The sequence below is a fragment of the Silurus meridionalis genome, chromosome 10 (assembly GCF_014805685.1).
Source record: "Silurus meridionalis isolate SWU-2019-XX chromosome 10, ASM1480568v1, whole genome shotgun sequence".
NCBI classification, from domain to species: domain Eukaryota; kingdom Metazoa; phylum Chordata; class Actinopteri; order Siluriformes; family Siluridae; genus Silurus; species Silurus meridionalis.
This window is the reverse complement of record NC_060893.1, coordinates 27,040,866-27,112,954: the sequence shown is the minus strand read 5'-3', so window position 1 is coordinate 27,112,954 and position 72,089 is coordinate 27,040,866. Positions and strand designations below refer to the sequence as shown.

The window sequence follows — 72,089 nt, the reverse complement described above, 5'->3', positions numbered from 1 at the left end:
GAGGATAGATGATTAGGGGTAAATTATTGTGAGAGGGTATTTGTTTAGGGGTATATTGTGAGGATTGTTGTGTGAGGGTGTTGGTTAACCCAGCCATTATGGATGCACAAGCCAGTGCACTCTTAGTGCCGGTCCCAAGCCCGGGTAAATGGGGAGGGTTGCGTTAGGAAGGGCATCCAGCGTAAAACATGTGCCAAATCAAATATGCGGATCACAAATGAGAATTTCATACTGGATCGGTCGACGACCGCCAACGACCGCCACAGGTATCATTAGCCGACAGGGTACCGGTGGAAATTGGGCTACTGTTGGCCGAAGGAGGAAAAGGAGAGGAGGAAGACGTCTACAGAGACAGCAGGGAAAGGAGAAGTGGAGGAGAGTGGAGGTTCGGGTTGGTACTTTAAATGTTGGTACTATGACGGGGAAAGGGAGAGAGATAGCTGATATGATGGAGAGGAGAAAGGTAGATATGTTGTGTGTTCAGGAGACCACGTGGAAAGGGAGTAAGAGCAGGAACATTGGAGGTGGGTTCAAACTGTTTTATCATGGTGTGGATGGAAATTGAAATGGTGTAGGGGGGATTCTGAAGGAAGAGTACAGTAAGAGTGTAGTGGAGTTGAAGAGAGTTTCTGATAGGGTGATGAACGTGAAGGTGGAAGTTGAAGGATGATGATAAATGTCATCAGTGCCTATGCTCCACAAGTTGGCTGTGAGATGGAGGAGAAGGAAAGATTCTGGAGTGAATTAGATGAAGTGGTAGATGGTGTACCTAGGAATGAACGATTGGTGATTGGTGCAGACTTTAATGGGCATGTAGGTGAAGGGAACAGAGGTGATGAGAAGGTGATGGGTAGGTATGGTTTTAAGGAGAGGAATGTGGAAGGGCAAATGGTGGTAGATTTTGCTAAAACCATGGAAATGGCAGTGGTGAACACTTATTTTAAGAAGAAGGAGGATCATAGGGTGACGATAAGAGTGGAGGAAGGTGCACACAGGTGGACTATGTGCTATGCAGGAGATGCAACCTGAAGGAGATTGGAGACTGTAAGGTGTTGGCAGGGGACAGTGTAGCTAGACAGCATCGGATGGTGGTCTGTAGGATGGTTTTGGAGGTGAAGAAGGAGAGGAGGAAGACGTCTACAGAGACAGCAGGGAAAGGAGAAGTGGAGGAGAGTGGAGGTTCGGGTTGGTACTTTAAATGTTGGTACTATGACGGGTAAAGGGAGAGATAGCTGATATGATGGAGAGGAGAAAGGTAGATATGTTGTGTGTTCAGGAGACCAAGTGGAAAGGGAGTAAGAGCAGGAACATTGGAGGTGGGTTCAAACTGTTTTATCATGGTGTGGATGGAAAGAGAAATGGTGTAGGGGTGATTCTGAAGGAAGAGTACAGTAAGAGTGTAGTGGAGGTGAAGAGAGTTTCTGATAGGGTGATGATCGTGAAGGTGGAAGTTGAAGGATGATGATAAATGTCATCAGTGCCTATGCTCCACAAGTTGGCTGTGAGATGGAGGAGAAGGAAAGATTCTGGAGTGAATTAGATAAAGTGGTAGATGGTGTACCTAGGAATGAAAGATTGGTGATTGGGGCAGACTTTAATGGGCATGTAGGTGAAGGGAACAGAGGTGATGAGGAGGTGATGGGTAGGTATGGTTTTAAGGAGAGGAATGTGGAAGGGCAAATGGTGGTAGATTTTGCTAAAACGATGGAAATGGCAGTGGTGAACACTTATTTTAAGAAGAAGGAGGATCATAGGGTGACGATAAGAGTGGAGGAAGGTGCACACAGGTGGACTATGTGCTATGCAGGAGATGCAACCTGAAGGAGATTGGAGACTGTAAGGTGTTGGCAGGGGACAGTGTAGCTAGACAGCATCGGATGGTGGTCTGTAGGATGGTTTTGGAGGTGAAGAAGAAGAGGAGGAGAGTGAGGACTGAAAGAAGAATAAGATGGTGGAAACTGAAGGAGGAAGAGTGTAGTGTGAGGTTCAGGGAAGAGGTCAGACAGAGGCTCGGTGGTGTTGAAGAGGTGTTGGATGATTGGGCAACTACTGCAGGAGTGATGAGGGAGGCAGCTAGAAAAGTACTTGGTGTGACATCTGGAAATAGAAAGCAAGACAAGGAGACATGGTGGTGGAATGAGGAAGTGCAGGAGAGCATAAGGAGAAAGAGGTTGGCAAAACAGAAGTGGGATAGACAGAGTGATGAGAAAAGTAGGCAGGAGTACAAGGAGATGCAGCAGCAGGTAAAAGGGATGTGGCGAAAGCCAAGGAAAAGGCATATGAGGAGCTGTATGAGAGGTTGGACACTAAGGAAGGAGAAAAGGATTTATACCGATTGGCCAGGCAGAGGGACCGAGCTGGAAGGATGTACTGCAAGTTAGAGCAGTAAAGGATGGAGAGGGAAATGTGTTGACTAGTGAGGAGAGTGTGTTGAGAAGGTGGAGGGAGTATTTTGAGCAGCTGATGAATGAGGAAAATCAGAGAGAGAAGGTTGGATGATGTGGAGTTGGTGAAGCAGGATGTAGATAGGATTAGTAAGGAGGAAGTGAGAGCAGCGATTAAGAGGATGAAGAGTGGAAAGTCGGTTGGACCAGATGACATACCGTAGAAGCGTGAGATGTTTAGGAGAGATGGCAGTGGAGTTTTTGACCAGGTTGTTTAACAGGATTTTGGAAGGTGAGAAGATGCCTGAGGAATGGAGAAGAAGTGTGCTGGTACCGATCTTTAAGCATAAAGGAGATGTGCAGTCTTGCAGTAATTACAGGGGAATTAAGTTGATCAGTCACACCATGAAGTTATGGAAAAGAGTAGTGGAAGCCAGGCTGAGAGAAGAGGTGACCATCTGTGAGCAACAGTATGGTTTCATGCCGAGAAAAAGCACCACAGATGCCTTATGTGCTTTGAGGATGTTGATGGAGAAGTATAGAGAAGGACAGAAGGAATTGCATTGTGTATTTGTGGATTTAGAGAAAGCGTATGACAGAGTGCCAAGAGAGGAGTTGTGGTATTGTATGAGAAAGTGTGGTGTGTCAGAGAAGTATGTGAGGGTGGTGCAGGACATGTATGAGGACAGTGTTACAGCACTGAAGTGTGCAGTAGGTACGACAGACTGGTTCAGGGTGAAGGTTGGACTGCATCAAGGATCGGCCCTGAGCCCTTTCCTGTTTGTCCTGGTGATGGACAGGTTGACGGACGAGGTCAGACAGGAGTTTCCCTGGACTATGATGTTTGCGGATGATATTGTGATTTGTGGTGAGAGTAGGGAGCAGTTTGAGAAGAGCCTGGAGAGGTGGAGATATGCGCTGGAGAGAAGGGGAATGAGAGTCAGTAGGAGTAAGACAGAGTACATGTGTGTGAATGAGGGTGGATCATTAGGGTTAGATTGTGAGGATTATTGTGAGAGGGTAGATGTTTAGGGGTAGATTGTGAGTACTGTTGTCTGAGGGTAGTTGTTTAGGGGTAGATTGTGAGGATTATTGTGAGAGGGTAGTATTGGGGCTGTTAAAGTGTAGTTTAGGGTTAAAGGTTAAGAGGGCAGGTGTCTGGGGTCGGTTCCACAGGTAAATTTTCTAGATGTGATTTAATAGTGATTATTCAATTCAATTCATGTTTATTTGTTTTGCGCTTTTAATAAAGAACATCGTCAGAGCAGCTTCACACAGATAAAAATGAATAAAAATGAATAAGATGTTCTTTATAAGTGTCCCTGATGAACAAGCCAGTGGTGACTGTGGCAAGGAAAAGCTCCCCACTGTGTAAAATGTAAATAAAAACAGAATGTAATGATTCATAAATCTCATACATTTTATCCTCATTAGAAGTTAGAAAAGATATCAAAACATTTAAACTGAGGAAATAAGGCCATTTTGAATTTGATGGCTGAAACACGTCTCAAAAAAGTTGTGACGGAGCAACAAAGGTCTGGAAAAAGTGAATGTTATTGAAATGAAACAGTTGGAAAAAGATTTAGTAGTTAATGAGGTTAAATGACAGCAGGTCAGTGAGATTTTGGGTATAAATAGTGTATTTTTGGTGAGGCAGAGTCTCTCAGAATTGAAGATGGGCGGAGCTTCACCAATATAAAAGACTGTGTCTACAAACTGTAAAACAATTTTAGAATAATGTTGCTCAACATCAGACTGCAAAACAGTGGAATAGCAGAATACAAAACATGATATAATCATAAGTTTCAAAGAATCTGGAAAAAGATGCAAAAAAAGGCATGTATAAACATATTCCAGAAACACCACCATCCTCACTGGGCCAAAGCTCATTAAAAATGTACTGAGGCAAAGTGGAAAACTTCTCTGTGGTCAGACTCACTTGAATTTCTTTTTGGAAACCATGGACACCACATTCTCCAGACTAAAGAGGAGAGGGACCATCTGTTTTTTCATCAGTGTTCAGTTAAAAAATGCTTCCATCCAGAAAACGTCTTTTTTAATAAAGGCCTTGTGTATTTGAGCGAGACAACGCTAACTGCGTATGCAACTATTAAAGTAGCATGAATTGTTGGTAGAAGAGTCCAGGTGCTGAACTGGCCAGACTGCAGTCTAGAACTACCAACATTTGTAAACATACGGTGCACCATGAAACTGAAAATTACAACAAAGAAGACCCAGAACTGTTTAGATCCAGAGTGGTGAGAATACTGTGGCCCAACTTTTTTGGAATTAAAAGTTGTAGTAGTTTACAGGAGTCCTCTTTCAACCTGTGATTTTACAGGGATATCGTATAAGACAATGGCAAATGTTTAGGAGTATTGTAAGAGGATAATTTATTAAGGGGAAATTGTTAGGATTGCTTGGTTGTTTGAAGGTAGTTTAGCAGTGCATTAGGAGAGTTGTACAGTTGTACATGTTGTCGATCGAGGCAGTTGTTGTTACCCTTGTTATATGGGGTAGTTTAAAGGATGAGTTCTTCAGAGGTAACAATGTTGGATAATGTTTTGGTAAGGAGTTGTTTAGGGACAGTTTAAGAGGTAGATTGGGGAATATTTGGGGAAGTTTGGGGGGTATTTAGGGGTAGTTTAGGGGAATATGGGGTAGTTTGGGGGTATATGGGGTAATTTAGATGTACAAGCTTTAATGATGGTATCTGTTTATGGGTAAAGCCTGAGTTTATGTTTAAATAAATCTTAATATTTATTTAATTAAAGGTTTTATTTTAACATGAACAATGCCTAAGTACAAAAAGGCGACACACACACACACACACACACACACACACACACACACACACACACACACACACACACATTTAAAGACCTTGATACAACAGATTCACGATTAATGAGCTTGTTTCAGATTCACACAACATTGCCCTTTCACACACACACACACACACACACACACACACACACACACACACACACACACACACACACACACATACACACACACACACACTTAAACCTAGTGAGGCACCTCAGCTCTAAACACTGTGTAACACTGTGGAGGACCCTGTTAAACTCACACAGTTCACACACGCACACACAAATCAACAGCTCGGACCCTGTTACAACTTATTACACTTTCAAAGAGACACACACACACTCACACACACACACACACTGGAGCACAACACAACAGCTCCTGTTACAACCTATTCACAGCTAATGAGCTGATTAGGTTGATCAGGTTTAAAGAAAAGGAAAAGCACACACACACACACACACACACACACACACACACACACACACACACACACACATGTTGTGCTGTTGAGTTAATGACTGTGCATTTATTACGTCTGTAACTGGTGACTCACTTGTTTTTGTCCTGATTGTGGAGTGTGTGTGAGTGCATGTGTATGTGTGTGTGTGTGTGTGTGTGTGTGTGTGTGTGTGTGTCCTTTCTTTACTGCTATATGTGTTTGAGATATTTTACATTTTGAAAGTGGATGTGTTCTGTGTCAGGTGTGTGTGTGTGTGTGTGTGTGTGTGTGTGTGTGTGTGTGTGTGTAGGTGAGTTTTAGTTCTTGATGAGTGTGTATTTGTTTGTTCCACTGAGCTGTCAATCAGACTGTCTGGAGGCGGGGTCTGAGTCACATCTGACACAAGATAGAATTGACAACTATGAATCAACAGATCTGAATTCCTGTGTGTGTGTGTGTGTGTGTGTGTGTGTGTGTGTGTGTGTGTGTGTGTGTGTGTGTACAATATTTTCCAAAGCTTTTACATCTGCAGTTATTAAGACCTACAAGTGCCTCATTTGACTCCCTTTAGAACCATCAACAACAATCAACTTTCCCACTGCCTGAAATGTTCTGATGGACCTCAGGTCAGAATTTGAACTAGTCCAAAACCTCAGGTAGATGTTATGCTGATGGATTGTAGAACATCTCAAGGTTTTCTACACTTCACACTATATTTTTTATATTAAACTTTGATGCTTTGATTTTACATCGTCTCTAGCTTCTCAAGACCTCCAGTTACACCACTCTTCTAAACCACAGCTGAAACAACTGCCAATTCCAAGCAGCAACAATGACCCATAATTCTTAGCAATTCATCTTCACTTGTATAACGCTTGAGCGTTCTAGGAAGAACAACGTCCAGGATCCTGTCTCATGTTCATCCAGGAGGAGAACTTCCACCTGCACCAGACTTATCCTAGTCCAGTTTCTCACAAATCTTTCCATCTTTCAAAAATTATCAAAAACTTTTAAGCCTGATATGAAATGAGGAAACACCTGGAGGTGGTCATCATGGATCCCTCTGATCTTCTGCATCATAGTTTCAGTAAAAATGTCATTTGCTTTTATATACAGATGAAATTATTGCAAATTAGTGGTCATCCAAAGAACATCTACAAGAACCTACTCTGTTCTCAAAAGGTACATTTTAACAACCACTTAATTTCTTCCTAATATATAGAAGCTGTCAGATGTTTCACATTTATCTCATTGGTGCCTTTTTAGGGGAAAATATTGTTCTTCATGAGTTCCCAGCCTCAGAAAATATAGCTTTGCAGGGAAAGCTTTACTGAGAGATGGTGTGATGTTTAAAAAGTGTCATAACAGTGATGGCTACAAGTTTGTGGACACCTGACCATAAAATTGGTATGTGAACGTCTAATTCCTCCATGTCCTGTTATTATGAGCTCCACCCTTCTTGGAAGATGTTCCACCAGATTTTTTTTTTGGAGATTCATTCAGTTATAAGGGTGTTAGTAAAGATGGAGTAGATGTAGTACTGTTGTAGGTGAGAAGGTGAGGAGGCCTGGGGTGCAGTCAACATTCACATTCATCCCAAAGGTGTTCAGTTGAGTCAGAGTTCAATCTCAGAAGATCATCCACTCCGTCCACTCTATCTGCAGTTTACTAATAATAATAATAATAATAATAATAATAATAATAATATAAAGTACAGGTAAGAAAACCATCTTCATAAATCCAGCTTATTTAAAGGAAACACAGGGTTCAAACTCAGGGTTCCTCAATGTGTTCTTCTCTGAGATCTGCTCATGGTTTAGTGCTGGAATGAGTTCCTTACTCTGTAATATGAGGCCTTCACAGATCTAAACACTGTCAGATGATGTGAATGTGAGACATTTTGGGAAAAAATTTACTGCAAAGCTAATAGAGCCCCAGGTTCTCCTTCCAGCACCTCACAACAACAACAACAACAACAACAACAACAACAACAACAACAACCATCAGGTAAAGATAACTGCTTTTCCCTGCACTCTGATTTACATATTTATTTATAAATGAATGAAATAATGATACATTTATTCATCAATCATTTTCTAATTAATGATTTAAATGCATAAATAACACAAATATACTTATTAATTGTTTTTTTATTATTCCTTTTGTACAATTGTTTTATATAATAATTTATTAAAAAATCATACATTATATATATATATATATATATATATATATATATATATATATATATATATATATATATATATATATATATATATATATATATATATATATATATTTCCTTTTAAGTTCTAGATTTGACCTCTATTTAACCTTACAGTTCAGACAGAAAAAAATCACACAAACAGACACCATTTCACGACCCCTCAGTTACAGTGTGTAGAAACATGAGCACTTTCACAAAACCATTCATTTCTCTATTAATTCAAATTTTTTTAAATGAGTAAATTTCATAAAGAATCAAAAGATATGTGAGATTTTATTGCTTGAAATGTAAAAGCTGTGCAGAGACAAATCCTGCAGTGTTTTCATCGTGATCTCACTCAGGCGTTTTCATCCCTCATCTTCAACCAGCATCCAGACATGCGTTTCAAATAAAAGATCAAATATAAATCCTTTATAATAAAATATAAAACAAAAACAAACCAACCAAATCATATATATTTATTATCCCAAAATAAGGCAAAGAAGAAATAAAATGTTTTTTTTCTAAAATTTTTTCTAACCATTTCTGAAATTAAATAAAAGAATTATGATTGAAAGAATGTCAGTAAATAAAATTTAAATAAAAATAAATAAGCAAGTGAATAAATAAATAAATAAATAAATAAATAAATAAATAAATAACGAATCATTTTTGTTCCACTTGAATATCATGTCAGTTGGACAAATAAAATTAAATACAACATATTATTATTATTATTATTATTATTATTATTATTATTATTATTATTTTATTATTATTATTATTGTCTTAGTTATTTTTGTCTGTTTTTTGTTGCTGAACTCCACATAATCGTATAATATTGGAAATTGTGTGTGTGTGTGTGTGTGTGTGTGTGTGTGTGTGTGTGTGTTTACTGTTATAGAAAAGCAAATATTCTCTTTTTATTAAAATTATTAAACAAAATCAAATACAAGAAAAAATAAATCACTTTACAAATATTTATTTATTTACTTTTTACATTTTATTACATCAAAAAGAACTCAACGGTAAAAGACCTGGGTGTTATTTTAGACAGCGACTTGTCTTTCAAAAATCACATCAATCAGGTTACAAAACAGCCTTCTTTCACCTTAGAAATATTTCTAAGCTAAGAAATATGTTGTCTATATCCGATGCAGAGAAGCTCGTCCATGCGTTTATGACCTCCAGAATAGACTACTGTAATGCGTTACTAGGTGGATGTCCTGCTTCATTAATAAACAAGCTTCAGTTAGTCCAGAATGCAGCAGCCAGAGTTCTTACAAGGTCAAAAAAATATGATCACATAACCCCGATCTTATCGTCCCTACATTGGCTTCCTGTTAAGTTTCGAATAGACTACAAACTATTACTTCTCACTTATAAAGCACTAAATGGTTTGGCTCCTGTATCTATCCAGTCTTTTAACACGCTACAATCCGCCACGCCCCTGAGATCTCAAAACTCTGGGCTTCTAGTAGTTCCTAGAATAGCAAAGTCCACTAAAGGTGGTAGAGCATTTTCACATTTAGCTCCTAAACTCTGGAATAGTCTTCCTGACGGTGTTCGGGGCTCAGACACACTCACCCAATTTAAGTGTAGATTAAAACATATCTTTTAGCAAAGCCTACACATAACACACATCACATCATAACCTTGTGCTCCAGAACATCTGATCACATGCACATTATCAACTTGTGCTGTTAATATCATGAACAGCAGCTACGCTAATTCCTCTCCACTGCTTCTCTTTCTCTCCCCATCCCGAGGCATCCTGAGGTTGCTCCAGCTCCAGTCACCTCCCACCTCGTGATGATTACGGACCTTTAAAGAAGTAGATGCCGAACTCACAAACATCCTGAACCATCTAGAGACGTACCAGTGCCATTTGGATCCCGCTACATGTGTGGAGTTTTGACATTGGACCTCCTGGAGTGTTTAAAGGCTCTGGCATGGAGAAGCTGATGCTGGATCTGTGGTGATCACAAATGCTGAGCTTATAAAACTCGGAGCTACTAACCATATAGACTGTTTAAGACTGCAGAAAGAACATTACTTATAATCTTAATTACTCCAGTAATCATGTTAGTTCTCACTCTCCAGTGTTCTGTATTGTTGAAAGATTTATGATCAAACTCTTGATGTCACCCAGATGAGGATGGGTTCCCTTTGAGTCTGGTTCCTCTCAAGGTTTCTTCCTCATAACATCTAAGGGAGTTTTTCCTTGCCACAGTCGCCACGGCTTGCTCATCAGAGACAAATGCACACCATTCACCATCACTGTTGATTTGTGTAAAGCTGCTTTGAGACAATGTCTGTTGTGAAAAGCGCTATACAAATAAACTTGACTTGACTTGACTTGACTAGAACTTTATTTCTGTTTCCTGACCCTCAGTCCGCTGTTCTTCTCACTAAATGAGGTGAGAAAGTGCCCTCTACTGGTGAGTTATAGTGGGTGTGTGTGTGTGTGTGTGTGTGTGTGTGTGTGTGTGTGTGTGTGTGTGTGTTTAATGATGAACGATGAGCTGTATGAGCCGTCTGGACGTGTTAATTGGAATAATTGGAATTAAATCTCTTTTTCTCTTTCACACACACACACACACACACACACACACACACACACACACACACACAGCATAAGGACTATAGGCGTATATAGTAAATGGTGTATAATTGGATCTGGAGTGCAGTACGTAGAGTGAATTCATTATTTTACCCCTAAACCTCATCTTACTGCCCCGTCCACCCGCAACTGCCCCGGCGCTCCACACATCACCTTTAACTGCTAATGAATTCATTAAGAGGTTGCCACAAAGTGTGTGTGTGTGTGTGTGTGTGTGTGTGTGTGTGTGTGTGTGTGTGTGTGTGTGTGTGTCATTTTCTTAAGCAAAGGTAATAAATGAGTAATAAAAAGTTGAATATATATTTTAATATATATTTATAATAATTTCCTTTCTAATTTATATTAGAAACTGTAGTACAGTATGTTCCTGTTACACTAAAATATCAGTTTCTACTATATATTTATAAACAGCAAATAATATAATTTAATATAATAATATATAATATGATGTGATATGATATAATATAATATAATATAATACAATAATATATAATGTAATATAATATAATATAATATGATATAATATAATATAAGTAAAAACATTTGTTACATTATTTAAATTAAAATGAAACGAACCCAATGCTAAAGGCTGAATGTAATGTATGTAGAAACAGTGATGTGGGTGGAGCTACGCCCCCTGTATGAGCTCCGGGGTGGAAATAAAACCTTTAATGAGATTCATTTATTCAGAGAGAAATTTCACTGAACAAAAGAATTTCAGTAAAAAAAAAAATAAAAAAAATAAAAACGTAACACGACTAAAATGAATCTCATCATCCACACTGAGTACTGAGCAGTGATAATTATTGTACTGAGTTCTGGAAAACACTAAGGTTACATCAGGTCCATCTGAGGGGTGTCTGTGTGATCAACAGTCTGCTACAATGTGTTTAGGACCACAGTTTACATGAACATCCTGCGTTTATGTGTCCTTCACTGAACACTATATAACCTCAACAATGATAGAAATGTAATGAATGGACATTCGGGTTTCTTTTAGAGTCTGGTTTCTCTCAGGGTTTCTTTCTCATGAAGTCTCAGTGAGTTTTTCCTTCACCACAGTCACCATCATTAGGGAGGAACTTAGAAGAAACAAACTTATAGACACTAAATTATTATAACCTTTTTATCTCCTTAAAGTTGCTTTGAGAAAATGCCTACTGTTAAAAACACTACACAAATAAAACTGAATTAAATACAATAAGAAGTTTTATTATTATTTTATTTGAAATTATAATTTGTAAAATATTTTCAGTAAAAAAAACACACGATAAAAATTCCGATTAACAACGATATTGATGTCACAAGAGTTTCTTACATAAAGCACTGTTTATTTCAAATCTTCTTCACATGAAGGTCTATTAACATCAAGAGTCCTTTACATCAAGTGATCTTTATATCAGAGGCCCTTGTCATTGAGGGGTCTTTAATCTGAGGGTTAGTTAATCATGTGAATAAACACTGACCCTCCTGGAAGTCTCTACTCAGATGTTCCAGTGGAGCTGCCAGAACTAAACTAAACTAATGATCAATACAATTATAATCAGCTTTATTCCTCTCCTGTAAAATGTTTATTCAAAATGTTAAATGTTAAAATCTTGAGATGAAAATACATTTGAAAGTGTTTTTTCTAACATGTTTCTTAAATTCTAAACTTCAAACCACAATGAAACGTCTCTGGTCTAAATGTTAATATCGAACAGAGCGAGAGGAATGAAAACCAACAGTGTGTTACAGTCTGTAGTGTTCACTTCACTCAACACTACTGAGACCTTACACCTCATCCACTTCTGCAGCTCAAGCATTCAAACAATGAATTATTCAAACAAACAATCAATCAATAAATCAATCAATTACATCAGCAGATCTTTGAGAGTATTTTCTATAAAAGGTTGTTTCCATGAACTGCTCTAGACATTTCGAGTTTGTCATATCATAAGCTCTTTAATAATTTAATTACTAAATATCTTATCAAACAATTATTACATTATTAAATAAGGCAAACAAACAAAAACCAAACAAAATGTTTATTTCTCTCTGCCACTTGTTCTCACCTTCACTAGGGTCTGTGTGAGAGATAATCCTGCTCTCCTGCTGGTTGGTCCCAGAACCGTTCCTCTGTTCCTCACTTGCTTGTGGTTAAGCTCTGACGGGTCGTCAGAACCAAACACCTCATACAAGAAAAAAGAAGAATCCTTATACATGTTGATGCAAGTCGAAGAGAAAAGTGTAGACCTGGCAACCGGAACAAAATAATTTGGGACATGAAGTGCAGAAAGATGTCTTTTTAATAATAATAATAATAATAATAATAATAATCATCATCATCATCATCATCATAATACAAGGTCGGGTGTGTGTTTCTCACACCATTACAGAGTAATAAAATAAATCCATCCTGTCTCTATATAATGTATATAAAAACAGTCTGTGAGAGCAGATTTTCACACACACACACACACACACACACACACACAGACACACATTGGCACCCTTGTCCATTATCCTGTCCAGGATCAAAACAATTAACGGTGGTCTACAGATAACAAAGGCCCCTAAACATCTGCGTAGAGGGCCCATTGAGGCCCCACATGAGCATGCGCCCTTGCTCCTTGTTGAAATTAAACACAGCCCGTGTTTGAGAGTTGGACACGGCGGCCATCTTGGCCCGGCCTGAGCACCAAATGTGGCAGCAGTTGTTGCGTCCTGGATCCATTTAGCGCACATGTGACGCCTCCGCCGAGGGTCTGTGGGGAACAGGCTGCAGACGCACACACACACACACACACACACACACACACACACACACACACACACACAGAGACGTGTTTACACTGGTGCTGCTGCAGGTCGTACAGTAGGAGTGTTAGACAGCAGAGGAACCACGGCCCACCTCAATCTGTTTCTCTTTCAGTCTTTCTCTCCATTTCTCACGCAGATGTCCTCATCGTTTCTTTATCTATTCTCTTCTGCTTCACATCCATCTATTCATCTGTCTATCTATCTATCTATCTATACATCTATCTATCTATACATCTATACATCTATCTCTCTTCTCCACTACTTTCCTCAGATGTCTTCAGCGTTCTCCTTCTCAGTAGTCAGTGTTTGAAGCAGGTGTGAGCAGTAAGGATTATTCTGTAGTTATTTTTTATTCACCCTTACTTACTTTCCGTTCTTTATTCCTTTCTGGCTCAGGTAAGACTTCCTGAGTGGTTAGCGGTTAGTTGGTGTGATGGTGTTAAGTGCCTAAGATGCAGGAGCTCCATGCTGGGCCGAAACTCCAGATGCTTCGTTGCTTCTGCTACCACATCGTGTGAAGTCTTGCGTGCTTCTTTTAATTGGCTCTTGGAGAAGTATGTGTTTAAGGATGTGTTAAAAGGAACGCTGCAGGAGAATCAGCTGCAGGGCCGAGGAGGAGAAAACTTAATACTTTCCATTACAAATCATCAGGAAATGATCATTTATTACAGCTATAGAGACGGATTCGTTAAAGACACATCATTACTCTGCATTAAACAAATACCACCACACACACCAACATTCACCATCACACACACCAACACACACCATCACACACACACCAACATTCACCATCACACACACCAACATTCACCATCACACACACCAACACACACCAACATTCACCATCACACACACCAACACACACCATCACAGACACACCAACATTCACCATCACACACCAACATTCACCATCACACACACCAACACACCATCACACACACCAACATTTACCATCACAGACATCAGCATTCACCATCATACACCAACATTCACCATCACAGACATCAGCATTCACCATCATACACCAACATTCACCATCACATACACCAACATTCACTATCACACATCAACACACACCATCACACACCAACATTCACCATCACACACGCCAACATTCACCATCACAGACATCAGCATTCACCATCATACACCAACATTCAACATCACAGGCATCAGCATTCACCATCATACACCAACATTCACCATCACATAAACCAACATTCACTATCACACATCAACACACACCACCACACACACCAACATTCACCATCACACACGCCAACATTCACCATCACAGACATCAGCATTCACCATCATACACCAACATTCAACAACACACCAACTTTTACCATCACACACACACACCAACATTCAACATCACACCAACATTTACCATCACATACACCAACATTCACCATCAAACGCACCAACACACACCATCACACACACCAACATTCACCATTACACACACCAACATTCACCATCACACACACCAACACACACCATCAGACACACCAACATTCACCATCACACACCAACACACACCATCACACACACCAACACACACCTCACACACCAACATTCACCATCACACACACCAACATTCACCATCACAGACATCAGCATTCACAATCATACACCAACATTTACCATCACACACCAACATTCAACATCACACCAACATTTACCATCACACACCAACATTCAACATCACACCAACATTTACCATCACACACACCAACATACACCATCACACGCACCAACACACACCATCACACACCAACATTCACCATCACACACACCAACATTCACCATCACACACACCAACACACACCATCAGACACACCAACATTCACCATCACACACACCAACACACACCATCACACACACCAACACACACCAACATTCACCATCACACACACCAACATTCACCATCACAGACATCAGCATTCACCATCATACACCAACATTTACCATCACACACCAACATTCAACATCACACCAACATTTACCATCACACACACCAACATTCAACATCACACCAACATTTACCATCACACACACCAACATTTACCATCACACGCACCAACACACCATCACACACCAACATTCACCATCACACACGCCAACATTCACCATCACAGACATTAGCATTCACCATCACACACCAACCTTCACCATCACACCAACATTCACCATCACACACACCAACATTCACCATCACACACCAACACACCATCACACACACCAACATTCACCATCACACACCAACACACACCATCACACACCAACATTCACCATCACAGACATTAGCATTCACCATCACACACCAACATTCACCATCACACCAACATTTACCATCTCACACATCATTCACCATCACACACATGAACATTTAGCATCACACACCAACCTTCAACATCACACACACCAACATTCACCATCAAACCAACATTACCATCTCACACAACATCATTCACTATTACACACACCAACATTCATCAAGACACATACCAACACACACCATCACACCAACATTTACAATCACACAACAACCTTCACCATCACACACCAACATTCACCATCACACCAACATTTACCATCTCACATCATTCACCATCACACACACCAACATTCACCAACACACATACCAACACACACCATCACACACATCAACATTCACCATCACACACACCAACATTTACCAACACACACCGTCACACACATCAACATTTACCATCACACAACAACATTCACTATCACACACCAACAGTCACCATCACAGACATCAGCATTCACCATCACACACCAACATTCACCATCACACAAACATTTACCATCTCACACACCATCATTCACCATCACACACACCAATATTCAACATCTCACACACACCAACATTCTCATCACCACCAACATTCACCATCACACACACCAACATTCACCGTCACACATGCCAACATTTAATATCAAACACACAACAACATTCTCTTTCACACTCCAACATTTACCATCACACACACCAACATTTACCATCACACACAAACAATCACCATCAAACACCAACATTCACATCACGCATCAACAATTCACCATCACACCAACATTTACCATCAAACACAAACATTCACCATCACACACCAACATTCACCATCAGACACACACAAACATTTACTATCAAACACCAACATTCACCATCACACACATGAACATTCACCATCACACTAATGAACATTCACCATCACACGCACCAACACACACCATCACACACCAACATTCACCATCACACACACACCAACATTCACCATCACACACACCAACACACACCATCAGACACACCAACATTCACCATCACACAAACCAACACACACCTCACACACCAACATTCACCATCACACACACCAACATTCACCATCACAGACATCAGCATTCACCATCATACACCAACATTTACCATCACACACCAACATTCATCATCACACCAACATTTACCATCTCACATAACATCATTCACCATCACACACACCAACATTCACCATCACACACACCAACATTCACTATCACACACATCAACATTCACCATCACACACACCAACATTCACTATCACAGACATCAGCATTTACCATCATACACCAACATTTACCATTACACACCAACATTCAACATCACACCAACATTTACCATCACACACACCAACATTCACCATAACACGCACAATCACACACCAACATTCAACATCATACACACCAACATTCACCATCACAGACATCAGCATTCACCATCATACACCAACATTTACCATCACACACCAACATTCATCATCACACCAACATTTACCATCTCACATAACATCATTCACCATCACACACACCAACATTCACCATCACACACACCAACATTCACTATCACACACACCAACACACACCATCACACACACCAACATTCACCATCACAGACATCAGCATTTACCATCATACACCAACATTTACCATTACACACCAACATTCAACATCACACCAACATTTACCATCACACACCAACATTCACCATCACACAACATTCACCATCACACACACCAACATTCAACATCATACACACCAACATTCACCATCACAGACATCAGCATTCACCAAAATACAACAACATTTACCATCACACACCAACATTCACCATCACACCAACATTTACCACCTCACACAACATCATTCCCCATCACACACACCAACACACACCATCACACACCAACACACACATCACACAAACTAACATTCACCATCACACACACCAACACACACACAACCACACACCAACATTCACCATCACACACACAACATTCACCATCACACACACCAACACACCCCATCACACACACCAACTCACCATCACACAACATTCACCATTACACACACCAACACTCACCACCACACCAACATTTACCATCACACAACATCATTCCCCATCACACACACACAACACACACCATCACACACACCAACACTCACCGTCACACACACCAACACACTCCATCACACGCACTGACATTCACCATCACACGCACCAACATTCACCATCACACACACCAGCATTCACCACATACCAACGTTTCAACATCACACAAACCAACATTCCCCACCATGCACAGCAACATTCACCATTACACACCAACATTCACCGTGACACACACTAACATTGATCACCACACACCAATATTTACCATCACACACATCAGCTTTCACCATTACACACACCAACATTTACCAACACACCAACATTCACCATCATACACACCAACATTCACCATCACACACATATACACACACACACCATCAAATATCAACATTCACTATCACACACATCAACAAATACCATCACACCAACATTTACCATCACACACCAATATTAAACATCTCACACACAAACGTTCACCAACAGACACAAATATTTACCATAACACACATTCACCATCACACACACACACACACACACACACACACACACACACACACACACACACACACACATAAACATTCACCATTAAACACGAAAATCTAAATTCACCATCACAAAACAACATTCACTATCACACCAGCATTCTCTATCACACACAAACAATTACCATCACACAACAACATTCACCATCACACACACACCAACAATCTCCATGAAACAACATTCACCATCACACACACACAAAATTCACCATTCACGATATAACACCAACATTTACCATCACACAACATTCACCATTACACACCACAACATTCACCATCACACACAACAACAATTACCATCACACCAACATTTACCATCTAACACACCAACATTCACCATCGCACTCAACAATATTCATGATCAGTCCCACCAACATTCACCATCACACCCTCTCCCACACACACCAACATTTACCATCACACAACATTCACCATCACACACAACAACATTCAACATCACACACTAACATTCACTATTACACACACACCAACATTCACCGTCACATCAACATTTACCATCTCACACACCAACATACATTTACCATCACACACCAACATTCACTATTAAACAGCGCTAATGCTAAAGAAGCACTGTGTGAATTCTATGGCACTATTAGCGACCTGCAGAATGCTCAGCCAGATGAAGTGTTTATTATTGCTGGAGATTTTAACCATGCGAATCTCAGGACTGTGCTTCCTAAACTCCATTGGACTAAACTGGACTTTAAAATGAGAGCAGCGAACACGCTGGATCTTATTTACGCAAACATCCTGGCATGTATCATGCGGAGCCCCGCCCCACCTTGGCTACTCAGACCACATCTTTGTTATGCAACATTTACCACCACACACCAACATTCACCATCACACTAGCATTCACTATTACACACACCAACATTCACCATCACACACACAGCAACATTCACCATCACACCAGCATTCACTATCACACACACCAACATTCACCATCTCAAACACAAACATTCACTAGCACACACACACCAACATGCACCATTACACACCAACAATCACCATCATACACATCATCATTCACAATCACACACCAACCTTCACCATCACAAACACCAACACAGACCAAAATTCACCATCACACACCAACATTTACCATTACACAACATTCACCATGACACACACCAACATTGATCATCACACACAAACATTCACAATAGCACAATAACGCAGGGGTGGAGTAAATGTATGTTGGTGAGGTGTAGAGGTCTGTTTAAGTAACCTGATTAACATTAAATTAAATAGGACTGAACGCACAGCAGCACCTCTGATCTAAAAATAGGATTGTTGAATATTAGATATCTCACGCCAAAAGCGCTGACTATAAACGAAATTATTTCCGACCAGGAGTTTAATATAATGTGTTTGACAGAAACGTGGATTAAACTGAATAAATATGTAGCATTAAATGAGGCGAGTCCTCCTGGGTATAGTTACATACACCAACCCCGTCTAAATGGCAGAGGAGGTGGGGTAGCAGCTATTTATAATAATAATCTAAACGTCACACAAAAGACTAAACACAAATGTAAAACATTTGAAGTTCTTTACACCAACATAAAATATTCAGTGTCTGAAAGCAGGTCAAGTCAGTTAATTCCACTAATTATTATTTATAGACCCCCAGGGCCCTACTCTGATTTTCTGATAGAATTTGCAGATTTCATTACAAATCTAGCTACTTCTTTAGACAAAGCATTAATTGTTGGAGACTTTAATATTCATTTTGATAATCAGGAAGACTCCTTAAGAGCAGCAGTTGTGTCCATTCTAGATTCAGTCGGAATTAATCAGAATGTTATAGGACCCACTCATAGTGGTGATCAGGGAGAAAAAATTAGCACAGTGGTATAATGATCTACGCGCACCTTAAAACAGAACACTCGAAAATTAGAACGTAAATGGCGTCAAACTAAATTAACAGTATTTCAAATAGCATGGAAGGAGAGCCTCCTAATTTATAGAAAATCTCTTAGTGCTGCTGATCAGCATATTTCTCCACCCTCACAGAAAATAACAAGCATAATCCTAGATTTTTATTCAGCACGGTAGCAAAATTAACAGGGAATAAAAGCACTGCGCTAACATGCACACCATCAATAGGTAGTAATGATTTCATGATCTTTTTTAATAATAAAATTGAAAACATCAGGCAAGAAATCCAGACGGTTAATATAAATCCAAATTATTTTACAAGTAACCCTGTAGACAGCAGTGTCATTATAGCAGACAATCAACTACAAAGCTTCACTCCTATTCATGAGAATGACTTTATTTCATTAATCTCCTCATCAAAATCATCAACCTGCATTCTCGATCCCTTGCCTACAAGTGTCTTTAAACAGGTAGCTCCAGAGGTAATCAAACCTGTTTTAAAAATAATTAACTCTTCCATTAGCACTGGTTTTGTACCTAAATCCTTCAAACTGGCAGTTATCCACCCCCTTATTAAGAAACCTGACCTTGACCCATGTCAGTTGTCCAACTACAGACCGATATCAAATCTCCCCTTTATATCCAAAATTTTAGAAAAGGTTGTAGCACAGCAGTTCTGCTCACATCTACTTATGAATAACATTTTTGAAATGTATCAGTCAGGATTTCGGCCTCATCATAGCACGGAGACGGCACTATTTAAGGTGGTAAATGACCTGTTATTGGCCTCTGATCAGGGTTTTGTCTCCTTACTTGTTTTGCTCAACCTCAGTGCAGCTTTTGACCCCATTGATCACACTATACTGCTTGCTAGACTTGAGAACGTTGTAGGAATAAAGGGAACAGCTCTCTCTTGGCTCAGGTCTTATTTGACTGATCGCTATCAGTTTGTGGATGTAAATGGTGAGTTCTCCACACTCTATGAGGTAAAGTTTGGTGTTCCTCAAGGATCTGTCTTGGGCCCACTGCTTTTCTCTTTATATATGCTGCCTCTTGGTGAAATCATTCATAAACATGGGATTCGCTTCCATTGCTATGCTGATGACACACAGCTGTATATTTCAGCAAAGCCAGATGAGCTAGATCAGCTTAACAATGTTGAGAAGTGTGTAAAGGACATTAGACAGTGGATGCTTAATAACTTTCTTCTGCTCAACTCAGATAAGACGGAAGTACTTTTACTAGGACCACATGCAGCTAGAAATAAACTTTCCGATTATGTAGCATCTCTGGATGGTGTTTCTGTTTCAGCATGTACAGCTGTCAAAGACCTTGGTGTGATTATTGACCCGAGTCTTTCCTTTGAGTCTCACGTGAATAATATCACCAGGATCTCCTTCTTTCACCTTAGAAATATTGCTAAAATTAGAAATATGATGTCGTTACAGGATGCAGAAAAACTAGTTCATGCTTTTGTTACTTCTAGATTAGACTACTGTAACGCTTTACTGTCTGGGTGTTGGAGTAAGTGCATAAATAAGCTTCAGTTAGTCCAGAATGCAGCAGCAAGAGTCCTCACTAGATCTAGGAAATACGACCACATCACCCCTGTTTTAATCATCTACACTGGCTCCCAATCAAATCTCGCATTGATTATAAAATATTACTACTGACGTATAAAGCACTTAACGCATAGTGCTGGCTATCTGTTGGTTCCTCAAATAATGAAGACTACAGCAGGGGGCAGATCTTTCTCTTATAAAGCCCCACAGTTATGGAACAGCCTTCCAATCAGTGTTCGGGACTCGGACACAGTCTCAGTGTTCAAGTCGAGGTTGAAAACTTATTTATTTAGTCAAGCCTTTTATCAGTAGATTTTTTTCTTAGGTAAAGGCACAGATCTGGAGGGAGCATGGATATAGAGTGTTTGGTGAACTGGTATATTTGTATGCTGTCGTCCCCTCACATTCACACGTTCACTCAGGTTTGTTGACGGTGGTGTGGTGGGTCGCCTCATCCCAGAGATCCCTCATGTCTGTGTTACCTTCTGCTTCTCCCTTTTAGTTATGCTGCCATAGCGAGTCTTGCCGGAGTCCAAACTGCACAGTGACATTAACTTTCATACACCAATAGTTACACTTAATAATCCATATCCTTCTCTTCCGTCACCCTCTCTCTCTCTCTCCCTCTCTCTCTCCCTCTCTCTCTCTCTCTCTCTCTCTCTCTCGGTCGAGTTAAACATGCTCCTGAGGCTCCAGTGTCCAGCTTGGGACGGTCTCTCATCAACACCTTGGGTGGTTCCATGTAATTCCGGAGTAGAACGGGTGCTTTGAGGACGGATTGGACTGTAGTTGGTGTCGGCGGTCTGCTGCACTGACTCGGGAGTGCAGTTTGCTTCTGATCATCATCACTGTACCCCGCAACTTTGTATATATGCTTCAAATGGACATTTGGTGCAACCCAGATGAGGATGGGTTCCCTCTTGAGTCTGGTTCCTCTCAAGGTTTCTTCCTTATGCCATCTCGGGGAGTTTTTCCTTGCCACAGTTGCTCATCAGGGACAAACATACTTACAAAGAACATATTTACATTTAATCACCACATTATCTGTGTAAAGCTGCTTTGAGACAATGTTCATTGTTAAAAGCGCTATACAAATAAAAATGAATTGAATTGAATTGAATAGAGGTGGGGTAAATGTGTGTAGGTGAGGTGTAGGGGTGGGGTAAATGTGTGTAGGTCAGGTGTAGGGGTGGGGTAAATGTGTAGGTGAGGTGTAGAGGTGGGGTAAATATATGTAGGTGAGGTGTGGGGTGGGGTAAATGTGTGTAGGTGAGGTGTGGGGTGGGGTAAATGTATGAAGGTGAGGTGTAAGGGTGGAGTAAATGTGTGTAGGTGGGGTGTAGGGGTGGAGTAAATGTGTAGGTGAGGTGTAGAGGTGGGGTAAATATATGTAGGTGAGGTGTAGGGGTGGGGTAAATATATGTAGGTGAGGTGTAGGGGTGGGGTAAATGTATAAAGGTGAGGTGTAGGGTGAGTAAATGTGTGTAGGTGGGGTGTAGGGGTGGAGTAAATGTGTAGGTGAGGTGTAGAGGTGGGGTAAATGTATGTAGGTGAGGTGTAGGTGGGGTAAATGTATGCAGGTGAGGTGTAGGTGGGGTAAATGTGTGTAGGTGAGGTGTAGGGTGAGTAAATGTGTAGGTGAGGTGTAGGGGTGGGGTAAATGTGTGTAGGTGGGGTGTAGGGGTGGAGTAAATCTGTGTAGGTGGGGTGTAGGGTGAGTAAATGTGTGTAGGTGAGGTAGAGGTGGGGTAAATGTGTAGGTGAGGTGTAGAGGTGGGGTAAATGTGTGTAGGTGAGGTAGAGGTGGGGTAAATGTATGTAGGTGAGGTGAAGGGGTGGGGTAAATGTATGCAGGTGAGGTGTAGAGGTGGAGTAAATGTATGTAGGTAAGGTGTGAGGTGGGGTAAATGTATGTAGGTGAGGTGTAGGGGTGGAGTAAATGTTTGTATGTGAGGTGTAGGTGGGGTAAATGTGTAGGTGGGGTGTAGGGGTGAGTAAATGTGTAGGTGAGGTGTGGGGTGGGGTAAATGTGTGGTGAGGTGTAGGGTGGGGTAAATGTGTGTAGGTGAGGTGTAGGGTGGGGTAAATGTATGTAGGTAAGGTGTGAGGTGGGGTAAATGTGTGTAGGTGGGGTGTAGGTGGGGTAAATGTGTGTAGGTGAGGTGTGAGGTGGGGTAAATGTATGTAGGTAAGGTGTAAGGTGGGGTAATTGTGTGTAGGTGAGGTGTAGAGGTGGGGTAAATGTGTGTAGTTGGGGTGTAGGGGTGGAGTAAATGTATGTAGGTAAGGTGTAGAGGTGGGGTAAATGTGTAGGTGAGGTGTAGAGGTGGGGTAAATGTATGTAGGTAAGGTGTAGAGGTGGGGTAAATGTGTGTAGGTGAGGTAGAGGTGGGGTAAATGTGTGTAGTTGGGGTGTAGGGTGGGGTAAATGTGTGTAGGTGAGGTATATGGGTGAGGTAAATGTGTAGGTAAGGTGTAGAGGTGGGGTAAATGTGTGTAGGTGAGGTGTAGAGGTGAGGTAAATGTGTGTAGGTAAGGTGTAGAGGTGGGGTAAATGTGTAGGTGAGGTGTAGAGGTGGGGTAAATGTGTGTAGATGAGGTGTAGAGGTGGGGTAAATGTGTGTAGTTGGTGTGTAGGTGGGGTAAATGTGTAGGTGAGGTGTAGGTGGGGTAAATGTGTGTAGATGAGGTGTAGAGGTGGGGTAAATGTGTAGTTGGTGTGTAGGGGTGGGGTAAATGTGTGTAGGTGAGGTGAGGTGGGGTAAATGTGTGTAGATGAGGTGTAGAGGTGGGGTAAATGTGTGTAGTTGGTGTGTAGGTGGGGTAAATGTGTAGGTGAGGTGTAGGTGGGGTAAATGTGTAGGTGAGGTGTAGGGGTGGGGTTAATGTGTAGGTGAGGTGTAGAGGTGGGGTAAATGTGTAGGTGAGGTGTAGAGGTGGGGTAAATGTGTGTAGATGAGGTGTAGAGGTGGGGTAAATGTGTGTAGTTGGTGTGTAGGGGTGGGGTAAATGTGTGTAGGTGAGGTGTAGGGGTGGGGTAAATGTGTGTAGGTGAGTTTTAGGGGTTTTCTATTCTGTACTTGGTAAATAATATGAGCGCTCATGCAGGACATAGTGCGGCATCGCCATCTGGTGGTTATTGGGTGAAAATGCTTCTAAAAGCATTTTATGTTAGATGTATTTTATCATCTTTATCATGAGTTTCACACGATGCATTTAAATATATTACATAAAAAAATATATATGTTGTGTTTAACTATTCTACGTATTTCATCATACTTTAACAAATTTCTTCATTCAAGAAACACACAAGATATTTCAATTCAATGTAAGAGATAAGATAAGATAAGACAAACCTTTATTCGTCCCACAGTGGGGAAATTTCTATGTTACAGCAGCAAGACAAAGAAATAAAAATAGATGCAAATATATAAAAAAGAATATACAAAAAATAAAAACAAATAATAACAATAATAATAATAATAACAAACAAAGAAATAAAAATAGATGCAAATATATAAAAAAGAATATACAAAAAAATAAAAACAGAGAAATAAAAACAAATAATAACAACAAATAATAACAACAAATAATAACAAACAAATAATAACAAACAAATAATAATAACAAACAAATAATAACAAACAAATAATAATAATAATAATAATAACAAACAAAGAAATAAATATAAATGCAAATATATGAAAAAGAGAATATACATATACTACAATAACAGTATATACACAGTACAATGTATAAATACAAATACAAATAGGGGGAGAGAAAAAAGTACGTATTTCAGGTAATATTTCAAGGTGGTATTGCACGTAATTGCGGGTAATATTGCACATAATATCGTACATGATTCATGTAATATTGCACGCAGATAATGTTATTGCACAGCTTAAAAAGTAACAACAGTGTGTATTTTGGTGACTGGTTTTACTGGGAACAGCTTTGGTTGTATAGTCTAATAGCAGCAGGGAGAAAAGACCTTCTGTAATGCTCCTTCAGACACTTAGGATGTATCAGTCTGTCACTAAAAGAGCTGCTCAGCGATGTAACGGTTTCATACAGGGGGTGAGAGATGTTCTGCAGCAATGATGATAGTTTTGCTACCATCCTCCTTTCTCCCACCTCCTGTACAGTGTCCAGGGGAATCCCCAGGACTGAGCTGGCCTTCCTGATCAGCTTGTCCAGTCTCTTCCTGTCTGCAGTAGATATGCTGCTGCCCCAGCAGACCACTCCATAGAATATGGCTGAGGCCACCACAGAGTCAAAAAGGGTCTTCAGTAGCTCTCCCTGCACTCCAAAAGACCTTAGTCTCCTCAGCAGAAAGAGTCTGCTCTGTCCTTTCTTGTAAATTGCCTCAGTGTTGTTTGTCCAGTCCAGTTTGTTGTTTAGGTGAACACCCAGGTATTTGTAAGAGTCCACTCTCACAATGTCCCTTCCCTGAATGTTCACTGGTGATAGAGTTTGTTTGTGCCTACGGAAATCCACCACCAGTTCTTTCGTTTTCCCCACATTTATCTGGAGGCAGCTCCGTTGGCACCAGTCCACAAAGTTCTGTATAAGTCCTCTGTACTCTCTGTCATCATCATTCATGATCAGACCGACGATGGCAGAGTCATCAGAGAACTTCTGTAGGTGACAGGTTGCTGAGCTGAACATGAAGTCTGCAGTGTAGATGGTGAAGAGAAACAGGGCTAGAACCGTTCCCTGCGGGGCTCCAGTATTGCAGACAATCATGTCAGACTCACAGTCATGAGTCCTCACATACTGTGGTCGGTCTGTGAGGTAGTCCAGTATCCAGGCATGTACACCATCTTATCCCTCAGAAGCGCAGGTTGGATGATGTTAAAAGCACTAGAGAAGTCAAAAAACATGACTCTCACAGTGCTCCCAGCCTTTTCCAGGTGTGCAATAGCCCGATTTAGGAGGAACATGACTGCGTCTTCCACTCCAATGCCAGGTTGGTAGGCAAACTGAAGTGGATCCATTGATGGGCTCACCAGAGGTCGGAGATGAGTGAGCACCAGCCTCTCCAATGTTTTCATCAGATGCGAGGTCAGCGATACTGGTCGATAGTCTCCGAAGTCTTTTGGGCGCGGCGTCTTTGGAACAGGCACCGCGCAGGATGTTTTCCATATCTGTGGCACCTTCCCCAGCTTCAGGCTCAGGTCAAACATGTACAGCAATATGCTGCACAGCTGGTCTGCACAGGTCTTAAGTAGCCTGGAGCTGATGCCGTCTGGGCCTGCAGCCTTCCTTGCCTTGATCTTCCTGAGCTCCATTCTCACCTGGGCTTCTGTAAGGGGCAGTGTGTATTGGATGGAGTGTTGACTGGAGGAATCGGCAGGGGAGTTAGGTGTGTAGTGTATTGTCTGTGAGCTGATAGCAGTGCAGAGAGGTGGGGCTGGAGCTGCTTGCTGTGGAAGCAGAGAGGGGGGATTGCAGCAGGGGGGACTGGATGGGGGCAGGGGAGGGTAGCTGATCGAATCTGTTAAAGAATAGATTGAGATCATTCACCCACTTCTGGTCACCCACAGCCTGAGAGCTTGGCTCCTTATGACCAGTGATGGTTTTGAGCCCCTTCCACACACCGCTGACATTGTTCTGCTGCAGCTGATCCTCCATCTTCCTCTTGTAGCATGCTTTTCCTTCCTGATCTTCTTCTCAGTTCTCTCTGGACAGTTTTCAGCTCTTCCTTGTTTCCTGATTTAAACACCCTCTTCTTTTCTTTAAGGAGAGTTTTTATATCAGGGTTAATCCACGGTTTGTTGTTGGGAAAACACAGTACAGTCCTGGTGGGTACAGTATTCTCCACACAGAAGTTAATGTAGTCCGTAATACAGTCTGTTAGACTGTCAATATCTTCCCCATGTGGACTGCACAATTCCTCCCACATAGTTGTTTCAAAACAGTCTTTCAGAGCCTCATCGGTCTCATCAGACCATGTCGTCACTGTGCGGGAGGTAGCTGGTTGCCTGCATACAAGGGGTTTGTACACAGGTAGGAGATGAACCAGTTTGTGATCTTCCCAAGGGGGGAGGGCTGCTGATGTATAAGCCTCCTTTGAGTTGGCATAGAATAAATCCAATGTTTTATTGTCTCTGGTGTGGCATGAAACATACTGAGTAAATGTGGGCAGAGTGGAGGATGGAGGGGCATGAATAAAATCTCCAGAGATAATGAGAAGGGCATTTGGGCTCTGTGTTAACAGTCTGTTAACAACAGAATGCAGGACATCGCATGCCGATTCACCGTCAGCAGAGGGGGGAATATAAGCCGCTATCGCGATAACATGCGAGAATTCCCTCGGCAGATAGTACGGCCTCATGCTAGCGGCTAACAGCTCAATGTCCTTACAGCAGATCTGCTCTTTAATAGTGATGTGTCCAGTTTTACACCATCTATTATTCACAAACACTGCCAGTCCTCCTCCCTTTCTTCTACCGCTCTCCATCGTTCTGTCTGCGCGCAGTAAATCAAATACATCCAGAGCCACGGTCGTGTCCGGTGTTAGCTTGGTTAGCCATGACTCCGTGAACAGCATGATGCTACACTCCCGGAATTCCCTCTGATGCCGGGTAAGAGCCGCTAGCTCGTCCATCTTGTTGGGTAGAGATCTTACATTTCCCATAACGATGGACGGGAGAGTTGGTCTGTAACGTCTCCTTTTATTCCGACACAGAGCTCCAGCACGGTTCCCCCGTCTTCTCCTTCTTAGCTCGCGGGGAATATCCGTTTTTTCTTCTAGTAGCATCGGCGTGTTGCGGAATGCTAAGAGCTGATCCCTGGTGTAAACAATAGGACCGTGGCTGTGAACAGAGTTTCCAGACGCGACTGTGAACAAAGTCCAAAGAAGCAGGAAAAGTAGAGCAAATTCAGTGGCTTTGTTCATGTCCATTGTGTAGTTTCCAAATGTACACGCATACACTTAAAAAAGAAAAAAACACAAAGTGCCGGAACACTATAAAATAAATAAAAAAAACTTTACGGGAGCTGCTGCAACAGGCTGCCACTTGGGCGGCGCCTAAGTCACTAATCTATTAATGTCTATTAATATATATCTTTATTCCTTTCATCCTTCACTCATTTATTCACTCCCTTTATATGCAGATTTTCCCCTTTTAAGAGAAATTCTTGAAGCTGTTCATAAAACCGTAAAGAATCAATATCACTAGCGTGTCATAAAAACGTTGGTGATGACAGGAAGTGGTATCGATTTTGTGCATGCGCAGAACGAACTCTTGTTTCCGGTATGAATCGAGTAGACACAGTGACACTGCACGTTGGAGACTAAACAAACCTGCGGTCCGCCACTTACTAACAGAACTCTGATCGTAACCGAGTTCCACATAAAACAAGGATTACGGTCGGTACACATGTACACTGATCCGAAATCCCTGTACCGAAACGGTTCTGTATGAATACGTGTACTGCTACACGCCTAATCTACACTAAACTTTTGTATTTTTTTGTAAAGAAAAAAGTAAATAATTTTGAGTGCACGTATAAAGCACTTAACGCTCTCACGCTGCAGTCTCTGAGTGAACTTCTGTACCAGGATAATCCTCCACACCTACTTAGATCAAACGGTGCAGGCTATTTGTTGGTACCTCAAATAATGAAGACTCCAGCAGGGGGCAGATGTTTCTCTTATAAACCCCACAGTTATGGAACAACCTTCCAATCAGTGTTCGGGACTCAGACACAGTCTCAGTGTTCAAGTCGAGGCTGAACACATATTTATTTAGTGGAGTCTTTAGTCAGTAGGTGTTTGTGAGGTAAAGGAGCAGATCTGGAGGGATCATGGATATGGAGTGTTTGGTGAACTGGGATATTTTCTCACTGTGTGAATTTCCCTCTGTGATGAATGAAGTGATCTATTTTCAACAACATCACAGCATCGATTAAAAAGTAAAAGCGAAAGCACTTCTGGGTGTTTCAGAAAACAGTTGAAACTTCGCTATAGACTGAGAGTATGTTACAGCAGTAAATACAGTCCATCTGGATCTGGATTAAAGTGAATATATCCTAATTTTACAGTTTTTGCCTATTGCTTACACACTTTTTGCAGAATTTGGCTCATTATGTCAAAACTCTACACACAAGCCAATCAGACATAGCACATGGAGATTAATAACTCACATCTATGCCAAAATGAAACACTGCATTCAAAACTTAACACTCCTTTCTAAAAATGAAATTCTTGTAACAAAACCATACACACAAGCACCATTTGAATTACTCTTTCATATCACCAGCAACACACTGATGCGCTTTATATAAAACACTGCAGTCTTTGTGTTTTTATTTATATTGTAATTTTCTTAGACTCAGTCTTAAAATCTTAATCTTAAATCTTAAAAAAATAAAGAAAAATAGAATCACAAGTCATTACATTTAGCAACAAAACAAAAGGAAAAAACAAAACAAATACTGGATAAACTGCTATTGTGGGAAAAAAACACACTTGTTTTGTGTGTGTGTGCACGTGTATGTGTGTGGTAGGGGCCTGGGGGGGGTCTTATGGATCCCGCCTTCTGGATCTGGCCACAAGACCTCGTCGACATCACAGCCGATGTCCTCGCGGGCTAGGCATCGGGGAAAATATCGTCTTGTGTGCCTAATCCACCCTTGGATGGATCCCACCTCAATGTCTCCACATGCCTCTTCCATTGCTTGCAGAAGAGGCATGCGGGCGTGTGGTTGCCGATCATAGACTTTCCACCGCCATGCTGAAAATAATTCCTCGTTTGCATTTAGAAAGGGGCTGTAAGGGGGCAGGTATAAAAGTGTAAAATTGTTATGGTTGGTGAACCAATCTTGGACCAGAGCAGCCCGGTGGAAACTAACATTATCCCAGATGACAACAAATCTGGGCTGCTGTGGTTTGTCCTAGTGCATCTAGAAATACAATGATCTGTCCTGTATTGTAGGGACCTAGAGTGGCATGATGATGCAGGACTCCTTGGACACTAATTGCAGAACACAAGGTGATATTTTCCCCACATTGCCCAGGGACATTTACAGCAGCCCTTTGTCCAACTATGTTACGGCCTCGACGCCTGGTTTTGGCCAGATTAAAGCCTGCCTCATCCACATAGATAACCTCATGTGGCTGTTCGGTGGCATCAAAATCCAAAACTGTCTGTAACAGAAAATATTGAATAGTGTTACTGAAAACACATACTACAGTAACTACAATGTCTACATTTTTACACAAGTAGGGGCTGGGTTGGGTTAGAATAGACAAAAACTACAAGATACAGACAGAGCAGGTGGCAGCATAAACCCTCATTCCCACATCACAATATATAGTATGTAAAGTAAAGTGACACATACCTGCACATGATCATGGCGCAGATCCTTGACCCTGACCCTGTTCCTCTCAAATGGCACCCTGTACAGCTGCTTCATTCTGAAGTTATGTTTCTGTAGGATGCAACTTAGTGTAGAAATGCTGACCCTGTTGATATTGTTGAATATCATTCTATCTGCAATTATGCGCTGTTGCAACTCACGAAGTCGGATTGCAATATTTTCTTGCACCATTTGAACGATGGCAAGCTCTTGTTCTTGAGTAAAGAGACGTTCCCTTCCACCTCGAGGAGGTAGCCCAACCATTCTGTAAAAAATGCCACCACAAGATGTCATTGGTTAGGTTCTTTTTCACATACTGTACTTCCAAACTATACACAGTACTGTAACATCACAATGATACTCCTTTACATATACTTCACAGCACTACTCATTTTTGAATAGTACCTTACAGTAATACTGTAATATGATACAGAATCATGTGATACAAACAGTAGGTACAGTCTGGAGCAGAAACTTAAAGATATACCTGTTCTCCAGTCGGAATGTTCTTATTATCGATGCTACTGTGCAGCGACTGAGGTTAGGGTGGACTCTTTGCCCAGCCTCCCTCATGGATAAGCCATTATTTATGACATGGTCCACCAGAGTAGCCCTGATGTCATCCGATACACGTCTCCGCACTGGTCCTCGTCTTTGTCCTCTTCCTCTTCCACGTCCACGTCCACGTCCAACTCCTCTCTCTCTTTGTCCTCCTCTTACTCTTATTCGCATTGCCTCCATGCTTGCAAAGTTCTCAGAATGTCTTACCTGAGGCCTATTTGTAGTGCTAAGGCTCAGACCGATTGGTGTTCTGTTTTCTGTACAAGTGTTTTCAGGTGTGTATGTAAGTGCCTATAATTGCCAGATGAGTTTTGCATTTTGAACAGAGTGTTTTCCCAATGATAACAGGTGATTTCGTTTTTGAAAAATGTGTCTAATGTAAGAAAACGTGTGTAGTGTTTCGCAATAAGTGTGCTACAGAATTGCAAACAAAGTGTAAAGTTGACAATGTGTTTAAGCTATGGTTACACTGTGTTTAAGCATATGCTACAAGAAGTTTAGGTATTGAGGCTTTGGTCTAAGCATTCGGATTTAGTGTGCAAGCAATGGGCAAAAACTGTAATGTAAGGTTGATAGTGACAGTCAGAAGGTTTACTAGCATGAAATATTTCAAGTTTCCCTCTTTCTGAAAACGGTAATGTCCGGTTATGGCCCTTATGGCTTTCCATTCACCTACACCTGATTCTCATCACCTGCATGTTATATCTTGAACTCCTGCAGCATGCTGATCCCCAAAACCTTCACATATAAAGCTGCATCTCAAAGGTCATCATTTTGACACAGCTGCTGAGATCCGGCACGATTCACAGAAGGTGCTTAATGCTTCGAAAAGAAGACTTCCAGGACACGTTCCAGAGGAACACTGGGGGGCGCTGTATTGTGAAAACGTAAATAAAACGTTTTTTTTCTCGTAAACAGAGCAAGTCTTAAACTGTTCGATACCACCTCGTACACAGCGAGTAGAGACTTAGTGTGGAATTGAATGTTTATAATCCTAAATCAGGTGTCCAGGTTGCCTGTGTGTTAGTTCGTGTCTATTTTCTCCAGCCGGTGTGTGTGTTTATTGTCTACAATCAAAAGTGACATGCAGTTAAGTTTGCAGAATAATTTCTTTCGACCTGAGACAACAGTAGACTGCAGAACTGCCCTTCTTGAAGCAGAGTCACTGAAATCTAGTTACAGTGGACCAAGCCAAAAAAATCTGCCAATGGAAAAAAAAACCAACTTGGGAGGATTTACTGAAAGTAGCATAAATTCATCTGTATACTACATTTACTTCATCTGTATACTACATTTACTTCATCTGTATACTACATTTATATTCATCTGTATACTAAATTTATAGTACATATTCATCTTTAAATTACTGTTTATAGTCTATATTTTATTTTATTTAACTATGTAAATTCATGTAAAAACTATATATCCTGCACTTGCTGTTATTGCACTCTGGTTAGACCCAAACTGCATTTCGTTGCCTTGTACTTGTACATGTGTAATGACAATAAAGTTAAATCTAATCTAATCTAATAAATATGTAGTTGATACTAAATGCTCCTGGATATTATAGCGAGACATAAATGCTTAAACGTGGGGTTTTTACCTGTTTATAGGCATTGAATAATAAATAAATAAGTGAAAACTGCATGCACAGCAAATTTAAATATTTAAACTTACATCACTAAGAATACTTTTTGGATTAGAACAAAACAAACATGCTAACAACTAATACATTTTTATAAGCACTGAATAATCATTTTAGGGAATATTTTAGAATATTAAGCCTTAATCTTTTTTATAAGATCACCAAAAACTTCAATGAGCTGAAAAAAAAAGTATAGAAATAATACGCTATATATACTGTATATTAAAAGTAAAAGTCACTGATTGGGAGATGATTGTATGGATGAGAAGATCAGCAGTAGGGCGGTTAAAACAATAGCATATAAAACTAATGGAGGGAAAAAAGAAAAACACACTCATCTATAACAATATGCTGATATTTGGGTATAGTTTATGACACTGGGTTTTGAATGTTGTTCCTGGAGACCCACTGCTCTAGACATTTTATACATCTCCATTATTTAACACACCCAATTCAGATCATCAGATCATTATGAAAGCAGTCCATGAAAATGTATATTATAATCACATCATCTTTATGTAAAGAACAACACTGTAGATCTGTGAAAACAGTGATGTGTGTATTACGTGCTCAAGCATGTGTATTAAGTTTTTTGACAAAGTAACATTGCCATCTACTGGCTTGGCATGCATAATACAGCCTTTTTAGTCGTTTTTTTTTGCAGATCCATTTGACAGAGTTGGTGTCTGGTTTTTTTGTACATCATTGTCATGTAAACATACCTTAAGTGTGCCAGATAAGGGAGACATAAAATGTCCAGAGTAGTGAGTCCTCAGGACCAGGATTGAAAACCACTGATCTATACCAAGGGTTCTCAACTCTGGCCCTCGATATCCTGCAAGGTTTATCTCCAACCCTGATCTAACTCACTAGTTTGAACCTGTAGAGAGTGATTAGCTTGTTCAGGTATGTTTGATCAGGGTTGGAGCTAAACTCTGCAGGAAAGTGGACTTGCAGTGTTGAGAACCCTTTAAACTATACAGATTCAATCGATAAAATAAAGCGTTTACCTCCATTTAGAATCATTAAAAGGCTTCATGACTTTCTCATTTTATACATTTCCTTTTTACACTGTTAATCTTCAATCCTACAGAAAAAATGTATATTTTTCTCTCTGTTTTATTTTTCATCTACACTGAGTCTGCACTGAGTCTGCACTGAGTCTACACTGAGTCTACACTGAGTCTGCACTGAGTCTACACTGAGTCTACACTAAATCTGCACTGAGTCTGCACTGAGTCTGCACTGAGTCTACACTGAGTCTGCACTGAGTCTGCACTGAGTCTGCACTGAGTCTACACTGAGTCTGCACTGAGTCTACACTGAGTCTGCACTGAGTCTGCACTGAGTCTGCACTGAGTCTGCACTGAGTCTACACTGAGTCTGCACTGAGTCTGCACTGAGTCTGCACTGAGTCTGCACCGAGTCTGCACCGAGTCTGCACCGAGTCTGCACGGAGTCTGCACCGAGTCTGCACCGAGACTACACCGAGTCTACACCGAGTCTACACTGAGTCTGCACTTTAAGTAAATGAAAACGTCGCTTTTTGAAAACGATCTCCAAAGCAGCAACAACTGAAAACGAAAGTGTGGATGCAGAGACTTTTAAGACGAAAAGGCAATTTTTAAATGTATCTGGATTAGTGTAGATGAAGCCTCAGTTTTATAATGCCCCCACCCCACCGCACCCCCAATACTACTCCATACCTAAAAATCACTCAAATAAAATTCAATACTTTGCCAAATTGCGTAGGAACCCTCTGTAATATCTCACCTGGGTTTTCTGGTTGTCACGGCTGTTATTTGGACCATCAGCTACAATTTTAATTACAGTTACATGTTTCATCGATGCTGTCGTTTTCTTGCTGTTGTGTGCTTGATCTTGCAGGTGCTGCCAGGTGGAATGTTGTCATCATAGTCACTTGCCACTGAAGCAGAAGGTTCCCTGTCCTGACGTGTAGCTCTTGGAAGGAGGGTGTTTGGCATTCATGGGATTTTGGATATTTGAAAGTGACTTTAGGAGTTTTTTGGCAACAGCATCCAGTACAACAAAATAAAGGCATCAGTAAATGGTTTTGAAACAATATTAGCAGCAAAACAATAATTTTTTAATATAAATATTCCACTAAATAGAATCAATCACCCACTTGTGACTTGACTTGTCTTTACCATAGACTTGCCATGGCAATAGCTTCATGTTTACTGGGATATTTGTAGTCATCTGAAGTGGTTCTTGCAACTAATATTTTGTTAGTCATGGTATTTCAAAAGCAGAACAAACAATACAGATTAAATGTAGGTATAAAGCCTCAATGTATCAAGTACTGGTGTACTTAAGTCAAAAACTTAAACATAAATTACAGTATTCGGTGCATGAACCATTAAATACGTTGTTGTCATAGGAGGTCAATTCTGAAGACTTTCAAAAATAGTTTAGAATTAAACTCATTAATACACGTGAAGGTCTCATCAAAATGAACTATAATAATATGTAATATCCTGCATGTATATTTATACAAATGATTCGATTCATTAAAAGAATCATTGGTTTGTGATCAGTGATCAGGCTGGTGGCATTGAATGTGTTTGATTCACTAAAACGAAGCAGTTCAAAAGAGTCGTTTGTTCGGACTACACTTTAATAGAAAGACGAGATTTCTTGCCGGTATTTACTGGGGTATGTTTTTTTGTCATCACACAGAAGTGTGGTTGCTGTAAATCGGTCAAGGAAAATGATTACATTTATATTTTATATGTTGGGAAACCAGCGCTGGTGTGGCAGATGGGTACGGACAGAAACCAAAAAAACAGTAACCTTTCTTAAGATTCTTGTAATTAGAATTTTTTGGCGTGTTATTAGCTTTAAAATTAGCATAACAATCTAAATAAACATGCACTGATGTATATACTTGCACAAATCTCGCACAAAAGAAGTTAACGTTTACTGACACCAAAACAATTTTCTTAAATTAAGATTTATAATCTAATGTGCTGTGTATTTGACAAGACTTTTCATGGCTTTTTTTTATCTTTAATGCCAAAAATAAAATCACAAAGAAGCTTCCCCCCCTTTTTTTAGATTAAAGTTCAGGATAAAGACAGTCCTGATCACTACTGATTTAAATCTGTACAGAAGTAAATGAAGTGTGAAAAAGGGGAAGTTTTAAGATTTTCAAGATTTAAGAAATAAAATAATTAATGTGTGTGTGTGTGTGTGTGTGTGTGTGTGTGTGTGTGTGTGTGTGTGTCCTGTTTCAGACAGCTGGGTGCTTGCGTATGGATTTCTAGGAAATGGGGAACCCGTGTTGTGTGATAGACAGACAGACTGGAGACACAAGGCTGAGAAATTGGCTGAAATCATGTCTAATGGTTGAAAAATAAAAACATTTTCACACAAGCTACAGTCTAGACCGACGCTGTTTCCCCTCAGGGTGTGACTTGCTAGTATTTAGCATTTACTGTAAGAATGTGTACCAAGTCTGACAGGAAGAAATAAGAAATTTGTTAACACACCAGGGCTGCACAATTCTCAATTCCCAAAACTCTTCATCATATCTTTGGTATTTTTGCAAACAAACTGCAAGATATCCATTCTTCTTGTACACCTCCATCTTCCATATTTTTATCAAAGTAGATCATGCTATATAACTTTATGCCTCATTTCTTTTTCCTTTTCCTTCTTACTGTTTAATATGTTTAATATTGTTTAATGTTTAATATTTTATATTTGCTGTAGTTTGCCACACTTAAGAATGTTATTGTACAAACTGTCACATATGACAAATAAACTTAAAAATGTAAAATATGAAGGGTTGCGTCTCACGTAAAGTAAAACTAGCATTATAGTGATCACGCTAAGTTTAGAACTAGCATCAGGCCCAGTAACAGTAGGGATGTACTGTACAGGATTGCACATGTAGTACAACATATCACATGTTCTGATTATAAAATTGAGCAAACACACACACACACACAAACAAAACATCTCCTGTGGAAGGTTTTTACATGCAGACAGATGTGAGGCACAAACCAGGACCATGATTGAGGGAATGCATTTGCAGTGTCCATTCATTTATTCATTCATTCATTTATTTATTCATTCATCCTTAGTACCTGCCTGCTCTGGGTCATGGTGTTTTATAAATAAGACCCTCAGTCTAACACTAATGGAATCCATGTACCCTATAATGTAAATAAATAATGTAAACATGCACTATATTACAACATGTTGTGATACCTGAATTTTCCACCCATTTGTGGTTCTTCACCAAACTGTCAACACACAATTGTATTTGACGTCTTTCAATGTTTTCAAATAAAATTTTGCATTCACTTAAACTCGGAGACCCAAAATCTGTTCCAGCATGACGATGCCCCTGTGCACAAAGCCAGCTCCATCAAGATCTCCTTTCTATTGGTTGGTGTGTAAGATCTTCTGCTATAGAGCTCTAACACTATGAACACCTTTGGGATCAATGTGAACACTGACTGCACCCCAGACCTTCTCACCTTCTCACCTACATCAGCACCTGACTTTACTAACACAGTTGTAGCTAAATGAATCTCCACAAATCTCCACAAAGTTTTGTGGAACATCATCCCAACAAATGGAGACTAAGTGTGGAATGGGGCGGTCGAAAACGAAGCGCATAGCAATCTATAGTCAGCTGTCCACATTTTATGTCTCAGTTTCCTAATTCCATCCACATCCTACATAATGCAGAAAAACGTACAGACCCGAGTGAAAGGATTTGTTCCTGCTGATACTGACTCTGACTCCAGGAACTAAAACCAGGATCGGAATGTCTAAGGATATTTTGGTGGTTTGGATTTTTTGTACACTACTAATATCTGCCAAAACAGAAAAGAAAACATTGTTTCCACAAAATCCCATAAATAATGTCTCTTTCAGGATGCAGCCTCAGCATTCTCCTACTGATATACCTACCATCTGTCTACCAGAGAGGCTAACCAGAAGGTGGAAAAAAAGCTCTGCCCCATCAAACTGAAACTGAAAGTATTTGTGATATTTACTCACGCTAATAAAGTGTGGAGGCAGTAAATTTTCTCAAGACTGTATTTTCCAGCAATAATCCTGTGGTCAGAAATGTGCTTATTAGGGAGATTGTGGAGGTGGAATTATGCCATGGTGATTATTAACACACAGACCTAAACACCCAAAGTCTGCTGCTAAGAGTACAAAATGTTCTATTCTCAGTGACCTGAGGAGGACAGAGGTTTGGATCCTCTGGTCATGGTACATCTGCATGTACAGATAGACCAGATCATGGGAGCGTAGTTATTTTTTGCAAAGTTTTATAAACCATGGCAAAGCTGAAGGTTGGTTAGGGGTTTAAGTGGAGAAAATAGCAGGTCCTGGTCCAATACTGGGAGGGACACGCACATTCTTGTGTTTCGTACTTTAATTTGTCCCTGGTAAAAATTAGCTTTTTTTCTTGTCACATTATATTACACAGATAGTTCAGGGCCTTGCTTAAGGGCCCAAGAGTGGCAGCTTGTTGATACTGGGGCTTGAACCCCCAACGTCCCGATTACCTTCTGAAATGAGAGCCTTTAAAATGTGGTAATAATTTAGTGTTTATACCATTGACCTTTGAATCATGAGTTTAAAATCCCAGCTGCACCAAGCTGCCACTCCTGGGCCCCTGAGCAAGGCCCTTCACCCCACAGCTCCTCAGCTGTATGAATGTGATAAATGTAGGTTGCTCTAGATAAGGGTGTCTGTAGGAGCTGAGCTTTACTATATAGCTTACTGTGTTTTGCTTGAACTTAACCCCTTGCGTTAACCACTTACTAGCGTGCTAACCTTGACATTCTGCTTTGGTCCTTTGGTCTACTTGTCTTCGGATCTGCACGATTCATCCCGATGTCCTATCTCAGGATGGGATTTTCTTCAATTTTCTTCAGTTATAAACCACTCTGTGCAGCTGGAGATGGTTCCACATGAAGTTCCAGAGCAACTCAAGAACTTGGAGGATGGATTTGGACTGTAAATAACATCACCAGTCTGCGAGATTGTTCTGTGTAAAGCTGCTTCAGGACAATGTCCATTATTAAAAGTGCTACACAAATAAAACTGAAGTGAATGAAATAGTTGTGAAAGAAGTCTTTTTAGTTACTCCTGTCCTAGTTTCTGAAACATACTTCATCTGCTCTTATGGGCAACAGATCCCTGAATCCACTTCATCCATCTGTGTGTGGAGTCTACGAATGTTTCTGAGAGTCTGAACGCTCAGCAGTGTTTATTAGGTTCAACAATTAAAAGTCACATGATGTAATTGTTCATACTTGTTTACATTCTTTCTCACTCCGTCACACCGGCTGCAGAGTATGTTCTCGTCTGGCTCGGTCTTTTCACCCCCGGATCCCAGGGAATTCGTCTACATGGGGAGTGTTTTTGAGGGAAGAGGAGGCACAAGTACACACACTACACACAAAAAAAATGGAAAGATGTTTCTACTGAAAATTCACCACTTTCTCTAAACATAGCTTGGATTTAATGAAAGTCAGACAGACCCTGAGAGCATGGACACATTAAAGCCATCTGTTTGGTATGTTAACACTTCCTCAGAGTTGGAGACTGATCCAGGCTGAGAACATGAAGTGACACACTTTTCATTAAGCTCAGTTTTTAACTACATACAGTAGGATTTTTTTAAATATACTGTATATATAAAGAATACGCTGCAAAACACAACAACTGTATACACACCGAACAGGCATAACATTATGACCACCTGCCTCATATTGTGTTGGTCTTAAAACAGTTCTGACCTGTCGATCTTCATCAGCATGAACTTCTTCAGCAGTTTGAGCTACAGGAGCTCGTCTGTTGGATTGGACCACATGGACCAGCCTTCACTCCTCACGTGCATCAATGATCCTCGTCCCCAACTACCCTTTCGCCGGTTCAACACCGTTCCTTCCTTGGAGCACTTTTGATAGATTCTGATCACTGCAGACCAGGAACATCCCACAAGAGTATTGCAGTATTGGAGATGCTCTGACTCAGAAGTCTAGACGCCACAATTTGTCAAACTCGCCCCTTAAACTCAAATCCTTACGCTCGCCCATTTTTTGCTTCTAACATCAACTTTGAGGACAAAAATGTTCACTTGCTGCCTGATAAATAAATCCACCCACTAACCAGCAACAGAGGGTTAAGGGCCTTGCTCAAGGGCCCAGCAGTGGCAGCTTGGGGTGGTGCTTGGATTTGAACCCATGGCCTGCTGATCAGAAGTCTAACAGCTTATTCACTGAGCGACCACTTCCCCATGTTCATAATGAACACTGGTCTGGAATAATTACGACATCCTTTAAAAAAAAAAACTGGTGGCACCAGTGAGGTTGGCTGCCGTCACAGCTGCTTTTCTTTTTACATATGACAGACGTCTGGTGTGTGTGTGTGTGTGTGTGTGTGTGTGTGTGTATATACACACCCCCATCCCTTTCTGCCCCTGAGCCTGGCCCTTAACCCCATATGAATGCGATCAGTGGGTGTGGTTCTGGATAAGGGTGTCTGATGAAATCCTGAATGTAACTGTAAAACCTCTGAGAGGGAACGTGAATAACGTTACGTCTTTTACAGGGTCACCTTGAAGTTCTTGAAGCTGATGTGATGAAAGAGGGGAAATGGGTGAGGATGTGGATTAGAGTGAATTTTGATAAACTGTGAGGACTAGATGTCTGGGACAGAGAATCTTCAGAACAGCAGGTGTTGAGGGGTGTATTCTAGTATGCAGGGCTTGGGGCTCCACAGAGCTTGAACCTCATTGGTGTGGAGCATATGTGGTGTGGTCATATGTCATATGACCATATGGGAAGAAAATCTCCTGTAGTACAAACTAGAGAAAAAGTTTATGCTGGTTCTGATAGAAAGGAGACGACCTGACCCTGTACATCACTTAAAGTTCCTACAGTAGGCATCAGATCTTCACCATGGAGCAGTGAACAATGTAGGCCTGGTCTGATGCTTTCATCATGTTTTCTTTTCCATCATGTGGATGACCTTGTGTGAAGTAATGGCACCAGGATGCACAAGGTGAAGAAAGTGAGCTGGGTGATGTTCTACAGGGGAACTTTTGGTCATAGTGTTTATCTGGATGTTCATTTTATGTTACATACCACCATCCTAAATGCTGTACCAGACCATCATACAGAGAAATAACCTTGATCTAAACATTAGGGTGGCTGGTAAGTGTTCTCCTGCAAATGGTACAAAAAATTTTTTCTCTTTAACCTCCCTTACCAGAAGAACTATGGAGCATATATGATATGCATCCACTCTTCTGGGAAGATGTTCTACTAGATTTTGTGGATGTTCTTTTAGCTACAAGGGTGTTGGAAAGTCAGGTACTGGGGAAACACACAAGTTTGCTACAGGAAGAATCACGTATGGCTGGAAAATTCATATGTCCCAATACTTTTGGGTAGAGAGTGTAAATATAAACTAGTAAACTATATATTAACTCGCTCTGGATGGAACTGGAACTGGATGTTACTATGGTTACAGGTGTTTATGAGCCGCACACTTATTTAGATTCAACTGACAAACACAAACTACCAACGCTCGGAACTTACAGCCAATCACAATCCACTTTCCACAGCTGAACTTCCAGCCAATCACAATCCACTATTCACCTCCACCGTTAGAGCGGCTGTAATGTTGCAGTGAAGCCACTGGGGGCAGCAGAGATCTCACCCTCCCCTGTGTGGGTAAATGTTTCAGGCCCAAAGGGTTTTAAAGTGTGTGTGTGTGTATATACACACCCCATCCCTTTCTGCCCCTGAGCCTGGCCCTTAACCCCATATGAATGCGATCAGTGGGTGTGGTTCTGGATAAGGGTGTCTGATGAAATCCTGAATGTAACTGTAAAACCTCTGAGAGGAACGTGAATAACGTTACGTCTTTTACAGGGTCACCTTGAAGTTCTTGAAGCTGATGTGATGAAAGAGGGGAAATGGGTGAGGATGTGGATTAGAGTGAATTTTGATAAACTGTGAGGACTAGATGTCTGGGACAGAGAATCTTCAGAACAGCAGGTGTTGAGGGGTGTATTCTAGTATGCAGGGCTTGGGGCTCCACAGAGCTTGAACCTCATTGGTGTGGAGCATATGTGGTGTGGTCATATGTCATATGACCATATGGGAAGAAAATCTCCTGTAGTACAAACTAGAGAAAAAGTTTATGCTGGTTCTGATAGAAAGGAGACGACCTGACCCTGTACATCACTTAAAGTTCCTACAGTAGGCATCAGATCTTCACCATGGAGCAGTGAACAATGTAGGCCTGGTCTGATGCTTTCATCATGTTTTCTTTTCCATCATGTGGATGACCTTGTGTGAAGTAATGGCACCAGGATGCACAAGGTGAAGAAAGTGAGCTGGGTGATGTTCTACAGGGGAACTTTTGGTCATAGTGTTTATCTGGATGTTCATTTTATGTTACATACCACCATCCTAAATGCTGTACCAGACCATCATACAGAGAAATAACCTTGATCTAAACATTAGGGTGGCTGGTAAGTGTTCTCCTGCAAATGGTACAAAAAAATTTTTCTCTTTAACCTCCCCTTACCAGAAGAACTATGGAGCATATATGATATGCAGACACCCTGTCTGGCACACAGACTCTCACCCTGACTTCCAGAGAAGTTAATCATTACACAACATGTGGATTTTTGTAGTGTAAGCACTGTCTGGAGACACATGGAGTGAGACAGACACACACAAAAAAATGGAAAGATGTTCTACTGAAAATTCACCACTTTCTCTAAACATAGCTTGGATTTAATGAAAGTCAGACAGACCCTGAGAGCATGGACACATTAAAGCCATCTGTTTGGTATGTTAACACTTCCTCAGAGTTGGAGACTGATCCAGGCTGAGAACATGAAGTGACACACTTTTCATTAAGCTCAGTTTTTAACTACATACAGTAGGATTTTTAAATATACTGTATATATAAAGAATACGCTGCAAAACACAACAACTGTATACACACCGAACAGGCATAACATTATGACCACCTGCCTCATATTGTGTTGGTCTTAAAACAGTTCTGACCTGTCGATCTTCATCAGCATGAACTTCTTCAGCAGTTTGAGCTACAGGAGCTCGTCTGTTGGATTGGACCACATGGACCAGCCTTCACTCCTCACGTGCATCAATGATCCTCGTCCCCAACTACCCTTTCGCCGGTTCAACACCGTTCCTTCCTTGGAGCACTTTTGATAGATTCTGATCACTGCAGACCAGGAACATCCCACAAGAGTATTGCAGTATTGGAGATGCTCTGACTCAGAAGTCTAGACGCCACAATTTGTCAAACTCGCCCCTTAAACTCAAATCCTTACGCTCGCCCATTTTTTGCTTCTAACATCAACTTTGAGGACAAAAATGTTCACTTGCTGCCTGATAAATAAATCCACCCACTAACCAGCAACAGAGGGTTAAGGGCCTTGCTCAAGGGCCCAGCAGTGGCAGCTTGGGGTGGTGCTTGGATTTGAACCCATGGCCTGCTGATCAGAAGTCTAACAGCTTATTCACTGAGCGACCACTTCCCCATGTTCATAATGAACACTGGTCTGGAATAATTACGACATCCTTTAAAAAAAAACTGGTGGCACCAGTGAGGTTGGCTGCCGTCACAGCTGCTTTTCTTTTACATATGACAGACGTCTGGTGTGTGTGTGTGTGTGCGTGTGCGTGTGTGTGTGTGTGCGTGTGCGTGTGTGTGTGTGTGTGTGTTTGTACTCATCTGTGGTGTGCAGTGTGATACAGATCTGAAAATGAAGGCTTGCACCACACACACACACACACACACACATGCACACACATGTACACACACACAGACAGTTGTTTTTCCTTTTTAGATTTCCTGTCTGCTGTCAGACTGTGACTCATTGCGTCAAACTTCTTCCTCGTTTTCTTTCGATTGTGTGAGTGTGTGTTGTGTGTGTGTGTGTGTGTGTGTGTTTGTACTCATCTGTGGTGTGCAGTGTGATACAGATCTGAAAATGAAGGCTTGCACCACACACACACACACACACACACACACACACATGCACACACATGTACACACACACAGACAGTTGTTTTTCCTTTTTTTTAGATTTCCTGTCTGCTGTCAGACTGTGACTCATTGCGTCAAACTTCTTCCTCGTTTTTCTTTCGATTGTGTGAGTGTGTGTTGTGTGTGTGTGTGTGTGTGTGTGTGTTGTGTACAGCAGTGGGGAGGAGGAGATAGATGAAGAATATAAGTGTTTAGATGGAGGTGGTGGTAATGGTTGAAGGTTGGAGATGTTTGCTGATGAGTGGAGAAGAGCGTTAATGGAGCGAGCTGGTGTATCAGTGTGGAGCGGCGTTCTTCTGCTCGTCTCCACTTCCTTTTACTCAGGCCTTCACGGTGAGTAACACACACTTCCTTTAACGGTACACCATAAATACCTAATATACTCTACACACACACACACACACACACACACACACACACACCTTTACAGATTACACATCATCCACTATAATGTAGACCAGTCTAATTAAATTCTATGCTAACAGTAAAAATACTCGATTCTGATTGGTCAGTTGGTTCGGATGGTTGTTGTTTGTTTGTTTGTTTTTTATATGAAGATACACTCAAATAAGATTGGAATGTGTTTGTTTTTTTAAACATTGTTTAACATTTAAAGTTTCCACATTTAGTCTCCAAGTGCTGTTATAATGAGCTCCACTCTTCTGGGAAGATGTTCCACTAGATTTTGTGGAGATTCATTCAGTTACAAGTGTGTTAGTAAAGTCAGGTACTGGTGTAGGTGAGAAGTTGAGGAGGTTCCTGGGCTGCAGTCAGTGAGCTCTATATAGCAGGAGATCTTCCACACACTTGTAACCCATGATAGATAGATAGATAGATAGATAGATAGATAGATAGATAGATAGATAGATGGATGGATGGATGGATGGATGGATGGATGGATGGATGGATGGATGTCATTGTATAATACAGGTACAGAACAAACACATGCAGTTTAGCATCTACCAGAAGTGTAAATATCAGCAATTGTGCAAACTGACAAGTGCAGATAAATATGTAAATATATGTAGGACAAATAAAGACTTAGTTTAGAATATTAGTTATTAGTTATATAAGTGTAGGATGAGTATAAGGCAGGATGAGTAGAGTTGATGTAATGAGTAATGAGTAGAGCTCAGATGTAGAGTAACTACACTGTTATAGAGTGATAGAGTGTTATATCAGTGATCCGACAGTATGCTAGTGTTGGAGATGGTAGATGGAAAAAACCTGGGCCTGAACCATCTGGTTCTGGTGTGTATGTTCCTGTATCTGCTTCTGGATGAAGGTTGAGAAAAATTCAGATGTTCATGGAGCTGGCTTTGGCACAGGGGCAGTATCATGCTGGAACAGGTTTGGGTCTCCTAGTTCAAGTGATTGGAACATTTCATCCAAAGCATCTGAAGACGTTCGATACAATTGTGTGAGAAAGAGCCACGGATGGCTGAAGTCCTTCCTAGACTTTTTAATAAACTTCTTCTCCAGTGGTCTCATTGTTTATGTTCCTGTGAATGAGCTGTTGCTATGGAAACATATAAGAACTAATCTACAGCTTCTGATTAATCTTTATATCCTATTATATGTTTATGTTCAGTACTGTGTGTGTGTGTGTGTGTGTGTGTGTGTGTGTGTGTGTGTGTGTGTGTGTGTGTGTGTTCTTCAGCAAGCCCTGCATCAACTCAGCGTTCGTTTGTTCTGAATAAATTGTGTAAGTTCTGTGATGTGAGAGTGAGTGAGTGTAACAACTCCCAGCCTCACTGCAGCTCTCACTGTCACATCACCGCCATCTGTGAGAGGGGACGAGGTGTGTGTTAGTGCATGGTACGTACACACACACACACACACACACACACACACACACACACACACACACACACACAAACACACACACACAAAACCTACAGATACAGTATACCACACACATACTCATAGACACACACACACACACACACACACACACACACACACACACACACACACACACACACACACACACACACAAACCTACAGATACAGTATACCACACATACTCATAGACACACACACACACACACACACACACACACACACACAAAACCTACAGATACAGTATACACACATACTCATAGACACACACACACACACACACACACACACACACACAACCTACAGATACAGTATACACACATACTCATAGACAGACACACACACACACACACACACACACACACACAAAACCTACAGATACAGTATACCACACATACTCATAGACACACACACACACACACACACACACACACAAACCTACAGATACAGTATACACACATACTCAGACACACACACACACACAAAACCTACAGATACAGTATACCACACACATACTCATAGACACACACACACACACACACACACACACAAAACCTACAGATACAGTATACCGCACACATACTCAGACACACACACACACACACAAAACCTACAGATACAGTATACCGCACACATACTCAGACACACACACACACACACACACACACACACAAAACCTACAGATACAGTATACCGCACACATACTCATAGACACACACACACACACACACACACACAAAACCTACAGATACAGTATACGCACACATACTCAGACACACACACACACACACAAAACCTACATCTATATACCACACACATACTCATAGACACACACACACACACACACACACACACACACACACACACACACACACACACACACACACACACACACACACACACACACAAACCTACAGATACAGTATGCCGCACAAATACTCATAGATTTATGTAAAAACATTTTTATGACGACGATTCCTCAGGCACAGACAGGGGGAGAACGTAACCGTGGAGACGATGTGTCATGACCCGTCTGTGCCGTTTCATGGTGTGAAGCTGGAGGACTTCAGCAGCAGCGAGTGTGTGATGAAGCGTTACCCACAACTCGGCCCAGACTTCTACATCTGCTCCTGCAGCACTGAGGAGTGTAATGACAAGCTCATCTTCTCCACAGGTAACCTCCACTGAGAGCCCACACCCAACCCAGCTCAACTTCTACACTGCAGCACGAAGGTGTTTTTCCTCCACACAATAAATTCTATTTTCCTTTTTGTTCTGAATCAGAGCCGTCTCTGAAACCTCCTCCCTCAGTGCTGCCCATCGTCCTCTTCATCCTGGTTCCTCTGGCTGTGCTGGTCCTGGTGCTCCTCTCCATGATTTACTTGTGCTACGCCCACAAGTTTTACTCATCCAAACTGAAGGCTGAAGACTTCAGTGACACGCGTTCCATCCTCACCATCAAGCATCAACATTCGGACAGCGTCTCCAATTGGCTCAATCACAACACCGAACTTCTGCCCCTCCATCTGAATGAGATGGTGGGAAAAGGACGCTTCGCTGAAGTGCACCGCGCCCAACTCAGCCAGAAGAGCGAGAACGGGGTGTTTCAAACGGTCGCTGTAAAAATCTTCCATTTGGAGGAGTTCCTGTCCTGGAGAACAGAGCGGGAGATCTTCCTGGACGCAGAGCTCTGTCACGAGAACATCGTCCACTTCCTGGCGGCAGAGAAGCGCATGGTGGAGAGGCAGCTGTGGCTGATCACGGCTTATTACCCTCGAGGAAACCTGCGAGACTTCCTCAGGGAACATCAGCTGGAGTGGGCAGAGCTCTGTAAGATGGGTGGAGACGTGGCAAGGGGTGTGGCTCACCTGCACAGTGACTGCACCGCAGTGGGTGGAGTCAAAGCACCGATCGCTCACCGAGACCTGAAGAGCGACAATGTGCTGGTGAAGGACGACCTGAGCTGCTGCATCTGCGACTTCGGCCTCAGCATCCGACTCGACCACAACATGAGCACTGAGGAGCTCGCTAACAGAGGACAGGTGAGACAACACATACACACACACACACACACACACACACACACACACACACACACACGTGTGCACACACTCACATATGCAGTCATACACAATTATTATGTGGATGATGTAAATGTTGTGAAGGATGTGAATGGTGTGGATGTTGTGGATGATGTGGATAGTGTGGGTGATGGTGATGGTGTGGATGGTGTGAATAGTGAAGATGGTGTAAATGGTGAAGAGGGTGTAGATTATGTAAATGGTATGGCTGTTGTGAATGGTGTAGATGTTGTGGATGATGTGGATAGTGTAGATGTTGTGGATAGTGTGGGTGATGGATAGTGTAGATGTTGTGGATAGTGTAGATGTTGTGGATAGTGTGGTGATGTGGATAGTGTGGGTGATGTGGATAGTGTAGATGTTGTGGATAGTGTAGATGATGTGGATAGTGTAGATGTTGTGGATAGTGTGGTGATGTGGATAGTGTGATGATGTGGATAGTGTAGATGATGTGGATAGTGTAGATGTTGTGGATAGTGTGGGTGATGTGGATAGTGTGGATGATGTGGATGATGTGGATATTGTAGATGATGTGGATAGTGTGGGTGATGTGGATAGTGTAGATGTTGTGGATAGTGTAGATGATGTGGATAGTGTAGATGATGTGGATAGTGTAGATGTTGGGGATAGTGTAAATGTTGGGGATGATGTGGATGATGTGATAGTGTAGATGATGTGGATAGTGTAGATGATGTGGATAGTGTAGATGTTGTGGATAGTGTAGATGTTGTGGATAGTGTGGGTGATGTGGATAGTTTGGGTGATGTGGATAGTGTAGATGATGTGGATAGTGTAGATGATGTGGATAGTGTAGATGTTGTGGATAGTGTGGGTGATGTGGATAGTGTAGATGATGTGGATAGTGTAGATGATGTGGATAGTGTAGATGATGTGGATAGTGTGGTGATGTGGATAGTGTGGGTGATGTGGATAGTGTAGATGTTGTGGATAGTGTAGATGTTGTGGATAGTGTAGATGATGTGGATAGTGTAGATGATGTGGATAGTGTAGATGATGTGGATAGTGTGGGTGATGTGGATAGTGTGGGTGATGTGGATAGTGTAGATGTTGTGGATAGTGTAGATGATGTGGATAGTGTGGGTGATGTGGATAGTGTGGGTGATGTGGATAGTGTAGATGTTGTGGATAGTGTAGATGATGTGGATAGTGTAGATGTTGTGGATAGTGTGGATGATGTGGATGATGTGGATAGTGTAGATGTTGTGGATAGTGTGGGTGATGGATAGTGTAGATGTGGATAGTGTGATGATGTGGATAGTGTGTGATGTGGATAGTGTGTGATGTGGATAGTGTGATGTGGATAGTGTAGATGTTGTGGATAGTGTAGATGATGTGGATAGTGTAGATGTTGTGGATGATGTGGATATTGTAGATGATGTGGATAGTGTGGGTGATGTGGATAGTGTAGATGTTGTGGATAGTGTAGATGATGTGGATAGTGTGGATGATGGATAGTGTAGATGTTGGGGATAGTGTAAATGTTGGGGATGATGTGGATGATGTGATAGTGTAGATGATGTGGATAGTGTAGATGATGTGGATAGTGTAGATGTTGTGGATAGTGTGGGTGATGGATAGTGTAGATGATGTGGATAGTGTAGATGATGTGGATAGTGTAGATGTTGTGGATAGTGTAGATGTTGTGGATAGTGTGGGTGATGTGGATAGTTTGGGTGATGTGGATAGTGTAGATGATGTGGATAGTGTAGATGATGTGGATAGTGTAGATGTTGTGGATAGTGTGGGTGATGTGGATAGTGTAGATGTTGTGGATAGTGTAGATGTTGTGGATGATGTGGATAGTGTAGATGTTGTGGATAGTGAAGATGATGTGGATAGTGTAGATGTTGTGGATAGTGTGGATGATGGATAGTGTAGATGTTGTGGATAGTGTGGATGATGGATAGTGTGGGTGATGGATAGTGTAGATGTTGTGGATAGTGTAGATGATGGATAGTGTAGATGTTGTGGATAGTGTGGGTGATGTGGATAGTGTAGATGATGTGGATAGTGTGGATGATGTGGATGATGTGGATGATGTGGATAGTGTAGATGATGTGGATAGTGTGGGTGATGTGGATAGTGTAGATGTTGTGGATAGTGTAGATGATGTGGATAGTGTAGATGATGGATAGTGTAGATGTTGTGGATAGTGTAGATGTTGTGGATGATGTGGATGATGTGATAGTGTAGATGATGGATAGTGTAGATGATGTGGATAGTGTAGATGATGTGGATAGTGTAGATGTTGTGGATAGTGTGGGTGATGTGATAGTGTGGGTGATGTGGATAGTGTAGATGATGTGGATAGTGTAGATGATGTGGATAGTGTAGATGATGTGGATAGTGTGGGTGATGTGGATAGTGTGGGTGATGTGGATAGTGTAGATGTTGTGGATAGTGTAGATGTTGTGGATAGTGTGGGTGATGTGATAGTGTGGGTGATGTGGATAGTGTAGATGTTGTGGATAGTGAAGATGATGTGGATAGTGTAGATGTTGTGGATAGTGTGGGTGATGGATAGTGTGGATGATGTGGATAGTGTGGATGATGTGGATAGTGTAGATGTTGTGGATAGTGTGGGTGATGTGGATAGTGTGGGTAATGTGGATAGTGTAGATGTTGTGGATAGTGTGGGTGATGGATAGTGTAGATGTTGTGGATAGTGTGGGTGATGTGGATAGTGGGTGATGTGGATGGTGTGGATGATGTGGATAGTGTAGATGATGTGATAGTGTAGATGTTGTGGATAGTGTGGATGATGTGGATAGTGTGGGTGATGTGGATAGTGTAGATGTTGTGGATAGTGTAGATGTTGTGGATAGTGTGGTGATGTGGATAGTGTGATGATGTGGATAGTGTAGATGTTGTGGATAGTGTGATGTGGATAGTGTAGATGATGTGATAGTGTAGATGATGGATAGTGTAGATGATGTGGATAGTGTAGATGTGGATAGTGTGGGTGATGTGGATAGTGTGGATGATGTGGATAGTGTAGATGATGTGGATAGTGTAGATGTTGTGGATAGTGTGGGTGATGTGATAGTGTAGATGATGTGGATAGTGTAGATGTTGTGGATAGTGTGGGTGATGGATAGTGTGGGTGATGGATAGTGTAGATGATGTGGATAGTAGATGATGTGGATAGTGTAGATGATGTGGATAGTGTAGATGTGGATAGTGTGGATGATGGATAGTGTAGATGATGTGGATAGTGTGGTGATGTGGATAGTGTAGATGTTGTGGATAGTGTAGATGTTGTGATAGTGTGGGTGATGTGGATAGTGTAGATGATGGATAGTGTAGATGATGTGGATAGTGTGGGTGATGTGGATAGTGTAGATGTTGTGGATAGTGTAGATGTTGTGGATAGTGTGGGTGATGTGGATAGTGTGGATGATGTGGATAGTGTAGATGATGTGATAGTGTAGATGATGGATAGTGTGGGTGATGGATAGTGTAGATGATGTGGATAGTGTGGGTGATGGATAGTGTAGATGATGTGGATAGTGTGATGTGGATAGTGTGGATGATGGATAGTGTAGATGATGTGGATAGTGTGATGTGGATAGTGTAGATGTTGTGGATAGTGTGGGTGATGTGGATAGTGTGGATGATGTGGATAGTGTGGATGATGTGGATAGTGTAGATGATGTGGATAGTGTGGGTGATGTGGATAGTGTAGATGATGTGGATAGTGTAGATGATGTGGATAGTGTGGATGATGTGGATAGTGTAGATGATGTGGATAGTGTGGGTGATGTGGATAGTGTGATGTGGATAGTGTAGATGTTGTGGATGATGTGGATAGTGTGGGTGATGTGGATAGTGTAGATGTTGTGGATAGTGTGGGTGATGTGGATAGTGTAGATGATGTGGATAGTGTAGATGATGTGGATAGTGTAGATGTTGTGGATGATGTGGATAGTGTAGATGTTGTGGATAGTGTGGGTGATGTGGATAGTGTGGATGATGGATAGTGTAGATGATGTGGATAGTGTGGTGATGTGGATAGTGTAGATGATGTGGATAGTGTAGATGTTGTGGATAGTGTAGATGTTGTGGATAGTGTGGGTGATGGATAGTGTGGATGATGTGGATAGTGTAGATGATGTGGATAGTGTGGGTGATGTGGATAGTGTAGATGTTGTGGATAGTGTAGATGTTGTGGATAGTGTGGGTGATGTGGATAGTGTGGATGATGTGGATAGTGTAGATGATGTGGATAGTGTGGGTGATGTGGATAGTGTAGATGTTGTGGATAGTGTAGATGATGTGGATAGTGTGGATGATGTGGATAGTGTAGATGATGTGGATAGTGTAGATGTTGTGGATAGTGTGGGTGATGTGGATAGTGTTGGTGATGTGGATGGTGTGGATGATGTGGATAGTGTGAATGGTGAAGAGGGTGTAGATTATGTGAATGGTATGGCTGTTGTGAATGGTGTAGATGTTGTGGATGATGTGGATGATATGGATAGTGTGGATGATTCGGATAATGTTTATGATGTGTACGCCTGTACTCAGGTGGGCACAGCGAGATACATGGCCCCCGAGCTGCTGGAGTCCAGACTGAACCTGGAGAACATAGAGTCCTTCAAGCAGGCAGATGTTTACTCCATGGCTCTGGTGCTGTGGGAGATCACGTCCAGGTGCACTGCCACTGGAGGTAAAATTTGCAAAAGTTTTCCTCATGTACCTCTTTTATAGACTGTTTTTCTTTCTTTTTTCTGTTCTTTCTTATTTTATTTTTCAGCCAAAAATTGAAAGGAAGAGAGAACATTTTATTAAAGTTCTTTCTTCATGTAACAGTGCAGTACAAAATGCCAGTTGCTTATGAAACCATCTGCAGCACAGATACACTTCCTGTAGGTTCACCTCCACTTCCTGTACACTGTGCTAATACTCTCTCTCAGTGTGAACCCTGGAATTTTAGTTTTTAGTTTTCAATTAGATCTTTTCATTATCAGAAATTTAATTATAATTTTCACTCAATGGCCAAAGGTTTGTCTGTGGACTCCTGACTATAACCCTAGATAGTGTATATACTTCTGTGAATGTTTGTGGTGTTTGAGAGACACATTCATGTTCCCTTTTTTTATATTCAACAAACTTGGTAATGTAACGTTATGAAGGTTCACTTTGACCAAAGGAATTTATAAAATGTCCAGATGTTCCACTTTATTTTTATTGAAAATCCTCCCTTATCATGTAGAACAGCTTCACACTCTCAGCATCAGCTAAAATACTTGTTGTCCCTAAAACTCTCCAAAGATGTTCTTCATCATGTTCTTGTGATGCAGTTCATCCCAGTGCAGTTCAGTAGGATTTAGGTGTTGTGACTGGGCAGGTGGTTCCATGATTGAAATCACTCCGATGTCTGTCTGCTCTCTAAATAACACTTACAGAACTCAGACGTCTTCGGCTCATCGTCCTTGTTGTATGGTGAAGTTCAGTTCCAATGAGCCGCAGTCCCGACGGAACTGCATGGTGATGAAGTGTGGAATAGGAGTCATGTTGGTTTAGGATCCATTTCACTTTCTGTAATCTTCTTTGATCCAAAACAACCCCAAACCATTAGCCTTCTACCTCCATGTGTGAGTGTGGGGGTGAAGGAGTCTGTTCTTCTTCCCCCCACCTTCTCTCCTATTCTCCTTCATACACACGTTCTGTGTCTCATTTGGTCTCCACAGAACTTTCTTTTACTCATTTAGTGTCCACATTAAAGTTCTTAAAATAACCTGAAACCTGAGAGAGAACCCAGGGTCGAAGGGCACCACATTAACACCAGGCTAATGCTAATATGCTAATAACTTGACAGAGCCCAGTACAATGTTCAGGTGTTTATATCTACACTCTGTCCATGATGGCGTGGTTAGCATCCGAGATCAGATTAGCACTGCACAAAAATCAACACAGAGATCTAAATGGATTGATTCCCAAAATCACATAAATAATGTGTGTGATGCTTAGCTTAGCTTAGCATGTGATTAGCTAGGTAATATTGGATATAGAACTCTTCCAGAATTAAAGATTTCAAATTTACCTAATATCTACTAGTGTCACATGGCTTATTTTGTGACTGCTAGTTCTTAGCACGCTAGCTAGTTTATCAGATGTTTTGCTAGCTGCATCGTTCGTTCTGTGATAGACTTTGGAGATTGGAGCTTATAGACTATGGACACTAGTTTGATGCATTTAGCCAATGCTAATCAAGTGTGTGTGTGTGTGTGTGTGTGTGTGTGTGTGTGTGTGTGTGTGTGTAGAGGTGAGAGAGTATGAGCCACCATTCGGAAAGTTGAACCAGCCTTGTATCGAGAGCATGAAGGACATGGTGATCAGAGACAGAGAGAGACCTGAGATCCTGCACAGCTGGAGGACACACCCTGTAAGCTAAGCTACCATGCTAAAGACATCCTAGACGTTTCGTACAACTCATGTGATGTCGTATAGTTCAAGCTGGAGACAAAAACTGTGAATTTCTATATAATGTCACGTAACAAGCTAATTTCACCGTCATATTTTTGTGTGTGTGTGTGTGTGTGTGTGTGTGTGTGTGTGTGTTCCAGGGTGTGAGTTTGGTGTGTGAGATGATTGAGGAATGTTGGGATCAGGATCCTGAGGCTCGGCTGACGGCTGCATGCATATCTGAGAGATTTAGTGAGTTCAGCGATACCACTTTCCTCTGCAGCGATTCCACGCACGAGGATAAAATGGCCGACACCCCAGAGAGGGGGTGGAGCTAGTCAGCTTCCATCTCTGATAGACGGAGTTGGACAGATTTCTATATACAGGCTTTCACTTTAATAATATAACATGTATAATCCAGCAGTGTTATTACTCTCGCCATTCCTGTACTGTGAATCGTCATTATATATCACATAAAGCTCCTTGACCAATCATGGCTCAGCATTCATTCTGTTCCCAGCTCACGGAAATCCCACACTCACCAGTTTCTATATAAATACATGACATGGCCAGCTAGATTTGTTGATAGTAATTAAATGTTAGCTAGTTTCATTTTTGTACAAACTACCCAAGCTTTGTTTAAATAAATTACAAGGTACCTGGTTTTTATTTGGGAAATTTTTAAGTTAGTTGTTCAAGACAAAATAGAGGCTTCATTACAGCAGAGTGAAATTCTTTCTTTACATCTCCCAGCTTTTAAGAAGTTCAGGGTCCACCATGATACAGTGCCCCAGAAAAAGAGGAGGGAAGTAATGAAGTACTTTGTTACTGTAATCAAGTAGATTTCTCTGGTACCAGTTCTTTTATTTATCTTTTATTGTATCTTTTTTTTTTCAGACAACTTTCTACTTCCACTCATTACATTTTTACACAAATATCTGTTCTTTCTACATCTTACATTCTAAAAACAGACTCGTTACTTTAGTTCAAATTTATTTGGTATCAATATTTTTTCTTCTCATTGCGCCGTTTTCAGCACAACAACCTGTTTCTTGTCATCTCCTGTCTCTCACACCACAGACGTAGACTAATTTCTGAAGATCACAGTGAGCAGGCAGAAGGCAGTAAGAAGTCTGGGGTTAACGTGGATGAGACAGAGGGAGTCAGTGATGAGAACAGACACATTCCTGATCATCATCATCTTTTCTCTGCTTGTGTAGTACAGGTGCATCTCAATAAATTAGATTTTTAATCTAATGTCATTAAAAAGTTCATTTATTTCAGTGATTCAACTCAAATTGTGAAACTCGTGTATTAAATAAATTCAATGCACACAGACTGAAGTTCTTTTAGTCTTTGGTTCTTTTTTTTGTGATGATTTTGACTCACATTTAACAAAAATCCACCAATTCACATCTCAACAAATAAAAATACTTCATGAGACCAATAAGTCAAGTCAAGTCAAGTCAAGTTTATTTGTATAGCGCTTTTCACAACAGACATTGTCTCAAAGCAGCTTTACACAAATCAACAGTGATGGTGAATGGTGTGAATTTGTCCCTGATGAGCAAGCCGTGGCGACTGTGGCAAGGAAAAACTCCCTTAGATGTTATGAGGAAGAAACCTTGAGAGGAACCAGACTCAAAAGGGGAACCCATCCTCATCTGGGTGACATCAAGAGTTTGATCATAAATCTTTCAACAATACAGAACACTGGAGAGTGAGAACTAACATGATTACTGGAGTATAAGATTATAAGTAATGTTCTTTCTGCAGTCTTAAACAGTCTATATGGTTAGTAGCTCCGAGTTTTATAAGCTCAGCATTTGTGATCACCACAGATCCAGCATCAGCTTCTCCATGCCAGAGCCTTTAAACACTCCAGGAGGTCCAATGTCAAAACTCCACACATGTAGCGGGATCCAAATGGCACTGGTACGTCTCTAGATGGTTCAGGATGTTTGTGAGTTCGGCATCTACTTCTTTAAAGGTCCGTAATCATCACGAGGTGGGAGGTGACTGGAGCTGGAGCAACCTCAGGATGCCTCGGGATGGGGAGAGAAAGAGAAGCAGTGGAGAGGAATTAGCGTAGCTGCTGTTCATGATATTAACAGCACAAGTTGATAATGTGCATGTGATCAGATGTTCTGGAGCACAAGGTTATGATGTGATGTGTGTTATGTGTAGGCTTTGCTAAAAAGATACGTCTTTAATCTACACTTAAACTGGGTGAGTGTGTCTGAGCCCCGAACACTGTCAGGAAGACTATTCCAGAGTTTAGGAGCTAAATGTGAAAATGCTCTACCACCTTTAGTGGACTTTGCTATTCTAGGAACTACTAGAAGCCCAGAGTTTTGAGATCTCAGGAGCGTGGCGGATTGTAGCGTGTTAAAAGACTGGATAGATACACGGGAGCCAAACCATTTAGTGCTTTATAAGTGAGAAGTAATAGTTTGTAGTCTATTCGAAACTTAACAGGAAGCCAATGTAGGGACGATAAGATCGGGGTTATGTGATCATATTTTTTTGACCTTGTAAGAACTCTGGCTGCTGCATTCTGGACTAACTGAAGCTTGTTTATTAATGAAGCAGGACATCCACCTAGTAACGCATTACAGTAGTCTATTCTGGAGGTCATAAGCATGGACGAGCTTCTCTGCATCGGATATAGACAACATATTTCTTAGCTTAGAAATATTTCTAAGGTGAAAGAAGGCTGTTTTGTAACCTGATTGATGTGATTTTTGAAAGACAAGTCGCTGTCTAAAATAACACCCAGGTCTTTTACCGTTGAACTAGTGGTTACAGAACATCCGTCTAAATGCAGGTTGAGATGCTGGGCGTCTGTATACCAGTTTTGGGCGATGAGCAAAATCTCAGTCTTATCAGAATTTAAAAGTAGAAAGTTATGGGTCATCCAATCTCTTAGTTCCTTAACACACTCAGTCATCCGGGTTAATTGAGCTGTATCGCCTGGTTTAGATGAAATATATAGCTGAGTATCATCAGCATAACAATGGAAGCTAATTCCATGCCTTCTAATAATATTTCCTAACGGAAGCATGTATATTGTGAAGAGCAGGGTCCTAGAACTGAACCTTGCACGCCATAATTTACTTGCATTAGCCTGGATAGCTCTCCATTCAAATCTACGAAATGGTAACGATCGGACAGGTAGGATTTAAACCAGCTTAATGCCTGTCCCTGAATGCCGATGTAATTTTGTAAGCGATCTAGGAGGAGATCATGGTCTATAGTGTCGAATGCAGCACTAAGATCTAGTAAAACCAACAGCGAGATGAAGCCTTGGTCTGAAGCTAAAAACAGGTCATTAGTTATTTTAACTAGAGCAGTTTCTGTGCTATGATGGGGCCTAAAACCTGACTGAAATTCTTCAAAGATATTGTTCTCTTGCAGGTAGGAACATAACTGTGCAGCGACAATCTTTTCTAAAATCTTAGACATAAATGGGAGATTTGAAATTGGTCTGTAATTTGATAACGTGTTTGGATCCAGATTAGGTTTTTAATGAGGGGCTTAATAACTGCTAACTTGAGGGATTTAGGACGTGACCTAAAGATAGTGAGGAGTTAATAATATTTAGAAGAGGTTCACCAGTTGTATATAACACTTCCTTCAGTAATTTAGTAGGAATTGGATCTAACTGACATGTTGTCGATTTAGCTTTGGCAATAACATTATACAGCTCTTCCTGTCCTATACATGTAAAACAGTGGAGTTGTGGAGTTGAAGGTAACACTGTCTCAGGAGATGCTGTAAGAGGTTGAACTGCCACAATTGTTTTTCTAATGTTATCTATTTTTTCAGTGAAGAAAATCATAAAGTCCTCACTACTAAACTGTGATGGAACACAATTTTCAGAGCCCTGATTTGTAGTTAGTTTAGCTACTGTACTGAAAAGGAACCTGGGATTGTTTTGTTGTTTTCTATAAGTTTGCTCAGGTGTTCAGCTCTAGCAGCTTTTAGCGCCGTCTGTAGCTGAGCATACTGTCTTTATACGCGATTCTAAATACCTCCAATTTAGTTTTCCTCCATTTTCTCTCCAGATTACGTGCTGTTCTCTTGAGGGCATGTGTATGACTATTATACCAAGATGCAGGTGCTTGGTCTCTAACCTTTTTAACCGGATAGGGCAACGGTGTCTAATGTGCTAGTGAGGATAAGGTCTATGTTCTTAGTTATCTCATCAAGATTAATAGTAGTTATGGGTTTAGTGAGAAATTGAGATAAATCAGGCAGGTTATTTACGAATCTGTCCTTAGTGGTTGGAACAATAGTCCTACCAGGTCGATAACGTGGTGCAACACGGCTAATCTGCTCTACCGGTAGTGTGTACAGTATGAGGTAATGGTCTGTGATGTCATCACTCTGAGGTAAAATATCTATATCAGTGACGTCTGCTCCGTGGGATATTATTAAGTCTAGTGTGTGGTTAAAGCGATGAGTTGGTCTGGTGACGTTTTGTTTAACCCCAAAAGAGTTTAATAAGTCAACAAATGATAATCCTAGAGCATCGTTTACATCATCTACATGAATATTAAAATCTCCTACAAGCAGCACTTTATCAAAATTGATCAAGAGATCTGATAGAAAACAAGCAAACTCTTGAAGAAAATCAGCGTAGGGTCCTGGGGGTCTGTACACGGTGACCAGAGCGAGTTTACTATGTATGTCCGAAAGTACAACTTTAAGAACGAGCACTTCAAATGATTTAAAGCTGAATCCTAACATCTGACTAACATTAAGAGAAGCAGTATAAATGGTTCCTACACCCCCACGACCAGTCTGACGGGCTCATGCTTATAAACATATCCTGACGGTGTCGACTCGTTTAGACCCATATAATCACCTGGTTTAATCCAGGTCTCAGTGAGACAGAGTGCATCGAGATTATTCTCTGTGATCATCTCATTTATAATCAGTGCTTTGGGTGCAAGTGATCTAATGTTTAAAAGACCAAACTTTAAAACTTTTTGGTGTTTGTTTATCTGGCATTTTTCAGTTTTAACTTCAATGAGATTGTTTCTGGATCTTGTGTATTTACTTCTTGGTTTTGCTACATGAGGGATAGATACGGTTTCTATAAACTGGGCTGTGTGTGAACTTGTAACTATTTGGTCTGTTGTATGCGTGTTCTCATTGTCGAAGATTTCCTGATGTCTTACCAGTCAGATGGTGTGAAGTATCCTAAGAAAACATTTTGAGTGAATTGTTGGTCTTCTAGAGAGTCTGTTTATTTACTGTATCTGTATTCAATACTTGGTCGAGGCTCCTTTTGCTTTAATTACTGCCTCAATTGGGCGTGGCATGGAGGAGACCAGACCGTGGCATGGAGGAGATCAGACTGTGGCATATAGGTGATCATACTGTGGCATGGAGGAGATCAGTCTGTGGCATGGAGGAGATCAGAATGTGGCATGGAGGAGATCAGACTGTGGCATGTAGGTGATCAGACTGTGGCATGGAGGCGATCAGTCTGTGGCATGAAGGAGATCAGACTGTGGCATGGAGGAGATCAGTCTGTGGCATGGAGGAGATCAGACTGTGGCCTGTAGGTGATCAGACTGTGGCATGGAGGAGATCAGTCTGCGGCATGAAGGAGATCAGACTGTGGCATAAAGGAGATCAGACTATGGCACTGCTGAGGTGGTATGGAAGCACAGGTTTCTTTGACAGTGGCCTTCAGCTCATCTGCATTTTTTGGTCTCTTGTTTCTCATGTTCTGCTTGACAATACACCAGAGATTCTCTATGGGGTTCAGGTCTGGTGAGTTTGCTTCAGTCAAGCACACCAACACCATGATCATTTAACCAACTTCTGGTGCTTCTGGCTTGTGGGCAGGTGCCAGATCCTGCTGGAAAATGAAATCAACATCTCCATAAAGCTGGTCAGCAGAGGGAGGCATGAAGTGCTCTAAAACTTCTTGGTAAACAGGTGCAGTGACTTTGGTTTTCAAAAACAGAGTGGACCAACACCAGCAGATGACATTGCACCTCAAATCATCACAGACTGTGGAAACTTAACACTGGACTTCAAGCAGCGTGGGCTATGAGCTTCTCCACCCTCCTCCAGACTCTAGGACCTTGGTTTCCAAATGAAATACAAAACTTGCTCTCATCTGAAAAGATGACTTTGGACCACTGGGCAACAGCCCAGTTCTTCTTCTTTTTAGCCCAGGTAAGACCCCTCTGAATTTGTCTGTGGTTCAATTGTCTGTGGTCCCTTGTAGAATTCAAGGGTTGTACTTATACAGTGGAACCCGGTTATGTCGATGTCCTAGGGGGTCGCCAAAAAGCATCGAGGTAACCGATGATCGAGATAAACGAAAATCAAAATGGCGGCAATATATTAACGTGGTTGAAATGTCTTTATGTACATGATGTGCGTTAATAAATGAGAATGTGCATGCAGGTGTTTTTGAAGGGTTTTTTACACAACAGCGTTGCCGCGATTTGTTTGATGAAGGCATGCTATAAAAATACATACAGTACATGTTTATCTGTCAGGAATCCACCTGCCACGCCCCCTTCGGCCCCCTTCAGCGTGTCAGGTGCTTTCTCGGCCGCTTTCTCAGAAGCTCCCGGGGCTTCATTCGCGCACATATGGAGCTCGTTTATCATCATCACCAGCTCCTATTTAAACTTCCACACTCTCACTGTCCGTTATTGTTGGTATATGTTGGTTCACGGCGGTCGTTGTTATCGCGCATGCGTATCCCGGTACGTGTCTTCCCACCGGCACTCTCTCAACGGCTGCTCTTTTCTTCCCAAAGCGCGCATGATTTCCCACGTTCGCGCCGCTCCTACCAAGCGGCTTCGCCTCCGTTTATCGCATAACATTTAACAACAAAAGGCATATGTGCACTGACTAACAGCAGAGATTCACCAGTATACAATACAACACCTGTAGCAGCTGTAAGACTTGATTTTTCCGCCACTTCCGCGAGTTCTTCTGCGGCTGCACCGAGATAACCGACGTTAAATGGCAAATTTTTCCCCGCTTGTGCTCGAGATATTAGTGTTCGGCGACATAACCGATAAAAAATGCTTAGAAAAAGCGAGAATTTGGCGGTTCCACTTCAAAAACGTCGACTTAATAGTGTTGTCGAGATAACCGAGGGCGAGATAACCGGGTTCCACTGTATTAAGTTTGTAATCTTGTGTACAGTGTAGATTTATTCATTACTAGAGACTCAAAGCACTTTTGTACGTCGCTCTGGATAAGGGCATCTGCTAAATGGCGCAAATGTAAATGTAAATGGTCCAGGATAATAAGAGGAATACGATACTGTAGCAGAATTCCTTCACACATCTGTGTGTGGTGGCTCTTCATGCCTTGACCCAGCCTCAGTCCGTTCCTTGTGAAGTTCACCCAAATTCTTGAATGGATTTTGCTTGACGAGCCTCTGAAGGCTGCGGTTCTCTCTGTTGATTGTGCATCTTTTCCTTCCACTCAACATTCTGTTTACATGCTTGGATACAGCACTCTGTGAACTGCGGCTTCTTTGGTGATGCTTTGGTTTACAGATAAGAGCAACACATAATCCGTATATGTGAAGGGTCTACTTTTAATTGTACACACTCATAATAACAACAAAATGCTGTGCTTTTGTAAAATAAACAAAAGCAGACAGGGGGCGCTCTCTGTCATCTCTATCATCTCTCTTCACACACACATAAATAAAACAACCTGAATCTCTGTGTGTATTTGCCTCGCAGACATTATACATATATGTATAGAAAACTTGAAATGTCTACATTTAAATGAACAAATTCACATCAAATACAAATACAAATTTTCTCTGATTCTTTAATCCGAAAGTTACAGTTTTACCGGTTTCACCACATTAACTGTCCGTGTGGAAACATAGCAAAGGTTCTGTTTGGTGTCCTGATAATTGAAAACACCATAATTACTTAAAACAGAATATTTTGTCTTCATGCTCTATGTTCAGATTAATTTCACTAATAATAAACATACATTTGCATAAAGCATCAATCTTTGTCCATGTTGATTAGAGTATTCATCTTCTTCTTCTTCTTCTTTCAGCTGCTCCCAGTAGGGGCCGCCACAGTGGATCATCCGTCTCCATACCCCCCTGTCCTCTACATCTGTCTCTTTCACACCAACTACCTGCATGTCTTTCCTCACCACATCCATAAACCTCCTCCTTGTTCTTCCTCTTTTTCTCCTTCCTGGTGTCTCCATCCTCAGCATTCTCCTACTGATATACCCCATGTCCCTCCTCTGCACATGTCCAAACCATCTCAATCTCATCTCCCTCACCTTGTCTCCAAAACGTCCTACATGTGCTGTTCCTCTAATAAAATGGACCAGCACCATCTTACCTCAGTGACCTCATCACATCTCGCACTGCACCACGCTGTCTGAGATCCTCCAGCACTGCTCGACTGGTACCACCTTCTCTCAGAATGAGAGGTAAGTACACTTCAAGGCTCTTCTCTGTTCTGGCACCGAGGTGGTGGAATGAACTTCCCCTAGATGTCCATACAGCAGAGTCCCTGATTATCTTCAAACGACGACTGAAGATCTTCATCTTCCTGAAATACCTAAATTAGCACTTTCCAAGTTTGTAGAATTCGAGTTATAGGTATATTAAGTTTGTAATCTTGTGTACAGTGTAGATTTATTCATTACTAGAGACTCAAAGCACTTTTGTACATCGCTCTGGATAAGGGCGTCTGCTAAATGCCGCAAATGTAAATGTAATGTATCTATCTATCTATAGATTAAAGTTTTATTAGTAAAGCAGCACTTTTACACTGTCTTCCATTAACTGTCAAGTCAAGTCAAGTCAAGTTTATTTGTATAGCGCTTTTCACAACAGACATTGTCTCAAAGCAGCTTTACACAAATCAACAGTGATGGTGAATGGTGTGCATTTGTCCCTGATGAGCAAGCCGTGGCGACTGTGGCAAGGAAAAACTCCCTTAGATGTTATGAGGAAGAAACCTTGAGAGGAACCAGACTCAAAAGGGGAACCCATCCTCATCTGGGTGACATCAAGAGTTTGATCATAAATCTTTCAACAATACAGAACACTGGAGAGTGAGAACTAACATGATTACTGGAGTATAAGATTATAAGTAATGTTCTTTCTGCAGTCTTAAACAGTCTATATGGTTAGTAGCTCCGAGTTTTATAAGCTCAGCATTTGTGATCACCACAGATCCAGCATCAGCTTCTCCATGCCAGAGCCTTTAAACACTCCAGGAGGTCCAATGTCAAAACTCCACACATGTAGCGGGATCCAAATGGCACTGGTACGTCTCTAGATGGTTCAGGATGTTTGTGAGTTCGGCATCTACTTCTTTAAAGGTCCGTAATCATCACGAGGTGGGAGGTGACTGGAGCTGGAGCAACCTCAGGATGCCTCGGGATGGGGAGAGAAAGAGAAGCAGTGGAGAGGAATTAGCGTAGCTGCTGTTCATGATATTAACAGCACAAGTTGATAATGTGCATGTGATCAGATGTTCTGGAGCACAAGGTTATGATGTGATGTGTGTTATGTGTAGGCTTTGCTAAAAGATACGTTTTAATCTACACTTAAATTGGGTGAGTGTGTCTGAGCCCGAACACCGTCAGGAAGACTATTCCAGAGTTTAGGAGCTAAATGTGAAAATGCTCTACCACCTTTAGTGGACTTTGCTATTCTAGGAACTACTAGAAGCCCAGAGTTTTGAGATCTCAGGAGCGTGGCGGATTGTAGCGTGTTAAAAGACTGGATAGATACACGGAGCCAAACCATTTAGTGCTTTATAAGTGAGAAGTAATAGTTTGTAGTCTATTCGAAACTTAACAGGAAGCCAATGTAGGGACGATAAGATCGGGGTTATGTGATCATATTTTTTGACCTTGTAAGAACTCTGGCTGCTGCATTCTGGACTAACTGAAGCTTGTTTATTAATGAAGCAGGACATCCACCTAGTAACGCATTACAGTAGTCTATTCTGGAGGTCATAAACGCATGGACGAGCTTCTCTGCATCGGATATAGACAACATATTTCTTAGCTTAGAAATATTTCTAAGGTGAAAGAAGGCTGTTTTGTAACCTGATTGATGTGATTTTTGAAAGACAAGTCGCTGTCTAAAATAACACCCAGGTCTTTTACCGTTGAACTAGTGGTTACAGAACATCCGTCTAAATGCAGGTTGAGATGCTGGAGCGTCTGTATACTAGTTTTTGGGCCGATGAGCAAAATCTCAGTCTTATCAGAATTTAAAAGTAGAAAGTTATGGGTCATCCAATCTCTTAGTTCCTTAACACACTCAGTCATCCGGGTTAATTGAGCTGTATCGCCTGGTTTAGATGAAATATATAGCTGAGTATCATCAGCATAACAATGGAAGCTAATTCCATGCCTTCTAATAATATTTCCTAACGGAAGCATGTATATTGTGAAGAGCAGGGGTCCTAGAACTGAACCTTGCGGCACGCCATAATTTACTTGCATTAGCCTGGATAGCTCTCCATTCAAATCTACGAAATGGTAACGATCGGACAGGTAGGATTTAAACCAGCTTAATGCCTGTCCCTGAATGCCGATGTAGAACTGCAGTGTAAATCTTTCAACTTTACTGTAAATCTTTTAAATTTACAGAAAAACTGTAAATCTTTTGACTTTGCTGTACATTTTTCAAACTTTACTGTAAAACAGTCTTGTGTAAATCAATAGAACCTTATTGTAAATCTGCAGAATGAACCTGTAAAGTTCCCTGTTAAAGTCAGCACTGTATCATAGTTACTAGTAAATCCAATATTAATCCTTTAAATGGAGGCTGTAAGATAAGGACGAGTCTCACCAGGAACGTTTCGTTGCAGTGCACACAGATGATTTGCACCTTTCTTTAGATCACCACGGGTTTGGAAAGAACAGGCACCTTTATCACTCGATTACTGAGGACACACAGGAAAAAGACCATTCAAACCCTGATCTGATCCAAACGTCAGCCACCACAGGAAAAAACAGCGAGGGTTTAGCTTCTGTTGTTCCTTACCACTGGAACACGTCACATATACTTTAGAGTTGCTAAAGAACAAAAGCTTTTTGCATATACAGCGTAAAAATTTGTTCCCTGGAGGGGGATGCCTTGAAGGCTGCATACACACACACACACACACACACACACACACACACACACAAACACACACACATATCAAAACTCAAAACAGCAAAATTATGAAATAATTAAACAGAAATAAAATTAAATTGTTTAAAGGACTGATTAATGCTGAATTAATTAACTGACTAATTAATTAACACTGTACATCCATATCAAAAAGAATTTCCTAACGTTCCTGAACATTTGGATTCCCGCTGCACATTGGCACAAATTTTAAGATAATCTGCAACTTTCTGTTAGTTAGGTTCCGAATCAGAACCCGAATTTTCCAAACCCCGAATTATCGGGGGTTGACTGTATATAAGAATGTGTAAGTTTTTCTTTTGAACCTTATTCCTCTCGAGGTTTCTTTCTCATGATGTCTCAGGAAATTTTTTCTTTACCACTGGCTCACACATTAGGGACAAACTTACTGGCACTAAACTTCTACATTCCAACTTTATAAACTCTTTATCCGTGTAAAGCTGCTTTGGGAAAATGTCCATTGTAAAAACACTACACAAATAAAACTGAACTGAACTGAAGTATTAAAAAAAAGAAAACATCACAGACAAAATTGGATCTTATTTGTGAGTGTGTGGCTCACAGAGTCAGGGCGCTTGGCCATTATGAATTCTGCATACATTTTTCCCATCTTCAAATGAAAGAAATCTATTACCCTGAATCACCATAACAATAAGGTAATGATGTCACGTCCTCCTTCAGACAGCAGATACAAATTTCTCTAGTTATTGCCATAATTCTAAAATATTTCAAATAATTTTCATCTACATTTGGTTACACAACGCATTCATGATTGGGCGTTCTAGGCGCCGCCCAAGTGGCAGCCTGTTGCAGCAGCTCCCGTAAAGTTTGTGCTTTTTTTATTTATTTTATAGTGTTCCGGCACTTTGTGTTTTTTCTTTTTTAAGTGTATGCGTGTAAATTTGGAAACTGCACAATGGACATGAACAAAGCCACCGAGTTTGCTCTACTTTTCCTGCTTCTTTGGACTTTGTTCACAGTCGCGTCTGGAAACTCTGTTCATAGCCACGGTCCTATTGTTTACACCAGGGATCAGCTGTTAGCATTCCTCAACACGCCGATGCTACTAGAAGAAAAAACGGATATTCCCCGCGAGCTAAGAAGGAGAAGACGGGGGAACCGTGCTGGAGCTCTGTGTCGGAATAAAAAGAGACGTTACAGACCAACTCTCCCGTCCATCGTTATGGAAAATGTAAGATCTTTACCCAACAAGATAGACAAGCTAGCGGCTCTTACCCGGCATCAGAGGGAATTCCGGGAGTGTAGCATCATGCTGTTCACGGAGTCATGGCTAACCAAGCTAACACCGGACACGACCGTGGCTCTGGACGGATTTGATTTACTGCGCGCGGACAGAACGATGGAGAGCGGTAGAAGAAAGGGAGGAGAACTGGCAGTGTTTGTGAATAATAGATGGTGTAAAACTGGACACATCACTATTAAAGAGCAGATCTGCTGTAAAGACATTGAGCTGTTAGCTGCTAGCATGAGGCCGTACTATCTGCCGAGGGAATTCTCGCATGTTATCGCGATAGCGGCTTATATTTCCCCCCTCTGCTGACGGTGAATCGGCATGCGATGTCCTGCATTCTGTTGTTAACAGACTGTTAACACAGAGCCCAAATGCACTTCTCATTATCTCTGGAGATTTTAATCATGCCCCTCCATCCTCCACTCTGCCCACATTCACCCAGTATGTTTCTTGCCACACCAGAGACAATAAAATACTGGATTTATTCTATGCCAACTCAAAGGAGGCTTATACATCAGCAGCCCTCCCCCCTTTCGAAGATCGGATCACAACCTGGTTCATCTCCTACCTGTGTACAAACCCCTTGTATGCAGGCAACCAGCTACCTCCCGCACAGTGACGACATGGTCCGATGAGACCAGTGAGGCTCTGAAAGACTGTTTTGAAACAACTATGTGGGAGGAATTGTGCAGTCCACATGGGGAAGATATTGACAGTCTAACAGACTGTATTACGGACTACATTAACTTCTGTGTGGAGAATACTGTACCCACCAGGACTGTACGGTGTTTTCCCAACAACAAACCGTGGATCAACCCTGATATAAAGACTCTCCTTAAAGAGAAGAAGAGGGTGTTTAAATCAGGAAACAAGGAAGAGCTGAAAACTGTCCACTGAGAACTGAGATAGAAGTTCAGGGAAGGAAAAGCATGCTACAAGAGGAAGATGGAGGATCAGCTGCAGCAGAACAATGTCAGCGGTGTGTGGAAGGGGCTCAAAACCATCACTGGTCATAAGGAGCCAAGCTCTCAGGCTGTGGGTGACCAGAAGTGGGTGAATGATCTCAATCTATTCTTTAACAGATTCGATCAGCTACCCTCCCTGCCCCCATCCAGTCCCCCTGCTGCAATCCCCTCTCTGCTTCCACAGCAAGCAGCTCCAGCCCCACCTCTCTCTGCACTGCTATCAGCTCACAGACAATACACTACACACCTAACTCCCCCCCCCTGCCGATTCCCTCCAGTCAACACTCCATCCAATACACACTGCCCCTTACAGAAGCCCAGGTGAGAATGGAGCTCAGGAAGATCAAGGCGAGGAAGGCTGCAGGCCCAGACGGCATCAGCTCCAGGCTACTTAAGACCTGTGCAGACCAGCTGTGCAGCATATTGCTGTACATGTTTGACCTGAGCCTGAAGCTGGGGAAGGTGCCACAGATATGGAAAACATCCTGCGTGGTGCCTGTTCCAAAGACGCCGCGCCCAAAAGACTTCGGAGACTATCGACCAGTATCGCTGACCTCGCATCTGATGAAAACATTGGAGAGGCTGGTGCTCACTCATCTCCGACCTCTGGTGAGCCCATCAGTGGATCCACTTCAGTTTGCCTACCAACCTGGTATTGGAGTGGAAGACGCAGTCATGTTCCTCCTAAATCGGGCTATTGCACACCTGGAAAAGGCTGGGAGCACTGTGAGAGTCATGTTTTTGACTTCTAGTGCTTTCAACACTATCCAACCTGCGCTTCTGAGGGATAAGATGGTGTACATGGGAGTGGACCATCATCTGTCTGCCTGGATACTGGACTACCTCACAGACCGACCACAGTATGTGAGGACTCGTGACTGTGAGTCTGACATGATTGTCTGCAACACTGGAGCCCCGCAGGGAACGGTTCTAGCCCCGTTTCTCTTCACCATCTACACTGCAGACTTCATGTTCAGCTCAGCAACCTGTCAACTACAGAAGTTCTCTGATGACTCTGCCACCGTCGGTCTGATCACGAATGATGATGAAAGAGAGTACAGAGGACTTATACAGAACTTTGTGGACTGGTGCCAACGGAGCTGCCTCCAGATAAATGCGGGGAAAACGAAAGAACTGGTGGTGGATTTCCGTAGGCACAAACAAACTTTATCACCAGTGAACATTCAGGAAGGGACATTGTGAGAGTGGACTCTTACAAATGCAAATGTTCACCTAAACAACAAACTGGACTGGACAGACAACACTGAGGCAATTTACAAGAAAGGACAGAGCAGACTCTTTCTGCTGAGGAGACTATGGTGTTTTGGAGTGCAAGGAGAGCTACTGAAGACCTTTTTTGACTCTGTGGGAGAAAGGAGGATGGTAGCAAAACTATCATCATTGCTGCAGAACGCCTCTCACCCCCTGTATGTAACTGTTACATCGCTAAGCAGCTCTTTCAGTGACAGACTGATACATCCCAAGTGTCTGAAGGAGCGTTACAGAAGGTCTTTTCTCCCTGCTGCTATTAGACTTTAAAACCAAAGCTGTTCCCAGTAAAACCAGTCACCAAAATACAACACTGTTATTTTAAGCTGTGCAATAACATTATCTGTGTGAAATATTACATGAATCATGTGCAATATTACCTGAAATACTTTTTTCTCCCCCTATTTGTATTTATACATTGTACTGTGTATATACTGTTATTATAGTATGTGTATATTCTTTTTTATATATTTGCATTTATTTTTATTTCTTTGTTTGTTATTATTATTATTATTGTTATTATTTGTTTTTATTTTTTGTATATTCTTTTTTATATATTTGCATCTATTTTTATTTCTTTGTCTTGCTGCTGTAACATAGAAATTTCCCCACTGTGGGACGAATAAAGGTTTATCTTATCTTATCTTATGTCAATTCTGACAATGAAAGAATAAAACTTACCGGCTGCTCTGGCTTCTCCTGCCGCTACAGACACCTGGGGAGTTTCTTCTGTGTCCTCCAACATGTTCAGAGATGTGATGAGACTAAACAACCAGCAGACGTTTAAAACCTGTAAAAGCTCATCATTACAGAGCCACAATGGGAGCAGAGGGAAAGGGGGCGAGGCTACCACGAGTACCTGTGTCATCTCGGGTCTTTTTAATATTTCCTGTAAAGATCAAAACACATCCTGTCAGAGTTCATTTCTATGGTAGTAAATTATTTTGAAGAACACAACAACAGAATACATTTCAAACATACCCTGGGAGCTTAAAAGTTTGTGACCCCTTCAGAAGTTTCTGTATTTCTTATTAAATGTCCAGACAGTAGCTTGCCTCAGGTCCATCTGCAACATTTCCAATTGATTTATGGACTCGTCGCTCTATGCTGTGTACAAATAAATAGTTTAAAAATCATACATTGTGATTTTTTTTTAGATTATGTCTCTCACAGTGGACATGCACCTACGATGACAATTTCAGACCCTCCATGATTCCTAAGTGGGACACTGGCAAAATAGCAGGGTGTTCAAATACTTATTTTCCTCACTGTATATATGTGTGTGTGTGTGAGGTGTGTGAGGTGTGTGTGGGGTCGTCCACAATGCTGTTGGCTTTCTGGATGCAGTGTGTCATGCAAATGTCTGTGATGGAGGGTAGAGAGACTCAGATGATCTTCTCTGCCATCCCCACTATCCTCTGTAGGGTCTTGTGATCCGAGACGGTGCAGTTCCCAAACCAGGCAGTGATGCAGCTGCTCAGGATGCTCTCAATGGTCCCTCTGTAGAACATAGTCAGGAAGTAGAGACGCTGCTGGGCTTTCTTAGTTATGGAGCTGGTGTTGAGTGACCAGGTGAAGTTCACCGCCAGATGAACACCAAGGAATTTGGTGCTCTTGATGATCTCAGGACTGACTGAGGTCTCCCAGTCAGGAAGTCCAGCATCCAGTTACAGAGGGAAGTGTTCAGACCCAGTAGGCTCAGCTTCTCGATCAGGTGCTAAGGAATTATTGCGTTAAATACTGAACTGAAGTCTATGAACAGCATTTGTATTTATGTGTCCTTATTGTCCAGGTGGGTGAGGGCCAGATGGAGGGTCATGGAGATGGCATCGTCTGAGGAATGGTTTGACGATACAAGAACTGAATGGGGTCCAGTGAGGGTGGAAGATGGGTCTTGATGTGCTTCATGATGAGCATCTCAAAGCACCTCATCACAATGTGTGTGAGCGTGACAGGACGATAGTTATTGAGGCAGGAGACTGTAGACTTCTTCAGCACGGGGACGATGCTCATTGTCTTAAGGCACATAGGAACAATGGTGCTGCTCAAAGAGATGTTGGGATTGGCTGTGAGATTGAGCCGTGTTTAACCTTGGAGAAAGCATGTATAGATCACATTGGTTGTCATTTTTATGGAATCTCCTCCTGTTATCTTCTGGCCTGTAAACTCCAGAAGCAGTACAGATAGTAAACATTTATTATAACTGTGTGAGGAAGACACAGATGGATGAAGACGGACAGAAAAAGGTACATATATGGTTGAAGAAAGTGAGACGGTATATGGTGATTAGTTCAGTTGTTTATCCAATCAACTTTCTTTCCGTTCATGACCGTGTCTAATAAAGTCCTTGTGTGATGGAATTTCAGCTCGGTAGTTCTTTGAGATTTTACAAATTGCAATTTCATTAAAGCTTATTCTATTAAACCAGGACTGGCCTACTTTTATTTTAAAATGTGGATTTTTACAACAGGAGCAACTAGGAGACCCAAAAACCTGTTCCAGCATAATAAGGCTCCTGTGCACAAAACCAGCTCCATGAAGATCTGCTTTCCATGTTTTGAATGTGTGTGGAAGATCTCCGGCTATAGATCTCCAACACTATTGAACATATTTGAGATGAATGTGAACCTCCTCACCTACACC

General features: G+C 41.4%; 2 protein-coding genes and 1 long non-coding RNA gene across 3 annotated transcripts; 1 reads left to right on the top strand and 2 right to left on the bottom strand.

The window, feature by feature from the left end:
* Nucleotides 1-30,251: 30,251 nt before the first annotated feature.
* Nucleotides 30,252-32,963, bottom strand: LOC124392681. The gene is made up of 3 exons (XM_046859849.1): nt 31,605-32,963; nt 31,100-31,382; nt 30,252-30,905 (listed from the first exon to the last, which is right to left on the bottom strand). The coding sequence occupies exons 1-3, from the start codon at nt 31,856-31,858 to the stop codon at nt 30,612-30,614; spliced, it is 831 nt and encodes a 276-aa protein (XP_046715805.1). The 5' UTR covers nt 31,859-32,963; the 3' UTR covers nt 30,252-30,611.
* Nucleotides 32,964-44,339: 11,376 nt separating this feature from the next.
* On the top strand, nt 44,340-55,260 carry LOC124392955 (TGF-beta receptor type-2-like). Its single transcript, XM_046860261.1, is given in 8 exon segments — nt 44,340-44,750; nt 46,078-46,210; nt 46,212-46,235; nt 47,243-47,433; nt 47,544-48,301; nt 52,889-53,030; nt 54,628-54,749; nt 54,931-55,260. Coding segments are annotated over 8 exon segments (1,653 nt in total). The 5' UTR covers nt 44,340-44,644; the 3' UTR covers nt 55,108-55,260.
* Nucleotides 55,261-65,238: 9,978 nt separating this feature from the next.
* On the bottom strand, nt 65,239-70,563 carry LOC124392665. The gene is made up of 3 exons (XR_006927191.1): nt 70,428-70,563; nt 70,128-70,335; nt 65,239-65,709 (listed from the first exon to the last, which is right to left on the bottom strand). It is a non-coding gene; the product is annotated as an uncharacterized LOC124392665 (long non-coding RNA).
* Between the last annotated feature and the right edge of the window lie 1,526 nt (nt 70,564-72,089).

What these genes read in the sequence shown, in the direction of transcription:
- LOC124392681 (XM_046859849.1), bottom strand. Translation starts at nt 31,858, where the DNA reads ATGGAGGCAATGCGAATAAGAGTAAGAGGAGGACAAAGAGAGAGAGGA. An exon ending in ACATTCCGACTGGAGAACAG is followed by an intron (nt 31,383 to 31,604) that starts GTATATCTTTAA and finishes CATTTTTTACAG; the next exon opens with AATGGTTGGGCTACCTCCTC. An exon ending in TGCGCCATGATCATGTGCAG is followed by an intron (nt 30,906 to 31,099) that starts GTATGTGTCACT and finishes TTTCTGTTACAG; the next exon opens with ACAGTTTTGGATTTTGATGC.